The sequence below is a fragment of the Haliotis cracherodii genome, unplaced genomic scaffold (genome assembly GCF_022045235.1).
Source record: "Haliotis cracherodii isolate W230 unplaced genomic scaffold, xgHalCrac1.p SCAF_10, whole genome shotgun sequence".
In the NCBI taxonomy this organism is placed as follows: Eukaryota; Metazoa; Mollusca; class Gastropoda; order Lepetellida; family Haliotidae; genus Haliotis; species Haliotis cracherodii.
In genome coordinates, this window is record NW_027266265.1 from 4,843,652 (window position 1) to 4,915,740 (window position 72,089).

Genomic DNA, 72,089 nt, shown 5'->3' on the forward strand with positions numbered 1-72,089 from the left:
CATCATCAACTATTTACTACCAGTCTCATTATCAACATCATCTACCATCTACTACCAGTCTCATCATTATCAACATCAACATCATCTACTATTTATTACCAGTCTCATTATCAACATCAACATCATCTACTATCTACTATCAGTCTCATCATTATCAACATCAACATCATCTACTATCTACAACCAGTCTCATAGTATCAACATCATCCACTATCTACTACCAGTCTCATCATTATCAACATCAACATCATCTACTTTCTACTATCAGTCTCATTATTATCAACATCATCTACCATCTACTACCAGTCTCATCATTATCAACATCAACATCATCTACTATCTACAACCAGTCTCATAGTATCAACATCATCTACTATCTACTACCAGTCTCATCATTATCAACATCAACACCATCTACTTTCTACTATCAGTGTCATTATTATCAACATCATCTACCATCTACTACCAGTCTCATCCTTATCAACATCAACATCATCTACCATCTACAACCAGTCTCATCATTATCAACATCAACATCATCTACTATCTACAACCAGTCTCATAGTATCAACATCATCCACTATCTACTACCAGTCTCATTATTATCAACATCAACATCATCTTCTATCTACTATCAGTCTCATTATTATCAACATCATCTACTATCTACTACCAGTCTCATTATTATCAACATCAACATCATCTTCTATCTACTATCAGTCTCATTATTATCAACATCATCTACTATCTACTACCAGTCTCATTATTATCAACATCAACATCATCTACTATCTACAACCAGTCTCATAGTATCAACATCATACACTATCTACTACCAGTCTCATTATTATCAACATCAACATCATCTTCTATCTACTACCAGTCTCATAGTATCAACATCATCTACTATCTACAACCAGTCTCATAGGATCAACATCATCCACTATCTACTACCAGTCTCATAGTATCAACATCATCTACTATCTACAACCAGTCTCATCATTATCAACATCATCTACTATCTACAACCAGTCTCATAGGATCAACATCATCCACTATCTACTACCAGTCTCATAGTATCAACATCATCTACTATCTACAACCAGTCTCATCATTATCAACATCATCTACTATCACTGAAATCAGTATCATCATCATCATCATCATCATCTCTTTCCTGCCACCATCCTAAACCTCATCTATCTACCACCTCTATCAATATAATCATCACCACCATCACCGTCATCATCGACATCATCACATAGCTTGTACCAGTGTCATCACCACCTCAGCGACTTAACCCTATTAACTGACTCTGAGAAACATGCAGAAGCTCCAGAGCGCGAGACGATGATAGACATCATACATATCTCTCAAGGGGCACGGGTGGCCCAGTCGTCTAAGGCGCCGCGATTCGCTGTGCAAAGGTGCGTCCCTTGGGCACGCCAGAAACCTATAATTGTGGGTTCGAATCTCGGTTCACCCCGATTATGTTTCTAGGTTTGTCAGCACCATAACCGTGCTCGTGGGTTCACCGAAGCGGTAAACGTCTGAGACCTGCATCACTTCGGGCTTTCCTCCCACATTAAGCCAACGCGCCGCGATATAACTGGAATACTGTTAAAAGCGGCGTTAAACCCAACTCACTTACTCATGTTGCAAGCACTAAGGGAATGAAAACCGACAACAAAACACTCAAACGAATGTACCTCCCCATCACAAAACACGGACAAAAGACACCAGACAGCTCCTGCCAAAGAGAACATAACAAGACATGCTCAATGTACGAGAAAATACTAAGAATGTCAGAAGTGTAATCGTGTTGTGGAGGATATAGCACAGGCGCATATCTGATTGTTTTATGCGCGTGGAACATACCACCGTGATGCTAACAGTCACGAAGTGTTACCCCGACATTGCGTGGAGATTGTAAATGGCTGGTGTCGCGGTACACGCTACTGAGAACATACAGAAGTATTTATTCCACATTGTATCAGGGCCAAATGGCAGGGTACATGAAGCAGCAATGGAATGCATATAGCCAAAATGGTATCTCACAGAACAGCGATGCTCTGCAGACATCTGTTTCTTACATGAACGTGCTTTTATTGTTTCTTTCGCTCTTCCCTTACATCATGCAGTGCGCGGGTACAGTGGGTACAGTGTTTAGGCATTCACTGACAACGGTAATTTGAGAATGACGATGTGAATGAGTATAGTTTCACACCGCTTTTAGCAATATTTCAGCAATATCACGACGGGGACACCAGAAATGGCCTTCACACATTGTACCCATGTCGGGAATCGAACCCGGGTCTTCGGCGTGACGAGCAAACGCTTAACCACTGGGCTACCCGACCGCCCCAGGGTGACGATGTTCCATACCCCATGTCCAACGCTAGCTCCATAGGGGTTCTTTTGTTGTTGACATGTTGGTCTTTAGTCTCGATTAATCCCATTTATTATGTAATGCACATGGCATTGTGGGGATGTGGGAATAATTGACGACATGATTTTTATCTCATATTTATATCTCAGATCTCAATTGTGAGGTAACGTTTGTTTGTTATTTGACGCCGTACTCAGCAACATTCCAGCTATATGACAGTGGTCTGTAATAATCGAGTCTTGACCAGACAATCCAGTGATTGACATCATGATCATCATGGTCATCGATCCATGCAATTGGGATACGATGACAAGCAACCAAGTCAGCGAGTCTGACCACCCGATCCCACCAGTCATTACAACAAGCATGGGTTGCTGAAGACCAATTCTAACCCGGATCTTCACGTGTCGTGAGGTAACGATTTACAAGTTGTCCATGTATTCGATCGTAAGGTAGTGAGTCTCTTTTCACAAGTATGTGAATGTAGGGTACGTCTAAGAAGAGAGTTCCTTCATGGCGTAATACTTCTTACACATGCACGGCCTTATGTGGTTCCAACTTAATTCAAGAGTGTCATACGACTCTTGCTAAAAAAAAGTGTTTGATCAAGGTTACAACATCCAAGGTCTCAGTTAAAGGTTTCAAAAAGTTTTATGGTATGTGGAGGACATTTCCGATTTTTTACTTGCCTTTGCATGTGTTTGAGACGGATGCCACCGGTGAGGCAGGATACACTCATCTTTTCGCGAACACCTGGTATAATTGGAATCGTACTATCGACTCTGCTTTTAGAAGATTGTGAACATGGATAGGACTTTTTTATTTACTATGAAATCCATGAGCCACAACGAAGTACATTGTCCAAACTTACAACTCAAAACTATTTAATTTATGTATCCCTCCGCTAAGGAAGGAGTAATATTTAAAAGTGTAAGTGACAGTGCAGCTACTTCCGTAGACATTATCTAAGGAACTTAATCTCCAGGACGTTGTTCACCATGGTTTGAATCTGGGCAGGAACATTTAACTGGTTTAATTTCAGAATATTATTTCAGGTTAATATGTATTTCGTTACCAGATTGACTGGTGAAGATCCGGGACAGAATAGGTCTTCAGGAACGCATGAGGCGTCAACGCTTGTCGTAAGAGGCGACCAACGGGATCGGGTGCTCAGGCTCGCTGGCTTGTTTGATGCATGTCATCGTGTCGCAATTGCGTGGATCGATACTCATGATGTCAATCACTTGATTGTCTGGTCCAGACACGATTAGTATCAGACCGCCGTCACATAGCATATTTGTCTGTGAACGGAGCAAGGTAATCATGTTTGCGCCAGAGCCCCCTGTCTGTGTCCCAAACCCTAGAGAAGATATTAAGAAAGGATCGAACTCAAGTCTAGAATGATTTGACAAGTCTAGATTGACTTATTCTGGAATCCATTTTGAATTTATGTTATATTTTGTAGATACATATTTTAAAAAAACACCTTTATTTCTGGAACTAAATGTTAGTGTACAGAGCGCTACTTGGTGGGACGTGGGTTTTGGCAGGGAATATATTTTAGGTGTATATACTCCCTGAGTTAAGTAAGTTAAATGTATACATCCAAATAATCACAGTGGAGTCAATACAAATTGGTTAGTCGCCTCTTAGGCCAAGCATAGTCGCCTTTTACGGCAAGCATGGGTTGCTGAAGACCTATTCTACCCCGGATCTTCGCGGGTCTATCAATTATGAAGTTCAGCATTTCACATATTGCTTTCTCATTAATCTTCAGGTGACATTTGCTTTCTTTTCTGAAAGCTTGTCCTACACCTTAAAATACAGAGATGTAACTATACTATGCAGTGTAGTAAATACAAATTAAATAACAGCATGTGGGCTGTTATTACAATGACCAGCATCACAGAGTCAAGTGCGGGTCAGTTGCCAGTAATGAAAGTTAGAAAGTAGCTCGCCTTTTGACCACTGAAGCATGGCATTGTGGATGAGATGCGGATACTGCAGACTGACCACACATGTAATGTAATACATACGTGGCAGCCTGACCGTGATGTGGCTGGTACTTAGGGGAGGGTAGAATCATTTGTGTCAGTTGAGACTTGACCCTGGGACAGCGACCAGGCAGGATGGCCGACCTATGACCTACTATCGTGATTGTGTGAGTAGTTTTACGAGGCCTTTTCAAAGCAATATTCCGCCAATATCAAGGCGACAGTAGAAATGGGCTTCACACATTGTACCCTTGTGGGGAATCGAACCCGGGCTTTCGGCGAGACGAGCAAACGCTTTGACCACGAGGCCACGCCACCACCCCCTTTATTATGTAGTTATATACTATGCCAAAATGTGGGGGATGTTTTGTTTTGAGGTAAAACTACAGGAAAATACACAATGTATGGCAATAAAAGTAAATTAATTATTGGGCAAGAACATTTCCGAAGAAACCAATCTCCCCAACACAACATTGTGATCGTCAAGAAGCACGTGACCTAGGACAGCACGTGCAAGGGGTGGTATGCCAGAACTACCATTGTCACTCAGACTTGGTTGTGAGAGGACATATTGTTTTCTTGAAACCAAACGCTCAAAAACCCTTATTAAACACATTTGATCGTAAATGAAGCAGCATCATTGCTCATGCGACGTTTGCAACGTGCTAAACGTTCACGTGACATAGGCATGGGCACACTTCCGGATAGTGTTGCCTAAAGGCTTCAAGTTTCTCACCCTGTCATCAGCAGAGAGTCTGTCTGATGCCAACACACACATAATGTTGATGAACGACGCTGCTCCAGCCCAGGACAGATTAGTCAGAACGATGGCATAAAAAAATCGGTTGCAAAATGCCACTCAGATGAGGGACCGGTTGCAACAATCATTGGTGGAAGAGTACATGCCCAGACGGTGCGAATTCGTCTGCACAGATGGCATTTGTGTACACGACGTCCACGTGTCATCCCACAACTGACTACACGTCATTTGAATCAGAGGCATCAGTGGTGTAGGGAACTCAGCACCGGGATAATCAACGTTGGGCGTTTGTCGTGTTGTTTGACGAATCGAGGTTCACTCTCGACTTCCATGTCCGAAGCAATCGAGTTTGGAGACGCCCTGATGATCGTTTTATGGACGTTTAAGTCGAACAGCATGATCGTTTTATGGACGTTTAAGTCGAACAGCATGATCGTTTTATGGACGTTTAAGTCGAACAGCGTGATCGTTTTATGGACGTTTAAGGCGTGCAGCATGATCGTTTTGTAAGCGGGTCCATAATGGTTATGAGTGGTATCACAATGACTGGCTGTCCATGGCAGAGGCACAGGTCAGTACTATCAGGACATCACACTAACATCTTTTCACCACTCGAGTTGTCATTTGCACATGTTGGGCAACGTTTCCTCTTTCAAGAAGATAATGCACGTGCCCATCGTGCCAGTATTGTGACCCAATTCATCCAACAGCAAAACATCCATGTCATGTCATGGCCAGCACTCAGTCCTGACCTGTCCCCATTGAACACGTCTAGGACGTCATTGGCAGACGTGTGCGTCAACGTCAAAATCCACCCACCGCTCTCAATGAACTCGGTGTTGCACTCACTATTTAAAGGAACAACATGAGTGAAGCTGACATTAGTCGACTCATCAGAAGCATGCTTCAAAGAACTCGTGCATGTCTGGCCAACAGAGGTGGTTTTATCCGATATTAGTGACATTGGCTGCAAAAAGCAAATTCCGAATTTGACCCCCGACCTATTTAACGACCTAGTGCGCCACTATCTCATCATACAAACCATTAGAATCCATTAGATCGGATTGCCGACTGCCCAGCAGATATGTCCATATCATTTCCAGTTGCCAATACCATAGATACCAGGGCGAGTGAGTGAGTTTGGTATAACGCCGCTTTTAAGCAATATTCCAGCAATACCATGGCAGGGAACACCAGAAATGGGCTTCGCACATGGTACCCATCTTAGGAATCGAACCAGGGTCTTCTGCGTGACGACCGCCCTAGCTCATACATAACAGTAGGTGATTCCCACAATCCCTTATTTTTGGGCATAGCATACATCACTACATAAAAAGTGTCGTGGATCCATAGATGAAAGCGAGAGGTTGAAGAACAAATATCCCAAACCAGTTTGATAACGCCGGGATATGTCACGCGACACATTAACGACCTGCACATTAGGATTTGGTTCTTCCCTGTCTGCCCTTGTCTCATGCACCAAGATGGCCAAAATTTTAGCTCGCCTAGATATCTCGCAAGGGGAGTTGATCTTATACAACAGCTGTAACGCTTGAGTGAGTGTTTGAGTATGGTCTTACGCCGCTTTTAGCAATATTCCAGCAATATCACGGCGGGGGACACCAGAAATGGGCTTCACACAATGTACCATGTCGGGAATCGAACCCGGGTCTTCGGCATGACGAGTGAACGCTTTAACCACCAGGCTACCCGACCGCCCCTGTAACGCTGAAACCAATGTCACTTTCCTCTGACACATGCATCATGGCGTGTTACAAATACGTCACCTAGAAATGATGGGCGGAGCCGATGAATTCTACAGACTTAGCGAGGATCATTCATTGCGGAATACATGGGACGTCATCACCAGGGAACAACCAGTATCGATTATCTGACGAAGATTCCATTGTGCGTAAAAGTCAAAATAAAAATTATATAACTGGATGACTGCATAACTTCTTTGAGAAGCTTTAGAGTTGGGTTATTTGGAAGAACAACTTCTTTATAACAATTAGGATTGTGTACATAACAGGCGTCTCCACTCTATTGTAACCACACACCCATCTAGTGTATAAACACTACCTCTTGTATATGTGCTTCTCAGCCATACTCACTTGCTTGATTACGGTGTTAGAACCTAGTTGGTATACAGAAGATGTTCATCTTATCCTTACTTACTTGGATCAATGCGAATCAGTGATGACACCAAGTGTTCGCAAAGACAGCCATGCTCACACTAACCTTTTAGTTACCCATGCTGGAAACCGTCCTCAGATCCAGGCAGGGTGAATACTGTTTTCGTCCGTATGTTCCTGCGAACCAGAATCAAGTATTGATCGGTATTTATCGGTTCATCACTGAGGACGTCAGAAATGACTTACATTTAACTTCCGGTTAAACGTCCCAAAGTCTTAAAAGTCCAAAAAGATCAGCAAACACAAATTCGCAGATATGAATCATGCTGCCATAGTGAGCGTCTTGCAGCCAAATCGAGGGAACACTATCGGCTGGTTATGTCATGTCATGAGCACACAGTCTGCAAATACTTCTGCTGGTATATGTATGTACCACTTATGCATCTGTAACAATCGCTAATGTATGGAATCCCAGAAGGGACACAAATTAACCAAAGCGACAATGCCACAAAGCGATATCTTAGCCATCTGTCGCATTCGGGCATTTTAACGCCTTTTATACATTTTAGAATGGGGCAACAATGCGACAACGCGACAATTTTGACCTCGAAAAGTGTCGCGTTGCCGCATCGTCGCCCATCGGTGAAAAACAAAAATATTATTCAAAGCACAACAATGCGACAAAGGATCAACGTGTCGCGTTGTGGTGTTTTGTTGAAATGACATTTCGGCTTTTTTGTTGTAAAGGCGACAACGCGATGTGGAGGGACATCGTAATACTGAGGTTGTAATACTGTTTTCAAGTACAGTAAACTACGGTTATAACGAACACTCTTATAACGAACGAACTGACGGATATAACGAACTTACTTTTTTGGTCCCGACTATTTGCTGTAGTTATGTTGTATATATGCTTATAACGAACTACGGTTATAACGAACTAAAATTAGTAGTCCCTTTGAGTTCGTTATAACCGTACTTTACTGTACATACATTTTGTATAATCAATACTTGAATTCACCTCTAATGTCGCTGCTAGCTACCGGAGTGTTATAAAGTTCAGTTCAGATGTCCCTTCTGGTATTCCATACCAATTTATGGCGTGAGCTCCATCACTGCTGCGGTAGATGTAATATTCCGGCAGCTAGTGTAAGATAGGAGCGGGTTTAGCCTTCTTTTCAGCTGATAAGACAGAGACAAGAGTGGCTCAGATGCATAGCGAGATATCAAGAGCACGACAGCTGTGCGACATATGTAAACAGCATGTAAGGTGACATGCTAAAGTCAGGTTCGCCTTGAACTTTGTCAGGAGAGGATATCATATAACTATCAAGCTTACGGTATAGGCATAACATACATTTAATAAATTGGAAATGTGGAAAACTAGAGATAATGTCGGAATGAAAACAACGTCTGAGGCAATCACTATCGTTTCACCAAGAAACGCCAATGAGGTAACGGGAGAAAAGCCAAGATCGGTAATTACATCACATCAAGAGCAACTCAAATATGTGCAAACATAAACGACGCTTTGTACCGCCACAAACCAACAGTCTATGGGGTTATAGACAAGACAAAAATGTATACAGAACGCACTAATGCAAGGTTTGGACGCACTGACATACTAACTGCGACCCAATAACAATAACAATTCTACTGGACATTAGACCCGTGAAGATCCGGGGTAGAATAGGTTTTCAGCAACCCATGCTTGCCGCAAAAAGGCGACTATGCTTGTCCTAAGAGGCGACTAACAGGATCGGGTGGTCAGGCTCGCTGACGTAGTTGATGCATGTCATCATGTCCCGAGTGCGTGGATCGATGCTCATGATGTCAATCATTGGATTGTCTGTTCCAGACACGATTATTTACAGACAGACGTCATACAGCTCGAATATTGCTGAGTGCGCCGTAAACAAAATAACAAATAAGACATTATTTATTGAATTAATTTTTATTCGTGGTTTGGGAAGTCCCTGTCTGTTAAAACACACTTAGATTGTTGTCATAGTTATGGAATAGGTATAAGCAGGGAATCAAAGTTACACCGCCAGTTGGAGGTGGTCTCTCTGTGATTACGAAGTGGCCAGATATTGGACAGGGTGCAGGCCTGTAAGACCAGCGGTCAGCCCAACACAATTTATGGAAAAGAACCTCTTGGTTTGCCGTAAAGCCTTTACAGTGAATAAAGAAGTTGCTACCCATAAATTGTGTCTACTTTGTCATCCGTCAACTTCTAAGTAATGTTTATCAAACAATTTAAAACCAGCGAAGAAAAATGTGAGAATTTTCGAGTTAGTTTTTATAGTACATATAACTAAGATATCAGTTTATTAGCTTGACCAGTGACCATGCGGAGTCTAAATGTCGTGATGGACAACTGACTTTGTGTTACATGGTTACAAACAACACCGTGTCACTCACACAGACTTGTATACATGTATACCTATTTTGTTTTGTCACCGTACATTGTCGTACGCTTCTTCTTTTCCCCGAGCAGCAAATTAAACGGACGGTCAGAAATACTCTTTCGGGATTTCAAACAAAATTTACTGACATTTTGATATTTACATTACTATTTTGATATTTAAAACAAATCGCAGAGATGAGATCTTACACAGAGAAGCTGGTCCAGTTGTTTCCGGTAAAAGTTCAGTGACAAGTTTCTGACTTCTCATCCCTCTGATATACCCAAAACATATTCAAATTTACTAATACTTAACAATTAAGTTTTTGTAACTTCAGTCAAGTAAAAAAACGAAGTTAACATTAGGATGAAAACGCTTCTCTTAAATGGTGATGACATTTTACCTATCCTGTATGTCCTGAATATTATACAACGTATTATAACTGTCTCTCTTGGGGACTTCTTCTGAACAAAATATAGAAATATATCTGTTTTGTGTTAATAATGAGGATTTGCCGAGCGCTTCTAGTGAAGCTGATTCCGCACTTCGCGTAACACGTTTGTCACTTCAAACGGCATTTCAGTTTGACGTGACATGAAATCCGGGTGTGATGCAGGTCTTAAACCAACGGATATGGTGCTAACATACCCCAAGAAACAAATCAGGCCAAGTCTGGGATTCGCACACTCTACTAAACCTTTTTGGCATGGTTAAGGGGTGCCACTCTGTCAACTGAATTACGGCGCCAAAGACGACCGGGCCATTCGCGCCCCTCCACAGTTTGTAAAGTAACAGGAAGCTCTTGTAAAACACTGTAACAGGGCATCCATAATCAGGTTTCAGAGAGGGTCCAAAATATAACAAATAATTCTTACCTTGGTAAGGGCTGGAAACTATAGGCTGGGATCAGATTTGTTATTTATGGTGGGATGATGTTTGTCAGCTGTGGTAGGTACATTTATAGGTCGGTCCCGACGACACGCCCCAGGTAATAATTTACCAACTATTTGTACAACTGACATAACGATTGCTACGCAAATGAACCCAAGTGTGTGATTTCTGTGTGCAGTGGCATTGTTTCGGAAAGCGGAGATTAACAATGAATGGGGGGATTAACAATGAAGGACTAAAGACACAAAGCAGACACAATTTATGAATAACAACTTCTTTAACTAATGCAAAGACGACGTGTAAATCCTCATACCGTTGTCAACCAAGGACAAAAGAGACCATGTCTTAGAATTCTATTGAATTCTTACTACCGTGGACAACGCGAACAAATGACTTATGAATGAGAGGTTGTGCAATTTAGCCCGAAGCCGTCACCAGTCATAACAAGAGTTTCAAATCAGATCATTGCACACATTACCAGCAACACAGAACAACACTCCAAATCCACACTACATTGCAACAACGAAATGACACTAGCAACGGTACTAAACACCTAAATGAATTACAAACCTTTAAAGCACTAGGCATATATCTAATCAAAACAGGCCGACTTGGTTGCATTTAAAAAGAAAAGTACAACAAACAAGCTTCGATTAAACCATAAACTTCTAAACCTATAAAAACTGACCAACTCCGTTTAGTCTACACCCCCCTCCACCTTTTGTATGGCATATTTCAAAATTCCAAATTTGTTCTCCAAATTAAATAAGCATACCCTTTTCGACCAAACACCAAGTTGCCTGGCGGGCCCGTGCTGAAAAGCTCACGTTAAATTCCTAATTTAAGTAAGTATGTAAGTAAGATTATGTTAAATGTCTTTGTAAACCTAAAATACCTTGTTACAGCATATATCCCTGTCCCTCTGCCCCTTGGCGGTGTAATGAGACGTGCTGGTGTGCACACGGGATCGCGACAAGGACAGAAACAGACGCGACATTGACCCTGTTATGATCGCTTGATCTAAGCTTGGACACGTCAATGGTTTCAACGAACTGAGTTCGAATCTCAGATTGAAATGACTGCGAAAGTCAAATGTTTATAATCTTGTATCTTGTATAGACTTGTAAACCTCCAGTGATCTATCCTCTTGTTGTCCAGTATGATTAAATCTCATAAACAGGGATGTTATAATGTCTCCGGGATTTTATATAATATTCCAGGGATATTTGCCAGATTATATGTAACAATATGCCTGGGATTTTATGTAATATTCTTGGGATTTTATTAATACAACTTCCTAATAGATTAAATTGTTCTCGCGAGAAATTTATTTTGCATTTGAACACTATGTAATAAAATGTAAAATCAAATGACTATTCTCGAGAATCGCACACGCCACCTTCGTATCAGTAGCCAGTGAGTGTAACACTAAGCTGCCGAGACGCTGGTAAATGTCTTGTTCAAGAACCGTACGCCAGCAACACCTAGTTTATGTCCGTTACCTAAGGTTCATAGAAAGTATGTTTGAAACACAAAGATGTTGATAAATGTTGTTTTAAGTTTCTTTTTTTCGGTTTACAAGTTCGATAAAACACTTCCCCTAGGGTTTTTATGATATTTAAGTGTCACAGAAACCCTCGGGTGTGCTTTATTCTACACACAGCGAACTTGTCATGGTAAAGGAGGTGCAAGATGTAGAAGGGTGGTGTTTCACTGACACGTCAGTAGCGAAACATTGCGTTGACATATGGGACAACGACCTGTAAGATGAAAGTGCAACAGATGGATAGGTTCCAGCAACTGCAGCATCCTAGGAGGTTGTAGTACACTGGAGTGGTCGGATGGAATTGTTGTTTGACACAGAATATGTTTTCCACCAGTGCTTAAAAGCATGATATTTCTCTTATTTTCTGGGGGCACGGGTGGCCCAGTCGTCTGAGGCGCCGCGATTCGCTGTGCAGAGTTGACACATGTCCCAATGTCCATGTCAAGATGACACATGTCCCAGTGTCCATGTCCGGATGACCTATGTCCCAATGTCCATGTCCGGATGACACGTGTCCCAATGTCCATGTCCGGATGACACGTGTCCCAATGTCCATGTCCGGATGACACATGTCCCAATGTCCATGTCTGAATGACACATGCCCCAATGTCCATGTCTGAATGACACATGTCCCAATGTCCATGTCTGGATCACACATGCCCCAATGTCCATGTCCGGATGACACGTGTCCCAATGTCCATGTCCGGATGACACGTGTCCCAATGTCCATGTCTGGATGACACATGTCCCAATGTCCATGTCTGAATGACACATGCCCCAATGTCCATGTCCGGATGACACGTGTCCCAATGTCCATGTCCGGATGACACATGTCCCAATGTCCATGTCCGGATGACACATGTCCCAATGTCCATGTCCGGATGACACATGTCCCAATGTCCATGTCCGGATGACACATATCCCAATGTCCATGTCCGGATGACACGTGTCCCCATGTCCATGTCTGAATGACACATGCCCCATTGTCCATGTCTGAATGACACGTGCCCCAATGTACATGTCCGGATGACAGGGATGTCCATGTCTGGATGACAGGGATGTCCATGTCTGAATGACACATGCCCCAATGTCCATGTCTGAATGACACATGCCCCAATGTCCATGTCTGAATGACACATGCCCCAATGTCCATGTCTGGATGACAGGGATGTCCATGTCTGAATGACACATGCCCCAATGTCCATGTCCGGATGACACATGCCCCAATGTCCATGTCTGAATGACACATGCCCCAATGTCCATGTCTGGATGACAGGGATGTCCATGTCTGGATGACAGGGATGTCCATGTCTGAATGACACATGCCCCAATGTCCATGTCCGGATGACACATGCCCCAATGTCCATGTCTGAATGACACATGCCCCAATGTCCATGTCCGGATGACAGGGATGTCCATGTCTGGATGACAGGGATGTCCATGTCTGAATGACACATGCCCCAATGTCCATGTCCGGATGACACATGCCCCAATGTCCATGTCTGAATGACACATGCCCCAATGTCCATGTCCGGATGACACATGCCCCAATGTCCATGTCTGAATGACACATGCCCCAATGTCCATGTCCGGATGACAGGGATGTCCATGTCTGGATGACAGGGATGTCCATGTCTGAATGACACATGCCCCAATGTCCATGTCCGGATGACACATGCCCCAATGTCCATGTCCGGATGACACATGCCCCAATGTCCGTGTCCGGATGACAGGGATGGAGCGTATCCAGATCCGATCTGCATCACCGGGGGCACCCATTACAAACACAAGCAAAGGCGTGAACAGCAGCCCGATGAAGCAATGCCATTGACCTTTCGATCAGCATCACCAGTATTGTACTCCCTGGCGTTGGTGAAACAATCGTGTAATGTCCAAATAGATTAATAGTTCTCTTGATCGTTTGTTTTGAAATGACAACCTTTGCCTTTTCAAAGACTGACAAGACATATATATGTCTCCTATCAGTTTTAGTTTGGTGATCTTCATTGAAGAAAGTACGTTTTTCTCATATTCTTGGTTATGGTTCTTCTTGCGCTGCGGCATCTAAATTATATATAGATGATTCTGTTCGATGTTTCGTCAGACAGCCGGAGCTTTTAGCTGTTACATTTGTACCATGCAGAATGATAAATGTGTTTTTTTAAACAAATATGTTTTACTACATCACATAGAACAAGGGTATCTTCAGTTTGGAACTGGCTAAACAATGTAGTTATATCTGTGTGTTTGTAATGTAGTCTTAGAAAATGGACATGTCCCAGAATGTGGCTAGTTGGTGCCATGAAGCCAAGTTACAAAAAGAAAGGAAGGGTAAGCTACCCGGACAACGGATTGGTATCATGGCGCCTACACTCCACTTTGCCTTCAGTATTATAACAACACGTTGTGGTCTGATAGTCCACGTCTACCCTTTGTGAAGAATGGACTGGACCATTTTGTATTCAACAAGTTGACAAACTTTGGGCATTCATATGAGAGATTTCATTATTCATGATGCATAGAATAAATATACAACAGTGATCAACAGATAACAAGTCACAATAGATCAACATCATCTTCAAGTAGCTGCTTCAAGTAGCTGGAATAGTCTGGCACATGTAGCTCTGATCCCGGGGCCAGGACTTGTTTGGAAGCAGGCAACAGGCAACATGATAATTCTGGTCATGTAGTAAGCAGTGGATCACATAAACCTGAAGCGATAAACTAGGCATGTGTAGAAGGTACCATCCATGTACATACCGTCATTGACAATGTGTTCAGAAGCAGTCCTTTAATCTTTTGAGCAGTGAGATGTTTGAATGTAATGAATATTGAACCTGTGTTAACAGTCTGAGAACCTGAGATCACAAAACAATCTGTAATTTAATCTTTTTGCTGTGAGATAAAGCTGTATGAATAGTCAATTTATGTAGTCTTATCTACTTTGAAATGTTTTATTGACATACCGGGACGGTCTATTTTTGACATAGGGATGAGCCCAATCGCCTACATAAAACCTGCCGGCGTATTGAAGCTTAGGCGAATTGGCGTGTAGGTGATATGAGAGTAACCCCGGAGAACTACCGGACAATTACTATTTTGTCACGTCTTGGAAAATTATTTACGGCAGGCCTGAATCAACGTATCACTAATTTTGTAGAAAGTAATACTATTTTAAGTGAGGCTCAGGCACTTTTCCTTAAGGGCTACGCAACGACAGATAATATCTTACGGTGTTTAATTGTCACTCTCAAGTCAGAAGAAAATTGTTGACTTCAAGAAGTCGTTTGACAATGTTTTGGGGTAGGTTTAATTATTCAATTATTGTCATATGGTATATCTGGAAAGATTCTAAAGGTAATATACATTATGATAATATTAATTCATGTCTTTCATCTCTGGGTAGTAAATCATCCTTATTCTGCTTTTGAAGAAGGAGTTCACTAAGAAGACAATTTATCGCCTCTGCTTTACTCTTTATTTATAAATGACATTGAGTCATACCTTGGTAGTTTAGCTTGTCAGGGGGTTAGAATTTCGGGTTCTTTAAGATTTGTACTAATATTTATAACACTGTGTTATTAGCCGAAAGTCCTGAACAGATGAAGGACACTTTGAATGTTTCTAAAGATTATTGTTTGTAGTCGAAATTTAAACTCAACGTCAGTAAAACAAAGATAGTTATATTTGGTTCTGGGCTAGCCAGAAAATAATATTTTATTTTAGGTATGGTGATACACCAATAGAAATTGTTGATACATATGTATGTTTAGGTTTAACATTTCACAAAAATAGAAATTTAATCAGACAGTTAAAGCCTAAAGGAATCAAGGTCTGAAAGCTATGTATTGGTTATTAGCTAAAGCAAGACATTTATATTGACCTCTTTATTTAAGGCATTTGACCACATGATTCTTTCAATAATGCAATATAGTTGCGAAGTGTGGACAAAATGTCAATTTGGCCGTAGAAACGGGTCGCTGACAGAATGTTCCTTTCACTAACAGTCTCTGCCCGATTTGTGACTCAGTAGCAGAGGGCGATGGATATCACTATATGTTCGAGTGTTGTTGTTTACATAAGACATGAAAGAAATGTGTTATTTCCAAAATATCGTTGTATAAATCCTAACATTTATAAATTAAGTTAAGTGCTTATTCACAATGACAGTAGACCATTTAATGGTTTAGGTAAGTATATTGGTTGCATATTTCAGAAGTTTAAAAGAATGATAATAATGATATTCATTTTTACTTTACTTTATTACCACTGACCTGTTAAAATAGCTCTCACTTGTCAACCGTCATCATTATACTATTGGTATCTTTTTTGTATCATGATACTGCCTCATATAACTATACTACTCAACCATTCCTAAGGACCAAAATAGTCATATGTAGTCAAAGATGTACCCCTTGGCAAATGTTGAGTGGTCTGCATACAGAGGGGGCGCATGTAGTGCTTTCAAGCGTGTAATTTTGGAGGTAGATTGTGCGATCAAGCGTGTAACATTGGATCTAATTTCCTCCAACAACCCCATATATAGAGCCTCCGTATATGAAGGCTCCGACTACTTTATTTTCGTTTCAGCCTTTGACATTGATATACAGGACAAACGTGCAACTAACCTGATTGACGCTCAGCTTTCGATGTTTTGTACACGATATTTGCATTAACGTTGTTACGATCTATCGAAATCTGAAAAGTTGAATATATCCATGAGACTAGCACTGACACTGTCACGTACCCATTTATTTTAACATGACATCTGTGTGCGTGAAGGCGATTGTATGAGCGCTTCATTCGCTGTTACCAGCACTGAGAACAAACAATGTTTGACACCGTTTTGAGAAATTTCTCATTAAAATTACGCCGTGTACATTATACGTGGAGGGAAACACCCAAGTAAGACCCACGAGCACGGGTGTGGTGCTGACAAACCAAGGGTTATAATCGCTGTTGGATTCGAACCCACAATCTTGGCACGCGATAGGGACGCAACATGCGTCGCAATTGACGTCAGGTTCACCAGTGGACACTGTCTAATATTTCCTCCAGCAAGGCCATATATGGAGCCTAATGGGTATATACAACTTTGCTGTGTGGTTCAAGGGAGTTATAACAGAACAGAACAGAACAGAACAGAACAGATATTTATTCATGAAAAAGACTTGGGCTTCAGCCCCTCGTCTAACTGATACAACAGAAATACATATTGACAATGGAGGTAGGACACGATTTCATATTTACTGTAAGCAGGATTTAATATATTTAGAAATGTATAACAGTTGTGTTTTACAACTTGTTTGTAGCAGGCTAACTAGTTTTAATTCAGATGGCCTTTCACAATAGTATTTATGTATATATTTTATATCTTTATATTTGGGACATATTAATAGAAAATGATACTCATCTTCAAGTACGTTAACACTTCTAGCTTCACAATAATCACAATATCCAAGAGCTTTGATAACGTTGACATATCGTCCAACTTCTATTTTTAATTTGTGAATCGATATTCTAATCATTGTTATATATTTTCATAGACCTGCTGGTAAAATGTTGAGATATAGTTCATAACCAAAAGTTACTTTAGATTTCTGTACAACATCAACTTTCTGCTATTATTGAGATCTGAGTTCCATGTTTGTATATAATTATCTATAAGTCTTTGTTTAAACAAAAAGACAAATAACATAGGATTTACAGACCAAGGATTTAACCACATATATGTAAAACCATTTGTACACAACATATCTTGTACATATCATGGCCAATTTTTCACACCTTTATCACAATGCTGCAAACAAATATTATATAACAAGTCATATCCTGACGTGAATTGTACGAGCGCTTCGTTGGCTTGCTGGATCTGTAGCTACAGACAGTTAGCATCCAGTAAAGCATTGCGATCGCTGCTCAAAGTAGAACTATTTATTGCAAAATGTGGACATCAAATCAGTTTCGGCTAAACTAAAGATCGGTATACATCATATATGCCAATTCATAATAAACTATGAAAAATATCGTAATAATATACAAATACATAAAATATATTATGTACATTCTGGCATCCCTAAACACAAAAACTGAAGCATGGAGGGGTGGGCGGAGGGGTGGGGGCAGGGGGAGGGGGAGGACGTGTGTGTTTGTGTGTGTGTGTGTGGGGGGGGGTGTCAGTTGGGGGCGGCAGATAGTAGAAAACGCTTGGGATGTGTGATGGGTACACGTGCAGTTTTAAACCAATACACGTTCTGCTTAACTGCATGTGATACAGGTTTGGACAGACGGGGTGGACGGTAAGGGGTGGTTTCAAGTAAAACAAATAATACAGGAATGCACAAATTCAATCGGTAAACAATCGCCGTGTGTAGGCCAAGACGTACATGTTTTTTGTACGTTCAAATTGTTGAACAATGCGATGAGCGCGCGCCCCCATGGCACTCCCCTTCCCCGGATCGGCGTTATGATATATACATGTGTGTGTATGATGTTCAATTGCATCACAATATAGAACTAAGAAAAAACCTGATATCCAAGAAACCAACACGCATTACTACATGAACAACCGAATATATCAATCACATCATTTACATAAGCTCATGTACAACACGCCATCCACTGAAACATACAGACTGAGCAACTACTGGTTATTTGGACTAAACTTGGTATTTACATACATCACATCCGATTGTATTCTCCATCGTTTCAAAGAAAATCCCGGGAATCTGAAATCCACGGAGAACGTGCGGAATCCCGCATCCTTCATCCTGTAGTAGAGCCGCAGTAGATCCATGTACGTCTCCTTGGCCGGGAAGTCCCGAACCAGGTGCCACTCGATGATGAACTGACGCACGCGGTGGATGATGCCAGTGTCTAGCATCTGCCGCATCATGGCCCACTCAAACCCCTCCACGTCCACCTTTAGCACGTCAATCACTCTCTGAAATGAACAACAGAACGCCACTGAGTGAGTGAGTATAGTTTTACGCCGCTTTTAGCAATATTCCAGCAATATGAGGGGAAGGGGACACCAAAAATGGGCTTCATTGTACCCATGTTGGGAATCGAACCCAGGTCTTCGGCGTGACGAGTGAACGCCTTAACCACTGGGCTACCCCATCGCCTCACGATTTGATGAATGTGCGAGTTTACGGCTTTGGTATCCAAGCCATACGTTTTTTGTGTGTGTCATGTTGAATACTGTTGGGATGTTTAGCTTGTTTCCAAAGGTCGATATCGAGAGAATACGAGATTGCGAGAATGTCCCTTACAGTATTCCATAGTATCACCATTACACTTCCTTTTAGCGGAGGGAGGTATCTCGCCATTAAACTGCTCCGAACATGACGAAATCTTGTTTTACGCCGCAAGTGCAATGTTCTACTTTCCCGTAGGTCTGAACCAGACGAACCTGTGATTACAGATTCGAACATTACGCCATCCTGCTGTTCCTACCCTACTCCGATCAGAGGTCATCTACAGACCGCAGGACCATATGGCGTCATGTCGCTATCCAACCTACCCCCTCGTGACCCAGCATCTTCATGATGGACGGCAGCGTCCTCATCTTCCACGTCTGATCCTCTTTCACGTACATCCCCCGAGCAGGCTTGTAGGTGTCGGTGTCCTCTGCCCCGATGCCCAGCTTGTGGAAGTTGACCACGCCCTTGTGTATGTGGTCGTCCCATTTCACACTGCAAATAAACTGTTCCCTATCAACACGTGTGTGCATATCGTCAGACCCGAAGTTTTCAGTGCTGGAGATACACTGACAATAGTGTTGGTTGGTTGGTTGATTGTTTGACGTCGCTCTCAGCATTATTACAGCTATATGACGACGGTCTGTAAATAAACGAGTCTGGACCAGACAATCCCGTGATTGATATCATGAGCATCGATCTACGCAATTGGGATCGATGACATGCATCAACCAAGTAAGCGAGCCTGGTCACCCGATCCCGTTATTCGCCTGTTAGGACAAGCATAGTCGGCTGTTACTGCAAGCATAGTCGGCTGTTACGGCAAGCGGGGGTTGCTGAAGACCTATTCATTCCCGTATCTTACTGAAATGGTGAGTGAGTGAGTTGGGTTAAACGCCGCTTAAATACTATTCCAGTTATATCGCGGCGTGTCAGCTTTATATGGAAGAAAAGCCAGAAGTGATGCAGATCTTAGACGTTTACCACTTCGGTGTAACCCACGAGCACGGGTATGGTGCAGACAAACCTAGAAACATAATCGGGGCGAACCGGGATTTGAACCCACAATCATAGGTTTCTGGTGTGTCCAAGGGACGCAACTCGGGACATCGACTTATTCCGGCTTACGCGACTGGCCCACCCGTGCCCCTAAATAAATACTGAAATAAGAATACTAACATGTTTAACAAAACTGTTTAATTACTGTAATTGTATTGAGAAGTTGAAAGTGTTTTCATGACATTTCATTGCCTAACCCAACAATGTTTTTTAGGTTTATATGTATTCATAACCGAAACAAAATTAGGCCATGCCCACTAACGAACCACATAATACGCTTTCCTGACTGGTAGATAATAGGGCTTAGATTGCATTTTGCGCTGACAGAAATCACTGATTTAGTATTATCTAATTATTTGTGTGTGTGTGTGTGTGTGTGTGTGTGTGTGTGTGTGTGTGTGTGTGTGTGTGTGTGTGTGTGTGTGTGTGTGTGTGTGTGTGTGTGTGTGTGTGTGTGTGTGTGTGTGTGTGTGTGTGTGTGTGTGCGTGTGATAAAATAAACAGTCTGTGAGGTTATCACTGTTGATTTATTAATTTAAAAGAATTGACTTCAATATGTATGTTTAGTCCTTAATGAAAGCAAAACATCTTTAAGTTACTTCTATTATTTTAGAGAGAGTGAGTGAGTGAGTTGGGTTTAACGACGCTTTTAACAGTATTCCAGTTATATCGCGGAGTGTCAGCTTCATGTGGGAGGAAAGCCCGAAGTGATGCAGGTCTTAGACGTTTACCACTTCGGTGACGACGACTGGGCCAGCCGTGCACCCTGTTATATACAGACAACATATTGAAAGAAAATGAGCTAATCAGCATTTACAATACATGAAGACAGTGACTTGCACACGTAAGACGCAATGTGTACTTGTACAAATGGTGTACAAGCACGTGGATGTAATACAAGTTGTATATATCAGGGTGTGTCAGCTCCATGTGGAAGGAAAACGGTAAGTGAAGTGGAGTGAATATTGTTTTCCGCCGCAGTCAGCAATATTCCAACTGAACCACAGGTGTCCATGAAAATAAAATCTAAGCCGGGCAAACTAGTGGTTGATAGCATGAGTAACAAGTAACGCCCCCGGCACGATATGCCTAGACTGGAAGCAGTCATGGTCGTAGACCTTTAAAATTTAAAATCAACGCTAGTTTCATACTACTTTTGTTGAATCAATAACAATACTACGTCATGGCTGTCTACGGGCCAGCGATTTTAGCCGAAACATATCAGTAGTTAATAGCACAACAGCTCATATCAGTCAACAGCATTGTGAACAGACAACAGCTGATACCAGTCAACAGCACCGTGAACAGACAACAGCTGATACCAGTCAACAGCACCGTGAACAAACAACAGCTGATAACAGTTAACAGCATTGTGAGTGAGTGAGTATGGTTTTACGCCGCTTTTAGCAATATTCCAGCAATATACACGGCGGGGGACACCAGAAATGGGCTTCACACATTGTACCCATGTCGGGAATCGAACCCGAACAGCATTGTTAACAGACAACAGCTGATAACGGTCAACAGCATAGTGACAAGTCCCCAGAAGTGTTTGTAAACTCATTTTACATATACGAGTGTGCATTAGTACAGCAGCTAACACGTGATAAACGTGTCCGGCTCACTGACATGCCGAGCACAATGCAAGGGAGAGCACTGTGCATGGACTGCTATGCTAGATGTAAGATCACTGTTGAATCGCTTTTCAGGGCACGGCCAGTCTCAAAACTGTGTTACACTATTTATAATGTTGTCATGTGATTTATTGAAATGCTGAAATTGTATCCTGGGCGGATAGTAGGGCATGACTGCCACGTAAGAGTGAGTGTGTGTGAGAGTGTTTGTGTGAGAGAGAGTGTGTGTGTGAGAGTGTTTGTGAGTATGTGTGTGAGTGTGTGTGTGTGAGAGAGAGAGTGTGTGGGTGAGCGAGCGTGTGAGTGGTGTTTATCAAACAGTACGAGTTTTGAGAAATAAAATGTGTCCAAGGAATATTCATATATTTACGTTCACCATCACTGTACCTGGGATCAAACGAATGTGTGTCACATCCCATTCTGCCAAGAGTTTCCTCAAACGCCCATTTCGTATAGACCCTGCAAAAAAAAAGAAATATATTTAAGTGGTTCTTTCCTATAACTTGAACGTCGAGACCTAAAACGTTGATCGGCGTTGTGTAAAACTGACATCCCTTTGAGATCCAGAAGATGGCATCCTTTGAGATCAAACAGATGGCACCCTTTGAGATCCAGAAGATGGCATCCTTTGAGATCCAGAAGATGGCATCCTTTGAGATCCAGAAGCTAACATCCCTTTGAGATCCAGAAGATGGCATCCTTTGAGATCCAGAAGACGGCATCCTTTAAGATACAGAAGATGACATCCTTTGAGATCCAGAAGATGGCACCCTTTGAGATCCAGAAGATGGCATCCTTTGAGATCCAGAAGCTAACATCCCTTTGAGATCCAGAAGATGGCATTCTTTGAGACACAGAAGATGGCATCCTTTGAGATCCAGAAGCTAACATCCCTTTGAGATCCAGAAGATGGCGTCCTTTGAGATCAAGAAGCTAACATCCCTTTGAGATCCAGAAGATGGCATCCTTTGGGATCCAGAAGCTAACATCCTTTGAGATCCAGAAGATGGCATCCTTTGAGATCTCGAAGATGGCACCCTTTGAGATCCAGAAGCTAACATCCCTTTGAGATCCCGAAGATGGCACCCTTTGAGATCCAGAAGATGGCACCCTTTGAGATCCAGAAAATGGCATCCTTTGAGATCCAGAAGCTAACATCCCTTTGAGATCCGGAAGATGGCACCCTTTGAGATACAGAAGATGGCATCATTTGAGATCCAGAAGATGGCACCCTTTGAGATCCAGAAAATGGCATCCTTTGAGACCAAGAAGATGGCATCCTTTGAGATACAGAAGATAGCATCCTTTGAGATACAGAAGATGGCATCCTTTGAGATACAGAAGATGGCATCCTTTGAGATCCAGAAGATGGCATCCTTTGAGATCCAGAAGATGGCATCCGTTGAGATCCAGAAGCTAACATCCCTTTGAGATCCAGAAGATGGCATCCATTGAGATCCCAAAGATGGCACCCTTTGAGATTCAGAAGATGGCATCCTTTGAGACACAGAAGATGGCATCCTTTGAGATCCAGAAGATGGCACGCTTTGAGATCCAGAAGCTTAATCCCTTTGAGATCCAGAAGATGGCATCCGTTGAGATCCCGAAGATGGCACCCTTTGAGATTCAGAAGATGGCATCCTTTGAGATCCCGAAGATGGCACCCTTTGAGATCCAGAAGAAGACAATGTAGGTGTATACCGTAACTGGTTACACATTTAAGCAAGCAGCCACGTATGCGTTTCTTCACCCCAATAGACAGGAGCCCAGCCTTTGCTTTGTATAAGACTAAAATAAACTGCCTGGCAAAAGAAAATATACACCAATGGGTGATGATTTGAGTGAAGCGGCTGTTTTCATCCTTGTAACGTTCTGAAAACATTTAATATTTTCGTCCCATCCAATATTCACGTGTATACTTTCTTCTGCCAGGTAGTTTGACATAGGAGGTGAGGTGAAATTGGGTTTAACGTCGCGACTAAGATTATTGCACTTATATAGCGACGTGCATGCACACGTGTGTGTGTGGCTGCCTGTACTAGTCCGGACTGATGCCGATTTATAGTGCTAGCACACTGAGATATCATGCCGCAGTTTAACATGAATACCCCACTCAGACACAGTACACTCCGAGCCAACCAGTCCTTGTTTTAGCCCCTTAATGCCGAGCGCCAGACAGGGTAACAACAAGGACCATCTTTTAACGTCTTTTGGTATGAAGCGGCCGGGGATCGAACCCCGGACCTTCCGCTCTCCGGGCGGACGCTCTACCACCAGACCACGGAGGCGGTTTGCCAAAGGAAGGAAATAGTTGACATGATGACAACAGAAACACACAGTTAGATCCGGTACAAGATACTACGCGTGAACGTTCATAAATTTATAATCCATACCTAACGTGGCATCTGCAGTATAGGGCTTACTCAAAAGTGAGTGAGTTAGTATGGTTTTGCGTCGCAATATTTCAGTAACATCACAGCAGGGGATACCAGAAATGGGCTTTACACAATTTACCCATGTGGGGAAATCGAACCCGGGTCTTCGGCGTGACGCTTTAACCACTTGGCTACCCTACCGCCAAGCTTACCTGAAAGCTGGCTACAGCGCTACAAGACTTACCCAAAGGAGTATGCGATGCAGGGTGGCTTGATGGTAAATGGAGGATCTTGACAGATGAAGTATATTCCGGCCGAGGATTTATTCTTACAGTCATATTCTGGCGGTTTCTCAAAATCCCTGAAAATAGACATATGGATAAAGTTTGTTTGTTTTTTGTTTGACGCCGCACTCAGCAATATTCCACCTATATGGCGGCGGTCTGTAAATAATCGAGTCTGGACCAGATAATCCAGTGATTGACATCATGAGCATTAATCTACGCATTTGGGATACAATGACATACAACAACCAAGTCAGCGAGCCTGACCACACGACCCCTTAGTCGCCTCTTACAAGCATAACTGCCTTTTACGGCAAGCATGGGTTGCTGAAGACCAGTGCTACCCCGGATCTTCACAGGTTGTAGATAAAGTTGAGGTTCTTCATATCAAAAGCGCCAGGTGTTGTGTGAACGTTTTTTCTAGAATAACATTGATTCACAATCATCTCCTGTGTATATGAGACCTAATGATAATCCAGATCCTGAAGAAGGCACCGTGGTACACAAACATGTTGAGTGAGGTAGTGAGAATGGTTTTACGCCGTTTTTAGCAATATTCCATCAGTATCACCAGAATGTGTTCCTCATGTGAGAATCGAACCCGGGCAATCGGCGTGACGAACGATCGTTTTAACCGCTTGGCTAACCCACTACCCCCAGTTTGCACTTCATTGATTGAATGATTTTGGAAAAAGTATTTAAGTATTTCATATAGTGTCTAGTGGGACTACAATCCTTAATCTTAAACGATCAGGTCCTCAGTGAAGCCCACGAGCACGGGTATGGTGATAATTGCAAAGAAAGGATCCTATCAGTGCCAATCTAGGATTCGATCAAAGGACACCTTGGAGACGTAACTCTGCATAGCGTCTGGTTCATGTTTTGGGTGAAACCCACGAGCACGGATATGGTGCTGACAAACGTTGAAACATAATCGGGGAGAAGCGGGATTCGAACTCACAATCATAGGTTTCTGGCGTACCCAAGGGACGACTGGCCACCCGTGTCCCCATTTAAATATGAAATTGTGTGGAACGTTCTATTGCCATACTGACCATTTTATCAGGGAACTGGCCTGCCAGTACTCAGTAATCCGGAAACTGGATCCACCCTGAAGGTTCTCGGATATATTTGGTTCGCCCCTGCCAGTGACTTTGTCCCCCGTGCCTGGTGTAGCCGGGTAGGTTCCCTCTTCCTGGACATGTATACCTTTGGCCTTGGCAAGCTTCCGCAATCTCTGAACTGAAACATTGTTCAATAGGTTTGGGTAATATTGGTCACATTCTAAAGATTATACACCTGGACTCGTTGCACAGTTTCAGCCAGTGTCGGTGGAAATATGTTTTGCTTGTTTGGTTGTTTTTTTTATGCCGCTCTCAGTAATATTCCTGCTGCATTACGGCGGTCTATAAAAATCGAGTCTGGACCAGACAATCCAGTGACTGACATCACTTGCATCGATCCACACGTTTGGGGTGCTATAACGTGCATCAACCTCGTCAGCGAGCCAGACCATCCGATCGCGTCATAGTCTGTTCTTACAAGCATGGGTTGCTTGGGACCTATATTCTTACCCGGAATCCCCACGGGGAGACAAGCATAGGTTGCTGGGACCTATATTCTCACCCGGGACCCCCACAGGGAGACAAGCATGGGTTGCTGGGACCTATATTCTTACCCGGAATCCCCATTGGGAGACAAGCATAGGTTGCTGGGGAACTATATTCTTACCCGGAATCCCCATTGGGAGACAAGCATAGGTTGCTGGGGAACTATATTCTTACCCGGAATCCCCATTGGGGGACAAGCATAAGATGCTTGGGTCCTATATTCCTACCCGGAATCCCCACAGGGAGATAAGCATGGGTTGCTGGGGAACTATATTCTTACCCGGAATCCCCACGGGGAGATAAGCATGGGTTGCAGGGGACCTATATTCTTACCCGGAATCACCACGGGGAGATAAGCATAGGTTGCTGGGAACTATATTCTTACCCGGAATTCCTAAGGGGAGACAAGCATGGGTTGCTGGGGGCCTATATTCTTACCCGGAATCCCCATTCGGGAGACAAGCATAGGTTGCTGGGACCTATATTCTTACCCGGAATCCCCATTGGGAGACAAGTATAGGTTGCTGGGGAACTATATTCTTACCCGGAATCCCCATTCGGGAGAAAAGCATAGGTTGCTGGGACCTATATTCTTACGCGGAATCCCCATTGGAGGCCAAGCATAGGATGCTTGGGACCTATATTCCTACCCGGAATCCCCACGGGGAGATAAGCATGGGTTGCTTGGGAACTATATTCTTACCCGGAATCCCCACGGGGAAATAAGCATAGGTTGCTGGGACCTATATTCTTTCCCGGAATCACCACGGGGAGATAAGCATAGGTTGCTGGGGACCTATATTCTTACCCGGAATCCCCATGGGGAGATAAGCATAGGTTGCTGGGGAAATATATTCTTACCCGGAATCACCACGGGGAGACAAGCATAGGTTGCTAGGGAACTATAAATATTACCCGGAATTCCCAAGGGGAGACAAGCATAGGTTGCTGGGGAACTATATTCTCACCCAGAATCCCGATGGGGAGACAAGCATAGGTTGCTTGGGAACTATATTCTTACCCGGAATCCCCACGGGGAGATAAGCATAGGTTGCTGGGGACCTATATTCCTACCCGGAATCACCACGGGGAGACAAGCATAGGTTGCTGGGAACCTATATTCGTACCCGGAATCCCCACGGGGAGACAAGCATGGGTTGCTGGGGGCCTATATTCTTACCCGGAATCCCCATTCGGGAGACAAGCATAGGTTGCTGGGGAACTATATTCTTACCCGGAATTCCTAAGGGGAGACAAGCACAGGTTGCTGGGACCTATATCCTAACCCAGAATCCCCATGGGGAGACAAGCATAGGTTGCTGGGGAACTATATTATTACCCGGAATCACCATGGGGAGACAAGCATAGGTTTCTGGTGAACTATTTTCTTACCCAGAATCACCACGGGAGACAAGCATGGGTTGTCCCATTGGCCAGGACATATAAGCTGACAAAGCTGCGAAGTAGTATGTTGAGTAGTGAGTGAAATAACCAGCAGCCATATCACGGTGGTCCGTAAATATTCGAACCTAGACTTGCGTCAGACAGCAAACAATTACTTTTTCATACAAATTGTGTGAGCGGCGTGTTCTACTGGCAGGGCAGCCATGGATACCGTTATCGCGAAGACCCTTGTGTCATCGCTGATTTTCAATGATCCATTCATATAATTTTCGCGGACTATTGATATTCTCTAGCGTTGATGTGTTTTACCAGCAAGGGTATTACCATTTATGTTACATCTGCACACTCCGTCTTAAGACGTTGCATACTGGCGAAGCATGTCCAAATCGCGCACCCTACTCTTTCGCTGGTCACAAGAGAACACTGCGGTACCACCACCGCCAATTCCGCGTAAATATTTTCGAAATGTTTACACAATATGATGTCGATCATTTTGATGATAAATTTAAAAAACAAACATTTTGAGAGTCCAACGCACGATAAATAAAAAACAATTGTTTATCTCATAGCAGAAATATCCCTTAATCTAAATGTCAGTTTGATCTTGAAATGTAAATACTCCCTCTTTGTATAGAAATGTCTGTGCCAAGCATATCAAGTGGTGCAAATTTTGTTTGACACGTAAATAGTAAATGTCACTTGAAACGATCGCATTGTGCATCTGGGTGATAGCTGGTGTTTATTACGTAAACGAGACCTGGCCCTGTCTGACATGCCTTGGCTGGTGACACTCAGATGATATAACACTGGAGTGTGTGAGTGAGTGAGTGAGTTGTGTTCAACGCCGCTTTAAACAGAACACCGGTTTTATCAAGATATGTTAGCTTAATGTGGGAGGAAAGCCCGATGTGATGCAGGCCTTAGATGTTAACTACTTTGCTGACAAAAATATTACATTGTTAAAGTTCAGAGCGCAGTATAATCAATGCATTGCATAATTAATGTGGGAGGAAAGCCAGAAGTGATGCAAATCTCAGACGTTTACCACTTTGGTGAAACCCACAAGCACGGGTATGGTGCCGATAAAAATATTACTTGGAAAAGATCAGAACGCAGTTTAATCAATGCTACTTTGGCCACATATTGTTTTGGTAAACATTTATTAATTTCGAAATTCTTTTCTTGTAATATATTCACATTTGATAAATTGAAAGAATGCCAAATATTTATTGAGTTAAAATTTCATTTTTTCTCCAGTATTAGAGTTGTATATTAACACACTGATTCCACTATTTTTTCGACAAGGTACAATGTAGGTCAGGACCAGGGTATATCCGAATTGCAGAATTTATTTTAAAGTTGTCCATTCGAAAGTGATCGGCATTGTGACGTCCAGTGAGCACAGCAACAGTAAATACTTTATATGCATGTAGAACTTCATCATTTTAGTAGCATTTGTAAAATAATCAAACTACGATCTTTTGTTTATCACGATTCACGCGTCCCTGATTTGGCGAAGCCAGCGCCTGTCTTCTTAGCTTCCCCAGACAGCCGACCGAGGGTTCGAAGCCCAAACCTCACCTGATTATAATCCTTTACCTGTTAGCACCTTCCATGGTTTCGTCAAGTTGCTTAACGTCTCCGACAAAGTCACCATGCCGTTTGTTTTGTTGTGTGTTTGTTGTTTAACGCCGCACTCAGCAATATTCCAGCTATATGACGGTTGTTTGTAAATAATCCAGTCTGGACCAGACAATCCAGTGATTTACATCATGATCATTGATCCACGCTGTTGGGATACAATGACCTGCATCAACCAAGTCAGCGAACCTGACCACCCGATACCGTTAGTCGCCTTTTACGACAAGCACTGTCGCCTTTTACGGCAAGCATGGGTTGCTGAAGATCTGTTCTTCCCTCGGATCTTCACGGGTCCACCATGTCGTGTACACATCCACACCACAGTACCAGCATGAATGTTTAATCACGGACCAGGTACGTTTTATTCAATAAACGTTATTAAAATTTCAAAATGTCTTATACGCATCACGATGTATATGTAAAACAATACCAATTTCAATTGCGTGCTTTGGGCAAAACAATTACCTGCCCATTTTCATGACATGAACAAGCTGGTTGCCCATATTGTGAAATATTTTGATAATTATATTTGTGTAGCGGCCATAAAAGTTCCGAGTCCCGTGATGGGATTCGAACCACGGACCTTCAGATCCGAGGGCGGACGTCTTGTCCACATGACCAAAGAGGTTAACCCCGTCAGCAAGCTAACAAGGTAAGGATGTCATCTGTAGGATGACTCCACGACCTGCTACATTTACATTTGCATGCAATGAGCAAATAATTGTTTTCTCATTGCGTGCATTGGGCAGACGGCCCGTCCAATGCATGCAATGGGGAGTTGCACAGATTGGATGTAACATATACCTCTAAATTCCACAGGTGAAATATTTATAAATTATATATTGCAACGAAACGTAACATCATATATTGACTTACCCGCATGGACTAATTCGTCAATTTCCTTCTTGTTTCGTGAAGATATTGTGTCACTCAAGGAAACGAACACAAATATTGTCAGTGCCACGGTGAACACACCGATGAAAAGCTTTCCCAAAGTGATTCGTCTCATCATCGAGTAAACGGGGTGTATTCGATCGGATTGTTGATCGGTATGTTTGGAGATATTCCGAGTGACTGATTCAGTGTATCCCACTGTCAACGTGTCAGCTTGCACACGAGACTGAGTGCACCCAAGCTGACGGCTTTTGTTATGAGAATGGGAAGCTTGTGGATTTTGAGCTACATTCAACTCAAGGAAATGTCGTTTCTGATAGGCTCGGGGAACGTATTATAATTACCTGCGAACAGATGAACCAAGCTTACCCTTGATATTGACAGGGTCACTGAACCGTCAAGTAAAATCTAAAGAAGTGTCATCAAAACGAGTTATATTTTCGGAAAACAAAACAAAGTAATAAACAAAGTTTAGGACGAGCTATTGGATGAGTTAAGACTTCCTCAACACGTGGGTGGGGGTAGGGGTTACAATTCGCCGTGGGGGTCACGGGTGGTCAAACATATATTCCCTCATTCAATTGTCACAGTTCCTCGTCCTTAATCTGACCCACCCACCTTCACCTCGTTCCCAGCCTTCCAGTCCCTTCGAGACCTGTCAAGTGTGTCTGACTACGCGTGAGGCGTGGGTCACAGCTTGAATACTGAAAGGAGTGACGGTTGACTGTGTCACACACTGATGGCGGATGGAGTCTGTTGAATCATCACTGTTAAAATGGCTATACATATATTGCCACCAAATCTGAACATTGCTGTCACGGCTTATATCAAATGACTGAGATTATCGACCCTGAAGGAAGAAACGTCATGTCACGTGTGCGAGGAAGACCCGGTACATGTACTTGCCTACTCCTGCAGATACACATGACTACACGTACTTACTCGCTTTCCAACCTGTTATAATTATAGCAACTGACGTTCTGACGTTATATATATTCCCTGTAACGAGCGTATTGGGATACCACTGATGTACGTCAGACTAAAGTACGTTGTAGGATGAAGGAGTATCATGATGTGAACTTACGTATCACATCACTCCATCGATGTCGACCGTAAATAAAGCGACAAAACCCTTTCCACATCCAATAGAAATGTCTGCTAAAAGCAGAGTCGATTTACAATTCCGACTATATCATGAGCATGTGTTTATGAATTACTATCAAGTAGTGATGATACCAAGTGTTCTCGAAAAGGTGAGTGTATCCTGCCCCACCGGTGGCACCCGTCACAAACACATGCAAAGGCAAGTCAATTGCTCACCCCACAAATATGGAAAAAATCCTGCCATTCGTTGGTGTGGTCCACACATTTTGGGACGGCGAGTGAGAGATGTTAATCTGATTATCTGCACACTGACGTGATATATAGAGGTAAAGCATCTTTTTAGACTGCGGTGCAAAAAAACATTCGTTAACTTTATAGTTTTGTGTATTTGCTGTTTTACGCCACACTCAGCAATATTCCAGCTATATGACGGCGGTCTGTAAATAATCGAGTCTGGACCAGACAATCCACTGATTGAAATCATGAGCATCGATCCACACAACTGGAATACGATGACATGTATCAACCATGTCAGCGAACCTGACCACCCGATCCCGTTAGTCGCCTCTTACGACAAGCATAGTCGCCCTTCACGACAAGAACGGGTTGCTGAAGATCTATTTGAACCCCGGATCTTCACGGGATTCGTTCACTTTATAGCTGGGTGGAGCACACTATAGCTGGATACACACAATTTATAGATGGCAACAGAAAAGCGGAGTCATGCTTGGGATGTCATCTGTTGAAGTGAGTTCAGCACACCCAAGCTCGCCTTTACAATGACAGGCCTATCTCGGTTTTGTTAAAGCCAGAACACGTGATATGTGGGCGGCCTTGAAAAGAAGCTATTAGTTTTATGGTAGAATGTGGAGGACATTTACAAATTTGACGCATCAGTGACCAAAAATATGTCCGATGCAGTTCCCCATTTTGAACAATTGACTTGCCTTTGCATGTCTTTGTGACGGGTGCCACCGATGGGGCAGGATACGCTCACCTTTTCGCGAACACCTGGTATCATCACTATTTGATAGTAATTCATAAACACATGTTCATGATATAATCGGAATCGTACCATCGACTGCTTTATGCAGAGATTTCTATTGTATATGAAAAAGATTTTCTCGCTTTTATTCTAAACATAGCAAACCCCTTTCTCATGGCGCGCCCTCACATCAACAAAATGGGTCGCACGGTTGGTCGGACACTACCTAGTGAACAGTAATATCTTATCCACGTAGCGACCAGCTGGCAGACAACAGACAGCAATGGTCTTTTTAGTTGGAGAAAGCTAAATAAATACGGTAGAATCCTGAAAAGAAGGAGGCCTTCTTTTATGTCACTGGACCCGTGAAGATATGGAATAGAATAGGCCTTGAGCAACCCATGCTTGCCGGAAAAGGTGACTATGCTTGTCGTAAAAGGCGACTATGCTTGCCGTAAAAGGCGACTATGCTTGTCATAAAAGGCGACTATGCTTGTCGTAAAAGGCGACTATGCTTGCCGTAAAAGGCGACTATGCTTGTCGTAAAAGGCGACTATGCTTGTCGTAAAAGGCGACTATGCTTGCCGTAAAAGGCGACTATGCTTGCCGTAAAAGGCGACTATGCTTGCCGTAAAAGGCGACTATGCTTGTCGTAAAAGGTGACTATGCTTGCCGTAAAAGGCGACTATGCTTGCCGTAAAAGGCGACTATGCTTGCCGTAAAAGGCGACTATGCTTGTCGTAAAAGGCGACTATGCTTGCCGTAAAAGGCGACTATGCTTGTCGTAAAAGGTGACTAACGGGATCGGAGGGTCGCTGACTCGGTTGATGCATGTCATTGTATCCCAATTGCGTAGATCGATGCTCATATGTCAATCCCTGGATTGTCTGGTCCAGATTCGATCTACAGACGGATGTCATACAGCTGAAATATTGCTGAGTGCGGCGTTAAAGAACAAACGCAACAAAACAAAACATCTTGTATCACTGAAACAACAACCAACGTCATATTTTGTTCTTCCCGTTAAGTTTTATTTCCCGTGAGCAATACAAAGGCAAAATAATACAATGAGTTGTACACAACTGCATTTAAAAATAAAGATTTTTTTTCCAAGCTACTGCCACTCCTTGGGTGCGAGATGCAACTATGGGCGGATTCTGAGTTCGACTCCGAGATTTGTCCCGATTAGGACCCTTGCGTTTCAGCGCCATACCCGTGCAGGTATTTGTAGTAACATCTACCACCAATGTCACTTTGAAACATCACTTTGAAACATCTTCTGTATTTAATAATACCTCGCGGCTATACTCGCGTAGATTGATGCCCATGATGTGAATCACTGAATTGTCTGGTCCAGACACTATTATTTAAAGACCGCCATCATATAGCTGGAATATTGCGGTGTTAAGCAACAAACAAACAAACAAAACATGACATTGACACGCCGTTCAAAGATTCGCTCAACCAACTCATTCACTACTACTGCATGTTTATACTACTGAGGCACCATTTTATTTGGTTAGAGTCTAAAAAAATGAGTTTGTTTTCTTAAAACATTTTGACAAGTGAGTAAAACTTTAACGACGCAACGGCATTATTTCAGTTATATTGCGACAAGTCATTTTGAAAAGAATCAATGAGAATGAAACATTAAACAAAAAATTGTTTATCTCTATTATCTACTCTCTGTCTTTACAATTAGAAGATGTCATTCGTCTTTCATGTTTTTCAGACGTTCATTTTAACCCGGGGCCATCCCAAAGCCACTGTGTATTAGCCTCTGGAAGATTTCAATGTGCAAACATTAGCTTAAACTCTCAATGTATCCGATTTACAACCTTTTACACTACACTTTTGACTGTACACTATTATTGATGACACTGTATGCCATCTGGAGCGGTCATAAAATAAACCTTCACAGATGCACACATTTTGTGAGATTAATTTGTTTAAAACATATGAAACATTTCTTTTTCTTCCACGGATTCAATAAAAACTTGTCCCAAAACTAGAGGAATTGAATTTAATTTAGTGAGAAAAGAAGCTGTCGCTCTCCCTCTTCCTGGAACATAGTGACCGGTGGTCTCATGCGTATTACATATACCCCAAAGCTGCATTTTGTATCATACAGGAGTATTTTCTGAATGCCTTACATTGTAATATATTAAGGCGGTGGGGTAGCCTAGTGGTAGAAGCGTTCGCTCGTCACCCGGGTTCGATTCCGCACATGTGTAAAGCCCATTTCTGGGGATATTGCATGAAGCGCGGCGTAAAACCATACTCACCCACTCTAATATTCCAACACACTACCAGAGCTGCCCGCATGTCCCCAGGTTGTATTCCGGTGGTAGACGGAATGCCGACGTTGTTTAATTGAAACGTTGAGACAGAAAGGGACAGTGCTCAATATCCATCGACCCGTGAAGATTCGGGTTAGAATAGGTTTTCAGCAACCCATGCTTATCGTAAAAGGCGACTATGCTTGTCGTAAGAGGTGACTAACGGGGTGGTTCACTAACATGGTTGATGCATATCATCATATCCCAACTGCGTGGATCGATGCTCATGATATCAAACACTGGAGTGTCTGGTCCTTATTTAAATACCGCTGTCATATAGCTTGAATATTGCTGAGTGCGGCGTTAAACAACAAACAAACAAACAAACACATGGTCGATTCCAGTGGATTAACATGGTCCACTATATTTGAACTATTACCTCTTTGACCAGAATAAATGCACCTGGATAGTTCATAAAACTCCATATTGTCGTTAGTTTCAATGCAGTGACAAAATTTGCACAACAGCTTGTAAACCGAGGCAGTCAGGAAGTAGTATTATTTTACTCTTCCACGTGACCTCACATAGTCTTATATCGATTCATGACATCGCGATGATGCATCGATACTTGGTGACGGTGACACCCATAATGCTGACTTAAACAACTGTTGTGGGAAGCCATTTTGGGTGATATTGCTAGAATATTGCTAAAAGCGGCGTAAAAACAATACTCACCCTCTGGGGGTTTACCTTGATGTGATATTGCTAGAATATTGCTAAAAGCGGCGTAGAACAATACTCACCCTCTGGGGTTACCTTGATGTGATATTGCTTGAATATTGCTGAATCGGCTTAAAATCACTCACCCACTCACTCACTCATTCATGCACTCACACATTATAAATGCGCATATAATATATGAAAATTCCCAATTCTATGTCTCACAGATTATCCGATCGCTTCACTTTGAAGAATTATCTCAACAAATTTGCATCAAATTTGGTGTTGACATAAAGTGCGTCTGACTGAAGCCTCCACCTCTTCTCCGTGTATCCTTTAAACTTGAAGTCATTGGAAAATGTCCTGAATCCTATTTCTTTCATCTTGTAGTAGGTTCTAAGCAGATCAAAGTAGTTGGCTTTCTTGGGGAAGTCCCGGATGAGGTGCCACTCCACATAGAACTGTCTGACTCGTTGCATCAACCCCGTGTCAATGAGCTGCTGCAGCATGAACCACTCAAAGCCCTCGACGTCTACCTTCAGGACGTCGATCACTTTCTGGAAAATACAAACGTCATGGCAATGGTGTAAAATGTACTCTTAGGTCCCTATATGTGAGTGTGAGTGAGTGAGTGAGTTTGGTTTTACGCCGCTTTTAGCAATATTCCAGCAATATCACGGCGGGGGACACCAGAAATGGGCTTCACACATTGAACCCATGTCGGGAATCGAACCCGGGTCTTCGGCATGACGAGCGAACGTTTTAACCACTAGGCTACCCGACCGCCCCCTATATGTGAGTGAGTGAGTGAGTGAGTGAGTGAGTGAGTGAGTGAGTGAGTGAGTGAGTGAGTGGGTGGGTGAGTGAGTGAGTGAGTGAGTTGAGTTTAACACCGCTGTGAACAGTATTCCAGTTAAAACACGGCGAGTCAGTCTAATGTGGGAGGAGAGCCCGAAGTGATGCAGGTCTTAGATGTTTACTATTACCTCTGTTGTGAAACAGCGAACACGGGTATGGTGATGACAAACCTCGAAACATATTCGGGGCGAACCGGGACTTGAACCAACGATCATAGGTTTCTGGTTGTGCCCAAGGGACGCAACCCTGCCCAGCAAATTTCAGCACCTAAGACGACTGCCGAACCTTTGCTCCATATATTTAAGTACTGTAAATAGCTTGACATGGATAAGTTAGTCGTGGCATGACAAGGGTGTGTGGATCCTATTGGGGGTCTAAGGGGTATATTGTTTTATGATAGCATGGATCGTTATTAAGGGTAATGTATTTGCGTTATTATATGTCACGTATAATAAAACCATCTCAGTGGACTAGGCTGATGAGGTGCTTGGCGTCGCCACGTAACTCTACCTTCACCCGTCATCGGGGAAGTAACGATCGGTCGTCATGGTCACGCCTGCAGGTAGCTTGCTTACAAGTAGGTCAGGACGGAACGTTTGGCAGTGATTGCGAGCATAAACCTGTCATTATGAAGTACGCCAAACGACCCTCTTACCTGTCAGTTTGTAATGTCTATCAACAGTGAAATGTATTCAGTCTATCAAAACAATTAACGCGTTCGTAACATTTGCAAATTAGACATAAGAATATGGCCCTTTTAGATTTCTGCCATCATAAGAAAATGTGCTTATGAGACATAAATATAATTTTAATATAATAAATTAACCACAATGGGCCCTATTTTACCACTAGCGAAGGTGAAAAACGAACGGTATTGAGACTAGGAAGTATTTGTCCTCCGTTTCACAGTCACACACAGCAGCCCAGGTAAAATGGCGGCTGCGACAGGAGGCGGATTGTTTAAGTTTTAAAAAAATGAATGACAGTCATGCACAGTTGAGAAAATGAACACTCCTGTTTTCCCATTCATAACACAAGACGTTTTACTTTTGTAAAAGTCAGTTATATCATGTAAAGATCAGGTGAACGCTTACAAAAAAGCGACCAGACACGCTGCAAATGTGTTAATGTTTGGCAGAACGTCGTAAAAGTGAGTCATGTTTCATGCCTTTTTGAACGTAATTTCTATAATAATATGGATGTGGGAGGAAATCCCAAAGTGAAGTAGGTCTTGCGATCTTGACAAATCACTGAACATAATCAGGGCTGATCGGCATTTCGGTTCCACGAATAGGATTCTGGCACGCTAATGTCACGCCATGGATGATGTGAACGTTTAATAGTTTTGAACGATACTTGGTATTGTTGGTAAGGAAGACAAATAGTCAATACAGTTATCACGGCACCATTTTCGGATTTTGTATCGAGATTAGATATTGTTTCAGCTACAGCTGCAATACCAGATATTTTGTTATATTTACAACGATGAGCCTGGGTTGTATTTAAGAAAAACACCTTGCAACAAAGTAACTTTTGTGGCACCAATTTCTTTTTTCTTCAACAGACCAAAAAGCGAGAAGTTTCGGGGACAATATATTTTATTCGATAGAATCCCAGGCATCCCGTTTGATTGCATTTCATAGAATGATACTCGTAAAATGGATGAAACAGTCCAGTTCTTATTTGAAATTTACACGATATACAGTCTTTCAATTTGACGAGAGATGTAACTTTTATAAGCGTTGGAGCGGCATATTCTGAGGTTCATACTCTTTTTACGAAACTGTATGAATGAAATGACGTAAACGCAGATGGATAGCATCCAACTTCCTGGGGAAACCCCTTGGAATTCCCTTGCATGAATAAATAAATAAAAATCGTAGTTTCTGATCATTGAGACCCTTTTACCTTGAACTTCATTCGTTTCTTTGTTTGCATGTGTGTTGTTTAACCAGAAGATTGGTATTATGAGCATCGATCCACGCAGTTGGGATGCGATGACGTGCATCAACCAAGTCAGCGAGCCTGACCACCCGATCCCGTTAGTCGATTGTTACGACAAGCATAGTCGCCTTTTACAGCAAGCATGGGTTGCTGAAGACCTATTCTACCCCGGATCTTCACGGGTCACATAACCTTTCAGCACCCACTGGGACAACTCAGAGTTTAACTGGAAGCCCGTTCAAAAATATCCTCGCTGCAAAACCCATCCTCGTGAATAAAAGGAAGAAATGCACATCCAACTGTGGATTCGATCCGCGTGTAGACTGACAAAAGACAACGGCATACCATAAATTTACCTATGTATTTATTTGACACATCTTTACTATCACAATCCAATTTATCAATGATGACGAACAATTATAATCGCCACAACGTTCATGATGATGACATTAATTGAATTTATTTGCCGTAACCAAACTGCGAAAGATCCAACTTTTGCATATAGACACTCATATGATCTCTCCTTTTGAGAAACTATTTTATTCCTCGTTTCCGTTGGTTGTTGCAAGGCTGTCAGTGTCATCACGAAGTCACACAACTAAATACATTGAGTAAATCTTCCTTTCTTAACTGACTGTAAAAATCCAGTTTCAACCCCTGCCAAACTAGGCTGAAGTTTATTAGCTCGATGTTAGCGCCACCAGTTATGTCACTTCTTTATCTGGCCTATTGACCAATCAGATTCCACCTCTCATATCACATGCATTTGCTTCAAACAAAATGGCGGATACAAAATGTATATTGTAATAAAACGTCTTACTTGGCGAAGTGCATTGAACACGTGAGCATCTTGATTAAAAACATGGAAAATTTGGAAAATATCTGTTCGGGGTACACATGCTTTTCAAATCCTGCAATCGACAGATATCTGCCCGGCATTTTACGAACCGTATGTCATTTTCCTAAAGCGGTTCTGATTGGACTGTGCATAGACTCGTTAGTCCAGCCAAAATATAACTCCATAATTCCAACCAAGTTAGGCAAGGGTGGAAATTGAACCTTTATAATCAGTTAACTCCCTTGCCTCATGAAGATGTGCAATACATCACTCGAGGTATGAAATAGTGATTTTAAAAGTATAAGAATTGACTCAGTCTGTCTGTCACTTTGTGTGAGTTCATTGGGCTCTGAACCTTCATAGGATAAGGGCCAAGCTGTATGAAAGTCAGAGCTTCCAAACTTGAAGGAACTTTGATGTTACTAGTATACTGGGGCGGTCGGATAGCCTAGTGGTTAAAGCGTTCGCTCGTCACGCCGAAGACCCGGGTTCGATTCCCGACATGGGTACATTGTGTGAAGCCCATATTGTTGTCCCCCGTCGTGTTATTGCTGGAATATTGCTAAAAGCAGCGTAAAACCATACTCACTCACTACTAGTATACTAGTCCTGCACCATGACTATGGAATATATTTATTTTACGAATAAAACGCATACAAAAGCAAATCTAGTCAGCTCTAGCTAGCTCTATGAAATCAGCATAGAGAAGTTTAAAAAAAAATATAGAGCCAAGAAGGATATTGTGTAATATAAGATTTTATAGACTAAATGTTAGTCTACTAGTATACCTAAACCATATTGTATTTAGCTTAATGTATGTGCAGTTTTGTAATCGTTGATTGTTTGTCTATGGAAAATAAGTTTTACCAGAAATTATTATCATTACATAGTCCCATAATAAGACTAAACATGTCGCTAGCTGGGTTACTGTGTTTGAATGGAACTTTCTTTATTAAATTATTTTGTATACATTTCCAGTAAAAACGAAACATGTCGAGTTTGGCAAAACACAATAAAAAAATTAAAAAATGACTGGTAACTACATCTAAATGATTTAACATCATGAGGTTTCTGGGTTAGAGTTGGAATCTGCAACGACAATACTTACATCCTGATGGCCTAGCATCTTCATGATTGAGGGCAAGGTCCTCATCTTCCACACTTGGGGTTTTCGGACGTACATCCCCGGGACAGGTCGGTAATCATCGGTATCCTCCGCCCCGATGCCCATTTTGTGAAAGTGCACTACGCCCTTATGTATGTGGTCGTCCCACTTCACGCTGCGGATAGCAAGACATACATACCATTTACCACTTCGGTCTGTTTCTGAACTTTAAGGGTAGTACTTACTACATTTATAATACGACAGATTCCATTTGACTGCACATGGTGTTTATTATTACTACCTACATTATTATTACCCTTTGGATCATTCTCAGCTCCATGGGGAGTATACAACCTAAGCTGGTTAACCTGAGGCGCTACAGCGTCACATTGCAATCTCTCTCAACTGGAGAAAATAGATTGGCAATGCCAACCCCACCACACCCACAAATACAATGGATGCTCCGGAAACCCTAGATACTCTCAGGAGCAGGTGCAACCAATTAAAATAATTCAGATCGGTTTGACATTGACTGTTGGGATAAAAAACTTCATATCATAGTACGGCTAAGTTGGTAATGTTCTGCTGTGACAAATGGAAGTTGAGGAATCAGGTTGTGTTGAAGATATATGCACACTGCTCGTACAATGACGATTTCAAGAACGTTGATATCCTTACGTTTATGAATTTAACAACCACCAAGACATTCTATACAGCAGGCTGCTGGTTTAACATTGACGAAGTTGAATCTAGCTGAAAAATTACATTAGCCTACCAGGTTTTCATAGTCAAATTAACACGCATTTCCTCCCAACCCCAGAGGCTAGGAAGTTAACTGAGTATAGATGTCCAGGTGGAATACACAAGAACATAAGTCAAAACAGGGAATTGCATCTTTTTGTCATGTTTGTTCCTGATGCGTCAAATTCAGAAATGCCCTCAACGTGTCTACCATTAAACATTTTGAAAGCGGTATTGAGGCTTTGAATGATGTAAAGCTTGTGAAGTAATTTTGAGTCTCGTCTGAGATTTATATGTGTTCTACATCAAGCATTTAGTATTGATACATTCACATCTGAAAAGGTCACTTTGAATAGTAAGAATGTGTCGAAATAGACACAAAAGCTAAAAGACGTAATACATCAAAATCGAGTGAGTATTGCAACAGTATTTACCTATTTGACAAGAAATACAACTTCAAAATGGCACAAACAACAAAAAATAGTTGAAGGGTTATATCTATATCTATCTCATGACAATCTCACCATATTAATTAAGGTTGCCAACACCAAGCAGTAGGGCAGGGGCGTTGGAGTGTGTGTGTGGAGGGGGTTTGGCGGGTGAGTATTTAATCTGGAGGCCAATAGCGTCGGGGAGAGTGGGAAACAGTTTGTAAATGGCTGGGTAAACAGGTGAAGTTAATAGTGAAGGCGACGACATCTAAGGTCATGTTATAATAAGACGACACAAAGACCTCGTCAGCGTATACAACTGTATATTTAATCAGTCGAGACCATTTAATGGAACTGTGTACAACATCACACACTCGGGTGTTTAAATGGCGTGTCACTCTGGTAAGGTAGACGAAGCCTGTATAAATCATATCATGAAGTATGACATTGCAAGTCCTACCTTGGATCAAAAGAATGCGTCTCACAGCCCATGAAGCCCATGGTTTCGTCAAACTCCCACTCAGTGTAGACCCTACATGAAGAGAAATGAAGCATAATGATACAGGCCACAACATATTGGTTGTTTGTTTGTTTGTTTGTTGTTTAACGCCGCACTCAGCAATATTCCAAATCCTGACCACCCGATCCCGTTAGTCGCCTTTTACGACAAGCATAACTGCCTTTTACGGCAAGCATGGGTTGCTGAAGACCAATTCTACCCCGGATCTTCATGGGTTGTAGATAAAGTTGAGGTTCTTCATATCAAAAGCGCCAGGTGTTGTGTGAACGTTCTTCTAGAATAACATTGATTCACAATCATCTCCTGTGTGTATATGAGACCTAATGATAATCCAGATCCTGGATTTTACGACAAGCATAGTCACCTTTTACGGCAAGCATGGGTTGCTGAAAACCTATTCTATCCCGTCATCTTCACAGGCCCCACAACATATTGGTTACTTGTTAATCGTCGTCTTTACGCGAGGAACAAACTTTTCTATTATACACACTGCCAAAGGAAACACGAACCATAGAAACATATAGAAAAGCATGTACGTTAAGAAGAGGTTCCTTATGTGTCAGTCAAGTGTTACCACAGAGTGTCGTTATTCTTATCACGATATATTTTACATGATTTCCAAATTTTACACGCCAATCTTGCACGACACAAATGGTGAAAATCGAGTCATGGATCTATGACGTGACATGTGATGCGAACCTATCTAATATATCTTGAATATAAGTAATTCTTTATATATTAACCAACATGTGTGGTATTCGCGTTTCTTTTGGCGGTGAGTGTATTATCATGTATAACTTGTGGTTCATCCACCTTGACTCAAACGTGACAATACACCACTGAGAGGAAAATTAACAAACAAATATTTATGTGGGCGGATAAATCAACAAGAACTGGAACTTTAGAATCAGAGCTTATCTACAGAATATTATACCGGATATCACAAGTTCAGCAATTCCTGTGGAAAATATACTTTCAGTTAAGACTGTACAAAACGCTGCTTTCAATAAGTATATAACACGAGAAACTAACGTCCAGGCGGAAACTGGAGTGAACGGGCCAGGCAGAAGCAAACATGTCTTTCAAGAAAAGCTATACAACAGAGAGTTATGTCAGCTGCCCCCGACCAAGAGCACATAGAAGCATTATGGCCAAGTTAAGATGTGGAGTGGCGCCCCTCCGAATTGAAACCGGACGATATGAAAACATTCCTTTAGAGAATTGACTGTGTTTTAACTGTATGAATATCAATGAAGATGAGAACCACGTCCTCTTAACATGTCCTCTGATACAGATCAGCGCAGGGATCTCATCAAGGCTAGCAGGGAGATGTGGCCAGATTGTGATATTTTAACAAATGGAGTAATATTTAACTGTATTTTAGCCTACCCCGATCTTATCTTTTACACTGCTAGAACCTGCCATGACATTTTAACTAAACGCAGAGGCCTTATATACTGTTAAACTTTGCTGACTTTTATGTCTGTATATATCTACTTTTTAGCACATTTGTATTTTAAAATTAATGTTTCTCATAAATCGCTGACATTGATGTTCCAAGCGAAAACATATCTTATCATTTACATTTGTTTTCATGATCATCTCTTGGGGACAGTGTCCGAGGAAACACAACGTAATTGTGCTTCAACTGAGGTACGACTTTTAACCACGCAAATGCAAACATGCTCCAGCTCGAATTTCTGACAAACACCAGATACACAACACAGTAACTGCATCGTCTACGATATGTAAACATCATGTATATATAGAAAATGAATAAGCAGAGCGTTCTTTCTATTTCCATATAATAGAGCAATTTAAAGTCGTACCCTGTACTTATTTGCTGACGACAATCAGTTGGGTTAGTTTACTGTCAATATGCAATGTAAGTTATTTTATTTACAGCACACTTCTATAACTCTGATTGATTATAATCAAACAATTTGTCTTCCTTAAATACCCAACTCTAAATATGTTTATTTGTATTAATCGAAAATTAACTTTGAATAAATATTCCATATTTAAAACAAATGATCTATATATTTCCATATAATATGCAAATTTAAATAAATCGTTTCCTGTACTTATTCTCTGAAGAACATTTGTTTTTGTTTACAAAGGGACCCACTCAGTTCGGAATACATGTCAATAAAGAAGTGATGACTAACTTTATTACATATGTATGTTACAGGAGGAGCGAATACATTTAGGGAATGTAGTAATCTTGTCAAGTGGCATGTATTTTTTAATTGCTGATATGACAAAGCAGATGTTATTCCACGTGGTCAATTTTCATGGCCAACCAACGAGCACAAATATGAACTTCAGAAATTATTTGACACATAGATACAGAAGTGTACCTTTTAGAAAGAGTCGCTATTGTGAGAAAGACAAAATATAGTCCAAAGTTTCCATTATATTATGAATGGAAGGTTAAGTGCTATGTTCTCAATGTTATGAAAATCAAATTCAGAATAAATTCTATTTTATTTTATGAAACTACTAGAAATAGGTTTCTATCGTTATAGGTTTATATACTAAAAGATTATATATTATTATGTTTTTTCCTTTGAAGGAAGACTTCAGTCATCTAATAACCACGAGTAACGTTTAACAAATACACATACTGCATTGTACCTGAAATATATCGTCCTGCTAAAAGTGATGTAAATTCAAATCAAAAACACCAGATATTAATCAGTCCCGGATATCTGCCGAAACAGATTACGGGCGTAAAAGGCAAAATAGTAAGGACAATTGTTGGAATGGATCGCACGTTTAAACAATGCTATTTTTTCACAACAGTTGTGTTGGACATGCAGAAACTCTGCCCATTAGACAGGGACTGGCAGTATCAAATGCATGTAATCTGTGCAGTACCTTCAACACACGCGACATTCATGACCAACTCGTGTTATTCCGGGACAAGCCGAATAGCGACTCGTGGCCATTTTTGCGACTGGGTTCCGTCTTCGCGCAAACGGGCATGGTTAAAAGAATTTTGAACTCGTTGCTTTATGATTCACGTATATTTACCCCATGTCATATATATTCTATTAAAACACTTCCGGTATTTATAAAGAAGATTGCACATAATTAACTGTCTCTAGGGTATTTGTATAGATGCAAGGCATATGTAAATATCAAAATATTTTCCTTAAAGGATTCTTTGACCGCAGTACTTTAAGTCATACGCGCATTCTGATTGGTTTGTCGTATCTTCGCAAACATTCGTCGTTAGGGGGACGAGACTTCATGCAGGTTACGGAAAGTGGCGAGTGTTGACGAATGCATATTCGAACTTCAACTACCAAATAAACCATTATGATGACGTCACACTATTGTTCTTGCAGTTGACTTTGAGCCTGGAATACATTCCATTCCAAACGTGCATTTAAACAAGTGAACCTAACACAACTACAGGTCATTACTCAACATTATAGAGACATTATAATATCAACCATAACATGGGTCAAGTCTGAGAAATCACCTCAATCTGTTGTTTCCGGAAGTAGATCTACTTGCCACTGTCGGAATCAACAGGTGATCATGACTTCTCCATGACTGGAGCCGTGATATAACTGGAATACTGTTAAAAGCGGCGTTAAACCCAACTCACTCACTCACTCACTCCATGACTGGAGGTCTATGCAGCAGTTAGAAAATAATGAACGATCACCTCACCAAGGGAATTAAAGATTCCCACAGTGAACGAATTTGATATACACAGAATCCGAACTCCAGAAAAGCTCGACAATTACCCGAATGAGTATGCGATGCAGGGCGGTTTGACGGTGAACGGCGGGTCCTGACACACTGCATATATCCCTGCCTTGGACATATTCCGGCATGTGTACTCCGGCGGTTTCTCCCAGTCCCTAAGGTCAGAAAAAACAAATGTTACATGGAGATGAGTTATTTTCAGTGATTCAGCAAAATATGTACATATACTCATTGCTATACATGCATATACTACACAAAGCGCAGACCGGCTATAATACGGTAACTATAGGTAGTATTCAATGTGTTTACATATACTCATTGCTATACATGCATAAACTATAGAAACTGTAGACCGGGTATAATACGGTAACTAAAGGTAGTATTCAATGTGTTTACATATACTCTTTTCTATACATGCATATACTACACAATCTTCCGTGCGGATATAATACGGTAACTATAGGTAGTATTCAGTGTGTTTACATATACTCATTGCTGTACATGCATATACTACACAACGCGCATACCGGCTATAATACGGTAACTATAGGTAGTATCCAATGTGTTTACATATACTTATTGCTATACATGCATAAACTATACAAACTGTAGACCGGGTATAATAAGTTAACTAAAGGTAGTATTCAATGTGTTTACATATACTCTTTTCTATACATACATATACTACACAATCTTCCGTGCGGATATAATACGGTAACTATAGGTTAAATTCAGTGTGTTTACACATACTCATTGCTGTACATGCATATACCACACAAGTTGTAGACCGGGTATAATCTTTGTCTTTGGGATCAGAGGTCGCATGACTAACGGTAGCCTTGCTTCAAGGCTGTTCTGGTGTCTTGGATGTACAGTGACTCTATCCTTTAATAGGCAAGTCTAGATAAGCGGACACCAGTTTTCTATAGCGAAAAATTGATCTTACTGTTTATTTAATCTACAGCATATAATTTAAACTGATAATTATTGCCTTATAGACTTGTTCAAGTCTAGACCAAAGGTAAAATGATACACGCAAGGCTGTGTGCGCTTGGCGAGGTGGAACAAATACAATATCACACTCTATCTATATTATCTCTATACACCAAGCAGACTGACAATCTTAGTTAAATCAGATCTTGGTGTTCGCTACCGTCACGGATTACCGTTACACAAGGTAGCGGTAGGGAGCACTAGACCTGATTTTAAAGAGAGTATGTATGTATGTATGTATGTATGTATGTATGTATGTATGTATGTATGTATGTATGTATGTATGTATGTATGTATGTATGTATGTACGTACGTATCTATGATGTATATATACTTATAAATAATTTCATAGAATCTCTCCAGCTGATGAGAAGATGATGTTTGTCATGAAGTAGCGTCTGGTTTTGAAAGCTATTCAGAGCGACGAGAATGGGCATTGTTGAAGGTCATTGGTCCAGAACAGCTCCTTCAAGCTGTGACCTAGATGTGTGTTGGGCGTCGATTTGTTGATCACTATGGGGCCTGCTTAAGGTTATCGTTGGTTTTGAGTACATGAAAATTACACCAACACAAGACAACGCCCGTATCTGAATTCTCCCATCTCGTTATCTTCACCTCGGAACACTGTGCCGGACGGATAGTCCGAGTCTGTCGTTGGTCGCGACTGTAGTAATATAAGCGCATCTCCATAGATTGGTTCGAATCTCAGAGAGGTCACGGGTTGTCCAGTAGTTTAAGGCACATCAATTCACCGTACAGAGTTGTGTCCCGAAACCAATGATTGTGGGTTTAAATCCAAGTTAGCCCTGATCATGTTTCTAGGTTTGTCAGCGCCATACCCATGCATCATCAAAAGATCTACGATCTGCATCACGTCGAGCTTTCCGACCATAGGAAACTGCCACGTAGTTCGAAGCCCACCCATATTCATGTTTGTCCCGAATAGGGACATATCTGTATAAATGAGTAAATCGGTGTAATTTATAACATTAATGTTAACTTGTTACGACGTTCGGGTTTGGCATCAGGACACCACAGACTACCTTCCACAGAACGGACGTATAGTATAGACATACTGCATGCAGCACGATAGGCCATGTGGCCTCAAAGCAATAAACTTGTCACTTGTAACTTCCATAGAATAACTTTATATTCATGATCTGATACACTCCTGTTGATATATTGTATATCTAACCGCTGAAGTATTTTTCATGCCCTTAAACCCAATTCGCTCACTCATTCTTATCGGTCGAGGTTCGAGATAACCAGGTTTTGCTACATTCGGGTTATATATGTTTTATTTTACCACGAACTGGTCGTCTAAGATACCAGAATACTCTGTGCGGAGTATTATCCTTGCACGTCAGAAATTCAGGATCGAATTCCGGATTGGCTTCGATCATATTTTTAGATATGTCAGCACCATGCCCCTTCACATAAGAGGCATTCAAGGTATTGGACCGATCGGAGTGTAACTAAACGTCTCAGACTGGCATCACTTTAGGTTTTTTACCATGTATGCATGTGCATAGACATTTAGGCCTAACGCCCACTACTTTCACAGACAAACTGACGCATTTGATCAGCATGTTCACAAACTGACGACCGCCTCCGTGGTCTAGTGGTAGAGTGTCCGCCCGGAGAACAGAAGGTCCGGGGTTCGATCTCCGACCACGTCATTAAAAGATGGTACTTGTTGTTACCCTGTCTGGCGCTCGGCATTAAGGGGCTAGAACTGTGTCTGAGTGGGGTATTCATGTTGAACTGCGGCATGGTATCTCAGTGAGCTAGCACTCTAAATCTGCATCAGTCCCGACTAGTACAAGCACGTCGCTATATAAGTGCAATAATCTTGGACGCGACGTTAACCCCATTTCACCTCACCTCGCCTCACAAACTGAATTACACATACCATTTCAACAGAGAGCTTGCCTGCCAATATTCCGTGATGTGAAATCCCTTCCCATGTGAATCATCAGAAGGCTTTTCCTTTGGAAGCTGCTTTTCACCGACATTGACCGCACCGACATCGTCATCAGCGACGGGATCATCAAAATGGACATCGTAATCAGCCTCTCCTGGTTTGAGGTCCATCCCCCTCTTGTGTGCGAGAGCCTTTAACTGGCTATCTGTAGGGAACGAACACAACATATATTAGTGAGTCAGTGATTGGATTGTCCAATGACCCTTTGAATCGCATTTTAATGCCATCAAGGCATGTTTGATTGATTCGGAAATAAAAAAAAATGTCAATTCAAGAGAATAACCAGTCTTGATTATCCGCTGAATAAAAAATCCATTTGGTATAAATGGCAAATTAGATCTAAAATTATGTGAATGGACCACTGAAAATCAGGGATGTCACCGTGAAGAGGGTGAACATTGTCCTGCCCTAACAGTAGCACCGCCATTCACACAATTTGCACAAACTACTTATATAAAAACAGTACCACAATTGAACCTGAAAGATCCACTGCTTTCAGAAGAAGCATTCTGACCAGGCCGAACCAGGGATTCTATCACCAAACCAGCGGACCCTGGCACGTTGAGAAGACCAAATCCTCATCACCCTATACTAGGTTCATATCACTATATACTAGATTCACTCTGTACTAGGTCCCCATCACTCTGTACTAGGTCCCCATCACTCTATACTAGATTAACCCTGTACTAGGTTCCCATCACTTTATACTAGATTAACCCTGTACTAGGTTCCCATCACTTCATACTAGATTAACACTGTACTAGGTTCCCATCACTTTATACTAGATTCACTCTGTACTAGGTTCCCATCACTCTATACTAGATTAACCCTGTACTAGGTTCCCATCACATTATACTAGATTCACTCTGTACTAGGTTCCCATAACTTTATACTAGATTCACTCTGTACTAGGTCCCCATCACTTTATACTAGATTCACTCTGTACTAGGTCCCCATCACTTTATACTAGATTCACTCTGTACTAGGTCCCCATCACTTTATACTAGATTCACTCTGTACTAGGTCCCCATCACTTTATACTAGATTCACTCTGTACTAGGTCCCCATCACTCTGTACTAGGTCTCCATCACTCTGTACTAGGTCCCCATCACTCTATACTAGGTCTCCATCACTCTGTACTAGGTCTCCATCACTCTGTACTAGGTCCCCATCACTCTGTACTAGGTCTCCATCACTCTGTACTAGGTCTCCATCACTCTGTACTAGGTCCCCATCACTCTGTACTAGGTCTCCATCACTCTGTACTAGGTCTCCATCACTCTGTACTAGGTCCCCATCACTCTGTACTAGGTCCCCATCACTCTGTACTAGGTCTCCATCACTCTATACTAGGTCTCCATCACTCTGTACTAGGTCTCCATCACTCTATACTTAGTCCCCATCACTTTATACTAGGTCTCCATCACTCTGTACTAGGTCCCCATCACTCTGTACTAGGTCCCCATCACTCTATACTAGGTCTCCATCACTCTGTACTAGGTCCCCATCACTCTGTACTAGGTCTCCATCACTCTATACTAGGTCTCCATCACTCTGTACTAGGTCTCCATCACTCTATACTAGGTCTCCATCACTCTGTACTAGGTCTCCATCACTCTGTACTAGGTCCCCATCACTCTATACTAGGTCTCCATCACTCTATACTAGGTCTCCATCACTCTATACTTAGTCCCCATCACTTTATACTAGGTTCACTCTGTACTAGGTCACATCATTCAATATTAGGTCATATCACTCTATACTAGGTCCCCATCACTCTATACTAGGTCCCAAACACTCTATACTAGGTCCCCATCACTCTATACTAGGCCCCCATCACTCTATACTAGGCCCCCATCACTCTATACTAGGTTCACTCTGTACTAGGTCCCCATCACATTATACTACGTTCACATCACTCTGTAATAGGTCACATCATTCAACACTAGGTCATATCACTCTATACTAGGTCCCCATCACTCTATACTAATTCCACATCACTCTATACCAGGTCCCCATCACTCTATACTAGGTTCACTCTGTACTAGGTCCCCATCACTTTATACTAGATTCACTGTATACCAGATCCACATCACTCTATACTAGGTCCACATCACTCTATACTAGATCACATGATTCTACACTAGATCACATCACTCTATACTAGATCACATCACTCTACACTGGATCACATCACTCTACACCAGATCACATCACTCTATACTAGATCACAACGGTCTATACTAGATATCACTATATACTAAGTCACATCACGCTATACTGGGTCACATTAATCTACACTAGGTCACATAATTCTACACTAGGTCAAATCACTCTATACTAGGTCACATCACTCTACACTAGGTCACATCACTCTACACTAGGTCACATCACTCTATATTAGGTCACATCACTCTACACTAGATCACATCACTCTACACTAGGTCACATCACGCTATACAAGGTCACTTCACTCTACACCTGATCACATCACTCTACACCTGATCACATCACTCTACACTAGGTCACATCACTCTATACTAGGTCACATCACCCTATACTTGGTCACATCTTTCTACACTAGGTCACATCTCTCTATACTAGGTCACATCACTCTACACTAGATCTCATCACTCTATACTAGGTCACATCACTCTGCATTAGGTCACATCACTCTACACTAGGTCACATCACTCTATACTAGGTCACATCACCCTATACTAGGTCACATCACTCTGCATTAGGTCAAATCACTCTATACTAGATCACATCACTCTAAACTAGATCACATCACTCTACACTAGATCACATCACTCTATACTAGATCACATCACTCTACACTGGATCACATCACTCTACACTAGGTCACATCACGCTATACTAGGTCACATCAGTCTACACTAGATCACATCACTCTACACTAGGTCACATCACTCTACACTAGGTCACATCACTCTATACTAGGTCACATCACTCTATACAAGGTCACATCACTCTACACTAGATCACATCACTCTACACTAGATCACATCACTCTACACTAGATCACATCACTCCTTTCTAGATCACATCATTCTACACTTGATCACATCATTCTACACTAGATCACATCACTCTATACTGGATATCATCACTCTAAATTAGGTCATATCACGCTACATTAGGTCACATCACTCTATACTGGGTCACATCACTCTACACCTAATCACATCACTCTATACTAGATCACGTCACTCTACGCTAGATCACATCACTCTATACCTGATCACATCACTCTACACTAGGTCACATCACTCTACACTAGGTCAAATCACTCTATACTAGGTCACACCACTATACACTAGGTCACATCACTCTACACTTGGTCACATCACTCTATAGAAGGTCACATCACTCTACACTAGATCACATCACTCAACACCTGATCACATCAATCTACACAAGATCACATCACACTACACCTGATCACATCACTCTACACTAGGTCACTTCACTCTATACGTTAATGATGTTATGACGTCCCCAATTGTCATCTTCAGGAAAATCAAGGTCCTTATTACTGAGTCTTTTACTATATATTCAGAATAATCAAATATCTTTGAATGCATGTTTGGGTTTTGGATCTCCAGAAAGGCCACACTCTGCAGAAAGCATCTATGTTTGTATATAGGTTTATATAACACTGTGCAGCAAAACATGACGCGTCGAGATTTTTATGGCACAGATCCTGTCCCGCCCAGTGGTATGCTGATCCACTGTATTACGTACACTGTCATCACTACTTCAGCGATGTCCACTACCCCTGCCCATCTCCCATCCTGCCTATCTCCTACCCCTGCCCATCTCCCACACCTGCCCATCTCCCACCCCTGCCCATCTCCCACACCTGCCCATCCCCCACCTCTGCCCATCTCCCACCCCTGCCCATCTCCCATCCTGCCGATCTCCCATCCTGCCGATCTCCTACCCCTGCCCATCTCCCACTCCTGCCCATCTCCCAACCCTGCCCATATCCCACTCCTTGCCGATCTCCCATCCTGCCGATCTCCTACCCCTGCCCATCTCCCACTCCTGCCCATCTCACAACCCTGCCCATCTCCCACCCTTGCCGATCTCCCACCCCTGCCCATCTCCTACCCCTGCCCATCTCCCACCCCTGCCCATCTCCCATCCCTTGCCGATCTCCCATCCTGCCGATCTCCCACCTCTGCCCATCTCTTACCCCTGTCGATCTCCCACCTCTGCCCATCTCCCACCCCTTGCCCATCTCTTACCCCTGCCGATCTCCTACCCCTGCCCATCTCCCACTCCTGCCCATCACACAACCCTGCCTATCTCACACCCCTGCCCATCTCCCACCCCTTGCCGATCTCCCATCCCTGCCCATCTCCAAATCCTTTCAATCGCCCATCCCTGCCCATCTCCCATCCCTGCCCATCTACCACCCTGCCAACAAGGCTTTCCTTGGCCAACACCTGCATCTGCGCATTGACTATCACAATGTAGGAAAACGATTCGAAGTAAATCCTTTGAAAATGTTAGTAGTTGAACATGTAGATACTATAGCACAATACTCATAATGACTTATAGCATCTACCCGAACATGTGATACAGTCATTGACAATGGACCAGTCACCTCAACAACATTCAGACGTTGCTACAGTGGTAGAAGAGCTGTATTCTTTACGCAAATTCAGCTTCACGAAACCAAAATTATAACGTAACATCAATATGCGCACGACCCTTGAGTTGAAACTACAGAGTTGTGCCACGAATCTCATGCAAGCTGGTATGGATATGTACATTCTGAAAACAAACAGATAAGAGGAAATACTTACAACTTAACAAAAGATTCTCATAATCCGATTTATCCTTTTTTGTGTAATATTTGTGAAGCGTAGATAATGCTAATAGTATGATGCCACATGCGAATCCATAGATCAAGACACTGGCAATTTTGAGGCGAGCCATCTTCTTTTGGATTGTGTTACATGGGTGCATTCATTCAGGGTGGAGACGTGCTTGGAGATCCGCTTCAATACGTCGGTAGCCTGAACACGGAATGCGCTCCGGGTGTTCCCGTAAACGTGACTCGGTCGTGTGTGAAGAACAGGGTAAACCAGTCTTCCCAACATCTTTACCAGTAAAACTGCTGACTGTACACAATGCCCTATCATGCATGTACATTGATGGAAGTATATGTCCTTTCATAGACACCCCGAGGCGTTAACGCGTTTGAAGACAATCAGTGATCTGCACATGTACTTTAGACTAATGTACTTAACGACCACTGCATCGAGTTAATGTGCAGTTTGTTGAGGTTTTCCCTTTGATGAGGTCGGCTGGCCTGAAAAGTGAAACAGAAGGCTTTTTGTTTGCTGCTCAGGACCAGTCACTTCCCACTCAAAACCATCAATATGTGATTTTGCATCAAAATGTAAATATGAAATGTAGATTATGTAATGGATTAAATGAGACGGTCCATGGGCGTCATGAAAAATCATAAATACACAAATCTTTGGAATAGGTCCGTTTGCAACCTCTGACGTATCCAGGCCAACAAAGCTGATCTTGTCCGTTTTGATAAATCCAATGAAATCATTTATATCATTGATTTTCCTCTCCCTCTTGACAATAATGTGATTGACAAGATAAAGGAAAGCCATGGCAAATATGCAGACCTCACTTTCGAAATGCCACGTTTGCATCCCAAGTACCAAGTTGTCCGACTCCCCCATTGTTCTCGGTGCCTTAGGTTTGGTACCTGCCAGTCTGTTGACAGACATTGGGAGAGTACCTGGGTTTGCTAACAGGAATACAGCCCTTCTGACAATCTGGGTAATGCAGAAGGCTGCAGTGTTGGGGAGTCTTCACATTCCCCGAAAGGTTCAGGGTGGGTTTGACTAGGCAGCGCTTCCTGGGAGAAGTCCCAGTCGCTGTCTCGGTTGCGTGGAGAGGGGGCTAGGGCCCAGAGCTGATGGTGAGCCTAACCAGCCTGAGACTGTGCCAGGATCACCCGAACCCTCTTTGCTGCATTTTTTAAATTTTAATCTGTACATAAAAATAATAATAATAATAATAATAATAATAATAATAATAATAATAACAACAACAACACCAATAATAATAATAATAATAATAATAATAATATGATATGGTCCATCTATGGTACGACCCAGAATATGTAGAGGGCGTCATGGAAAATGATAAATACAATATGTTTTGGAATAGGTCCGTATAAGGCCTTAGACTTATCCAGGCCAACAAACCTGATGTTGTCCTTTTTGATAAATCCAATGAAATCATTCATGTTATTGCATTTTCTGTCCCTTTTGACCTAAATACAAGATAAAATATGGGTCATAGGTGGTAGATAATAAGTGAGTTATTGGTGCTAGATAAAAGGTTGGTTATAGATCCTATTTCAAATGTGAGCTATAGATATTAGATAAAATGTTTATTAAACATGCTAGATTTTTGTTTTTGGTTATACATGCCAGATAAAGGTTTCCACATGCCAACAATAGTGAAACAATATAAAATCTGACGCAGATTACAACTGATTCGTAACAGTGTTTTGCTGAATGAATTAGATCTAATCACAGGGTGGAATTGTTTTCGGGGGTACACAGTTTGAACGACGTGTAACAAATATGTCGTATTATAAACACGAATCAAGGGTCAAAGGTTGGACCGTTTTCCATTGTGTATCTCTTATAAGTCCCAAATTAAACAGACGCGGCAAATTCCTATAATTCCCTACGCACGAATCGTTGCACGTATTACCTGTATTATCGTTAACATGTACAGTCTGTTTGACTCCAAATGAGAACGATGAATTGCAAAATAACTCGAAATCCAGAAAAGTGTATGAAACATCAATACGGTACTTGACCATCAATACCCTGTACCCAACAAAATCTGAATTTTGTTTATTCTAAGACCCATGACGGATGAAGTTCTTACACGTATTACCTGTATTATCGTTATCATGTAACAGTCGACAAACAAATTGTAGCGTTTACTTCCTTGTACTAGTATTTTCCTCCCAGGCACGACGCTATTCACATGATAACCCACATTTAACATCCGCAACAGCTAGCTTTTTATTCATCATGAAACTGCAACATGAACTGATCTCATCGGGAAACTGTCATGCAACATGAACTGATCTCATTGTGAAACTGTCATGCAACATGAACTGATCTCATCGTGATACTGTCATGCAACATGAACTGATCTCATTGTGAAACTGTCATGCAACATGAACTGATCTCATTGTGAAACTGTCATGCAAAATGAACTCATCTCATTGTTAAACTGTCATGCAACATGAACTGATCTCATCATGAAACTGTCACATGACTGCTCTCATCGTGAAACTGTTATGCAACATAAAACTGATCTCATTGAGAAACTGTCATGCAGCATGAACTGATCCCATCATGAAACTGTCATGCAACATGAACTGATCTCATTGTGAAACTGTCATGCAACATGAACTGATCTCATTGTGAAACTGTCATGCAACATCAACCTCACCCATCATGAAACTGTCATGCAACATGAACTGATCTCATTGTGAAACTGTCATGCAACATGAACTGATCTCATCATGAAACTGTCATGCAACATGAACTGATCCCATCATGAAACTGTCATGCAACATGAACTGATCTCATCGTGAAACTGTCATGCAACTTGAACTGATCTCATCATGAAACTCTCATGCAACATGAACTGATCCCATCATAAAACTGTCATGCAACATGAACTGATCTCATCATGAAACTGTCATGCAACATGAACTGATCTCATCGTGAAACTCACATGAACTGCTCTCATCGTGAAACTGTCATGCAACATGAACTGATCTCATCATGAAACTATCATGCAACATGAACTGATCTCATTGTGAAACTGTCATGCAGCATGAACTGATCTCATTGTGAAACTGTCATGCAACATGAACTGATCTCATCGTGAAACTGTCATGCAACATGAACTGATCTCATCATGAAACTGTCATGCAACATGAACTGATCCCATCATAAAACTGTCATGCAACATGAACTGATCTCATCATGAAACTGTCACATGAACTGATCTCATCGTGAATCTGTCATGCAACATGAAGTGATCTCATCGTGAAACTGTCATGCAACATGAACTGATCTCATCATGAAACTGTCATGCAACTTGAACTGATCTCATCATGAAACTGTCATGCAACATGAACTGATCCCATCATAAAACTGTCATGCAACATGAACTGATCTCATCATGAAACTGTCATGCAACATGAACTGATCTCATCGTGAAACTCACATGAACTGCTCTCATCGTGAAACTGTCATGCAACATGAACTGATCTCATCATGAAACTATCATGCAACATGAACTGATCTCATTGTGAAACTGTCATGCAGCATGAACTGATCTCATTGTGAAACTGTCATGCAACATGAACTGATCTCATCGTGAAACTGTCACATGAACTGATCTGATCGTGAAAGTGTCATGCAACATGAACTGGTCTCATCGTGAAACTGTCATGCAACATGAACTGATCTCATCAAGCAAGTGTCCGGTGACAGGAACGTTTTCATCACGAAACCGCCATGCCATAAGAACAGATCTAATTATTAAGCCTCCGTTTGACAAAGCTAAAGCTGCCCCTCTTTTCTCTCCAAACGCATGGAAGCTACACGATCCGACAGTGTAACACTTGTCACAGGCCACTCAGATATACAGTATTGCAGCTGTTACCTTTAAAGCATTCTGATCCTTCCGATCACAAATTATGAAGCTCTACCCATGAGCTACTGTTTGGCAGAGCAACATGGAGTCACGTTTGTTCAAGCTAACACAAAGGGATCTTGCTCTCAAGCTCGTCAACGGTTAACGCCTTCAAGCACGACCATCATCTCGAGGAGAAAACATGAAAACAACCTGGCTGGAGGCCATTCAGACATGTTAACGGCTTTTTCAAATTATCAAATATAGCTTAATAGCGAAGTGTTATGTGGTGCGACGAAACATGTCAACTCAAATGTTGTACTTTTAGTAGGTCAAGAAGGTTCACGATCATAAATGTCGTTACAGGTTTTATGGGCGGGCGCATGATCTGGTGTCACCGTCACTTATGCAACCATGTGCAGATTGAATGTCATTCGAAACAATCTCCTTCTTGTCAGCCCCAAAACACGTACAGATTTCGTGATGTATACTTGTCTTTAGGAACCCATGCTTGCTGTAAATGGCCATAATGCTTGTCGTAAGAGGCTTGCTGACTCGGTTGATGCATGTCATTGTATCACAATCGCGTGATCGATGCTCATAATATACTTCACTGGATTGTCTGGTCCAGACATGAATATTTACAGACGGCTGTCATATAGCTGGAATATTGCTACGTTCTCGTTAAACAACAAACAAACAACACAATGTGATGTGCATTGATGACTGGGGAGAATATGTAGTGCAAAGGCGATATTTTATGGGTACTTCAAAAAACAAATTTCATTACTTTGCTGTGTTTTCATTATTTTACAACAGAGTTGTACAGATGTAAATGTGAGAATGATTAACTCCACAATACTCCATCAATATCAGTAATTATTATATGTAATCTTATCTGGACTAGACAATCCAGTTACTAAAACATGGGCAAAGATTTAAGCCGTCAGGTCATGATGACACGCCTTCAGCAAGGACAAAGGTCATCAAATCCAAGTAAGTGACCTGTTAGTGGGCGAGGTGAAATGGGATTTAACGTCGCATTCAAGATTATTGCACTTGTATAGCGACGTGCGTGCACGTGTGTGTGTTTTTTTCCGTTTGCCGCGAGGATATGGTTACCTACCTTTGATATCGATGTTGGACAAGGGGAAATAACATAATTTGTGATGAAATCAACGGATAGGTATAGTATCTTCGCCCCCTCAGTTTAGATACGCTCGATTCTTTTGCAATCAGCAATTGAAGCCAAGGGTAGCCCAGTCCCTCTGCTAGGCGAATGAGGCGACTAGATTGATCAGGTGTAGTGAATGGTGAATGGGTTGGTTGCTGTCATTGTATCAATTCAATTCAGTTTATTCCAATGTAACTGCAAGACCACAGGTCCATAGTACAGAATACATGACAATGTGGAAGCGGTTGAAAATGTTACAAGGATTGGTTTCTTGATAAAATGGCATGATATATGAATGTGATATTAAAGAGATAAACCTGTATTTTTTTGGATGTACATAGTATTTTTGTTCAATATAATATTTCCTTAAATTATCATATTTACAACATACTAGTAAAAAATTATGTTCATCTTCGACGACTTTTGGTATTTTTTTGTGGCTGCTAACTTCAAACATTAACCTGTGTAAGCTGCATCTGAATTGTGTAAAGATATTCTGCATTTTCTTAAATTTACATCAGTTACATAACTTTCTGCGCATATTTGCTTTTTAAAAAATCTATAATATTCTCAATTGACAGAAACAGTAGATTTCCATGTTTTAAAGTACATGTTAAAAAGCGTCTGCCTTATTTGTGATATGAACATTGCATTATTCTCTGAGAAACATTGGTTGTCCCAAACGTAACCATACCGACATTTATACAGTAGACATTTAACATTGTATGCCCAATTTTGATATCCATTCTTTTCATACAATTACATCATATTATAACTGTTTTTGGTAATCTACTTCATCTTATGATTTTTATACCGTCATATATATACAAGGGCATGCGACCACATTCACCCTTAACCATTACGTTAGAAGTACTACGTTTAACACCAAGAAATCTTTTACAAGCGTAAAAAAAATGTACGGATTCAATTTCCTTACCTATTTTTGTTTTAAAAGGTTTAAAGAAAAACTTATAGGCACAGTCGCTGAAATGTTCAACCATTTGTAAAAATCCCTATAACATCTTTTTAGCTTGGACTGCTGTATTACGCATATGTCGGATCTATGGTAATGTACACGAAACTATTAAAACAAGATATTTATATGAGATTTCAGTTTGAAGTAATTGTCCCCGAAAGCACCACTTTTCATTTTTTGACAGCGTATTTCCTTTGATAAATACAACAATTGTTGTCTCATCTAAGTTAACATTAAGTTACCATGTATCACCGTACAATTCTAGAAGATTTATCAAAGTTTGTAAACTTTTTACAGTACTTGAGAACATGACTATATCATCTGAAAATAGTAGCATAATTTTTTTTATAAGTTGCAATTGTATACCATCTTCATAATTTCGCTTTGTTTGATCCGTAAGCTCATTAATTAAAAAAAAACAGAACAAAAAGGGCTTCATACACATCCTTGGCGTACACCCGCATGGCAGATTAAAGAATCTGAATACATGCCATTTTGTTTAACACATGATTTTACATCCTTATAAATACCACATAACAATTTACTCATTTCATTACTGTCACCATGTGAATTAAATTGGTACCACAACTTGTCTCTACAGACTGAATCGAATGCTTTAGACAAGTCTACAAATAAAGCGTACAAAGAGGTATCCATTATTGTATTACTTCTTTGAGTAGCATTTAGAAGTTGGAATGGTAACTAAAACAAAATTGTTTTGTATGAGCAACTTCTTTATTACAATTGGGCAATTTAGTCATTATTGTATTAAATAATATTTCCAAATACGACAGGGTGTTATCAAGAGAGTATTTACAAAATCTGTTATTAGTCTAGCAGTTCCAGGGCTTTTCAAGCTTTTCAGATTTTGAATAGCAGATTTCATTTCTTGTTTTAAGATTGGGGAATTTAATATTTCCGTTGCAAAATTGGTTTCATCATTTTCAAAAGAGTTCAACTGCAAGTTATTTGTCGAATTTTCATCGCTAAAAAGATTTTTGACTAATTAAACCACTCATGATTTTCTAGGTCGTCCAAAACTGTTTCGATGAGGTGATAATTTCTTCCAGTTTTCTTCTGCTTCTATCCATGAATTTTTTTCTTTCCTGCAAGTAGCTTTATACCTATTCTTCGAATCAGTGTACTCAGCAAGTGAATTTTCATCCTTTATTTCACTGAAATGGTTTAAACGAGTGCATCTTTCCTTCTTTAACAACTCACATTCCCAGTCAAACCACTGTTTATTTTCTCTGTTGGGAGATACTTCCCTTTTCATTACGTTCCCTGCATATACAATAGCTTCTGTAAATAACAATACACTTTCATCAATATTTGTGAAAACAGAATCAATAGCTTTATTAAGAGGCATTCGAAAGTGATAACAGACGTTCTTGGTAAATGTCTGCTTTGCTGTGATCCCACATAAACATTGAATTACTATGGTAGGCATTATCAAATGATGTTTTTCCACATGAATGAAGCGCTCGTAAATACATTGTGGTAGGCAGAAGCTGTGATTCGTGGCGTGACTCAATATCAAAATTTGGACACAAGTCAAATATATCTCTAGTGCTAATAATGTAATCGATAACACTTGCTCCAGCATTGCCAACAAATGTAAAATCACCTTTCCCGGAATCACCTCCACAGCGGCCACTCACAATATGTACATTTAAAACATGCACAGCACATACGTTAATAAAACATTTCCCAAAATGATTAAGAACAGTATCGTTTGAATATATCCACAGATTAAACCCGTCTAAGAGAAAGTCACAATATGAAGTATCCTGGCCATGGAGATATTCAAGTATATCATCCTTTCATAATCTGGCTCTTTGCTAGTTCTTGCATAAAATCATCCCCTAAAATGCACGAAACGTCACCAACATCACCTAGAATGTCAGGCTTTCATCATGGAATAACAAAATACCGTTTTAAGATCCAACATTACTGTCGTACCATGTAGATCCTTCTGGGTGAATATACACACAGCAGTATAACACGTGTTTTTCAAGTCCAAACAGTGACCTGTCAAGTAATAGATATACACCACTTTCTGTGATCCGTGATTTTTGTAACATAATCTATACGCTTCTTTTTTACTAGAACACAAATTCCACCTGAGGGTCTTCCAAAATTTGCTTTCTTGTTTGCTGTATTAATATAGTTGGTATATTTGCAGAACGTATCATCGAAATTCAGTTTCTGTGTCCATGTTTCTGTCAAACCAATTATGTCAAGTGGTTTTTTTGTTGAGAATGATAGACACTCACAGTCTGATAACTTTGAGAGCAGTCCTGATTGATGTAATCCAAAACACGAGTTTTACAGCATTAATGATATTACTAGTGGGTTCAGACGACGCCCCTGATATCCGGGCCCTGGCCACACCCACGCTTCTGTGTCGGTCTCCCACCCCTGTCGGCCCGACGTGGGTTGTTTCCGTCACGTGACTCGGGTCGAGTCACCTCTGTATTTACCCGTGAAGCATACGTATCACATACAAAATCAGACGACAGTTAACCACCTTTATAGAAATTACTTTTGCTTTGGTCTTTCTCGTTGCATTGTTTTATTTCTTGTCTCTGGTTCACCGTCAGATCGTTTGCTATACCGTAGCCTCTGGACTTAATAGTCTCAAGTTCAGAGTCTTTATTTTATCGTCCCAATGAACCATTTTTGCAATATCTGGGCGTGGTTTATCGGACGACATGCGTCATATCTTATGTGCCCTCTCGATATCCCTCATTGTTAATAGTTCATGGCTGGCAGAATTCAGAACATCCAATGTTTTATGTTTTCAAACAGAATAAGATTCGTTTGCACTCTCAGGGATGCCATGGATAATATTGTTGTTCCTTCTGTCTCTCTAGATCCTCTATGCTTGAATCAATAGCATCAAAACCATAATGGATCTCATCAACATTATCATTAACAGCATCAATATCTAACCTCATGATGTTATTTCCTTCTTTGGTCTCCTTGAGTTGTTTTTCAAGATCTATGACGTCACCACGTAACAACTGAATATTTTTCCTCAATGGACTGATCTTGTTTGTTAGTTTATCCTCTGAATCTTTTATTTGCTAAATGATTGCTGATTACATATCCTCTAGATCCTTAATTAATGGATTGCACATGCAACTGTCTCGAGAGTACTCTGGTTTTTTTTCAAATTTAAAGAAAGGGGCGTGATTGTACTCACATATATAAAAGTTTATTCTGGTGTCAAAGTTACTCGGGGGCACGGGTGGCCCAGTCGTCTAAGGCGCCGCGATTCGCAGAGTGCACGCCAGAAACCTATGATTGTGGGTTCGAATCCCGGTTCGCCTCGGTTATGTTTCTAGGTTTGTCAGCACAATAACCGTGCTCGTGGGTTTCACCGAAGTGGTAAACGTCTGAGACCTGCATCACTTCGGGCTTTCCTCCCACATTAAGCTGACACGCCGTGATATAACTGGAATACTGTTAAAAGCGGCGTTAAACCCAACTCACTCACTCACTCAAAGATACTCAGATCATAACACAAGTAGCTTGTATTGTTTACTATCGTCATACATGAAATGTAGATCCACAGAAATAACACTGTGCAAAGTAGTATGCGATATGCCATGTGTGTTCCTAGCGTTCATTGCGATGTTGATCGATATGGTTTCATTTTTTCAGTCCGTTTGTGACCCCCTGGCTGCTGTAGACATCCGATCCAGGCTCTCCATATATTAATCAGACACCCATGCTTACTGAGTAGGGCTTTGTCACTTATTGACCTTCCTTTCAAGTATTTTTCTTCGATGTTTGTGGGAGCTGTGATAACAACAACCGCTTCTAAAGGGAGGTAATTGTACACCGAAGGATTGTTCATAATATCAATCACTGGTAAATGTGATACAGACTGAATTATTTGTGTGCCGCCTTCATATAGCGAACATGTTTCAACGCAAGTCAATCTCATTAAAATCAGATCTTAGTTCTCGTTATCGCTAAACAAAGATCTTAGGACATCCCATTACGGGTCACGTCAGAACGACCTTTCATCCGACCAATCAAAGCGTCGCTTACCAGATCATGAAAGTGACAGTCGGAATGTGTTTTCTGATCATGCAACCTCGAAAACGTTATAACGGGGTATTCCGAACGATAGTTACGACCCGTACGACTGATTCCGTCAAAATCATCGTCTATCTCTCGCTTCCGTGGGATAAACATTTGAACGGAAGTGGCGTTGTACAGTACGTGGGAAGCACTGCCATATCATCTCAACCATATATTAGACATTCCGGATTGTTCGTTTGTTCAGTTTTGAAAATTTTAATCGAGAACTGTGTCAACATATTTTTAAGCGTAGTCTGAAATGGAAGTCGCCAGGTTGAAACGAGTGCCGTAAAGCTCGAGAAAGCTGCTTTCTCATTGGCTGATATCGACTTCTTGTTATTCGTTTCAGTGGTCGGTCAAAGTTCGCGAAAGGTCGTTCTGACGTGACCCGTAATTGGATGTCCTCAGATCTTTGTTTAGCGGCAGCGAGAATATAGATCTGTTTTTAATGAGATTGAACGCAAGTATAAAATAGCCTCTTGCAAAAAATCCATAAAATGTAATGTCATGCGGTACTATTTGTTAAACTACAAAACAAGAATACCTGTGTAGGTATGCAAATAATGTTTATTCTAAATTTCCATAACACCACGGTTGATTTATTCATCAATCGGTAAACTCAGTTAGTGAACAAAGTAGATCGCCAATACGATTACGCATGCACCAAAGCTTATCTCAGAACAGTTGTCGGGTACAAGGAATCTGTTTAAAGCTTACATGAATATTTATGGGAAATTACAAGACACAACTAAATATAGCTGGTTTAAGAGTTTCAAACATTGATCTAGGCGTAGACAATTGAGATGTTAAAAGCCTGGATGCATATTCAGGGACGATTTCGCAAACACGTACCAGCTATACATGGACTAACCTACGGGACAAAAGAAATCATACACTTCCAAATTGGATTTGACCATAAAATTTCAAACGTTATCAAAGCGTTACTTGGATGAAACAGCCAACGAAACACTGCAGACTTAAGTTCCAAAACACAACTATGATACCCGTATTAAATACATCGTCATGTAGGGTAGCGTAGTGGTTAAAGTGTTCGCTCGTCACGCAGAAAACCCGGGTTCGATTCCTCACATGGGTACAATATGAAACTAGGTTGATCGGCAGCATGGCTGACAGTCCCATTGTAAATGGTCGATTTATTAGGGTTCAATTCCAGAATAGCCAAAAGCCACATTGTAATTGTTCGATTTATTCATTTATTGGTAATATTCTGTCGGTTTGTGTACCACATGTAACCAAAGAAGAAGTTCGATTCTACCCGCATGTAGACTCACGAGGACAAGTGCAGAAACACAAATCAAGATCCAATGCCTCGGGACTAAGGGCAGACAATTCAACATTAATTCATTTAACACAGTTTGCACTATTACTCCTGAGCAGCTCGAGGCGGTCGGGTAGTCTAGTGGTTAAAGCGTTAGCTCATCACGCCAAAGACCCGGGTTTGATTCCCCACATTTCTGGTGTCCCCCCACCGTGATATTGCTGGAATATTGCTAAAACTGGTGAACAATACAATTCAATCACACCTCAACAAGTCATCTCAAACTTGACACGTCGTAGCAGCATCTGATCCCAGTCACTTTTGTTTCTTTGACTTATTCATACAGGTATGTCATGAACTCTTTTAGGGTCCATGGTCTCTGTATATTTTACATCTCACATCAATACCAAAGTGAAGATATTTATTCAGTCCTTTTCGTTTCAGTATAGCCAAACTCTAGACCCTCCGCATGGACCTCCATATATGTCCAACTGGACTCACCAATAACTAGAAGTGACCCATTGGAGCCCCGCAGCTGTATAACTGTGAAGACACCTTTCATCAGGCATATTACAGGTTATACCTTGCACACTGAAGACCAAAGAGTCTACACGAGCGTTTGGTAGAACCTCTTTGTCGAAACTATTAATCCTAATTAGAAAAAGATTATCATTGAAAAATGCATTGTCACTATAAAATGTAATACTATCTTGTAGACGTCATTCATCACTGGGCGGTCGGGTAGCCTAGTGGTTAAAGCGTTCGCTCGTCACGCCGAAGACCCGAGTTCGATTCCCGACATGAGTACAATGTGTGAGGCTCATTTCTGGTGTCCCCGCCGTGAGATTGCTGGAATATTGCTAAAAGCGGCGTAAAACCAAACTCACATTCTGTCGAATTCCCATTGTGTTGTATTGACATATTTGTACGTGAACCGGCACGTAGGCACTCGCTCTCTTTCGTTATTGCTGCATACTTTCTAACAAATGACATGCGTTGAAACTAAATTAAAAACATAACAGCACAAAGGGAATTTTAAGAACTAACAGATCAAATAGGACATGACTATTGTTATAAACAATTTAAAAAAAAATTAGAAATGTATACATGTACTTTTCAAATTACCTATAAACGTTCATCCCCAATAGTGTATCACGGCAAGCAGAAAGTATTCGACTATGGGCCATTCAAACCAATACTTGGCTACATGAACACCGAACCATGCTGTACTATGTAGGGGAACAATAATACACAATGAGCAAAATCACAAAGCTGGTCCATTAATATGAAATAGTTATTTACTGATCTTAAGAAAAGTGTCAAAACCTTTTCCGTTAACTCAAGAAATATCTGCCAAAAGCAGAGTATTGTTAGGTTGAGAACATATGTACAAAGACCAACGTTAATTGGTTCGCATATCTGTCAATCGTGTCCGGAAATGCCTGAACACTGTAGTCTCCTTGAAGGTGTCCATTGAGGAAATTTTAGCTCGACAAGCTGATCTCAAGGAAACTTCCTGAGAAAATGTCCCTTGCAACTGCAGCCTCTGAAATGTTTGGAAATTCGAGCCCGATAACACAAGAAAAGACTACGTTCCTGGGACCGAAGTAGGGTGTGGCGTTCGTCATCAGTGAGTGAGTGAGTGAGTTTGGTTTTACGCCGCTTTTAGCAATATTCCAGCAATATCACGGCGGGGGACACCAGAAATGGGCTTCACACACTGTACCCATGTCGGGATTCGAACCCGGGTCTTCGGCGTGACGAGCGAACGCTTTAACCACTAGGCTACCCGACCGCCCCCCGCGTTCGTCATCAAACTTGTCAAGGATATTTCGTGTTTTGCCATGACTGATTTTGTAACCCTTTCATCAGTCTCACAGTGTATCATCTTTCTCAGGGAGCGACCAAAAGCCCGGGAGAAGTGCAATTTTGGCAGGGTATGCTGGGACTACAATGGGGTTCAGATAAATTTTAAAATATGGTTTTATAATTATAATGAAAAAAATAACTAATTGGAATAGTGCGGTGCAGCATTGACTTAGTTCGTATTATCACGGGGCGGTCGGGTAGCCTAGTCATTAAAGCGTTCGCTCCTCACGCCGAAGACCAGGGATCGATTCCCGACATGGCTACAATATGTGAAGCCCATTTCTAGTGACCCCCGCCGTGATATTGCAGGAATATTGCTAAAAGCGGCGTAAAACCACATTAACTCACTCACTCGTGCTATCACAGATAAAGTTGTTTGAAGCATAAATGGAACAATCTAAATTTTGTACAATAGTTAGCTTTGTCACAGACATGTGCACATGCCTGATCCGGTCATAATTAGAGCAGGCTGTTATGACAACGGTTGCCAAGACCATTGTTGTCTGAGATTAGAATGCACATATTGTATGACCTATTTTGCGAGACATACAAAATCAATAGCTAATCTGTAACTAATTGCAATCGCAGCGAGCTGTGAGAAACAAACCAGTCAATATAACTAATAGTTACTTGTTTTATAACAAACAATGACATAAATGTAGACTTGAGTAAATATTTACCCCATTGTATCAATCAATATTTTATGAAAATATTCTATTAACTGTGAATCTTCACGAGTATTGTCTTGTGCTTAATCATGTCCTTCAAAGGTGCGCGACCCATGAATAGGTCTTCAGCAACCCATGCTTGCCGTAAAAGGCGACTGAGCTTGTCGTAAGAGGCGACTAACGGGATCGGGTGGTCAGGCTCGCTGACTTGGTTGATGCATGTCATCGTATCCCAATTGCGTTGATCGATGCTCATGATGTCAATCACTGAGAATGTATGGTCCAGACTCGATTATTTACCGACCGCCGTCATATACCTGGAATATTTCTGAGTGCGGCGTTAAAAAACAAACAAACAAACAAATCAAAGTTGAGCTACTGTCTAATACCTTGCCGTTCTTGGCCGTGAGCCTAGTGATTCGTATATGTTGCATGAGACAAACAGTTAGGCATGAACACTATTTTCATTGCACGTGAGTCTGCACGGTGATTGTTCTAGACAGTCTCATGTTTGGTTTAACCAGCGAAACCATCCTTGTACCCATGTCAACCCACCTGAACATCTACACAAAGATTGTAGTACTCCTTTAAATGCCATATAATAGTCTTAGCACCAAGATAATTCTATGTTCAACAATATGTTACGGGATAAGTCGTGTCACCGGTCCTATCTTCCTATACACATGTCCCATAGCATCCAGTGATAAGATAACCTTCGCCGCGCGATAATATGAACTCAAACTGTATGAAACAGATTTTCATTTATTGAAACTATAAAAAAATGTATTAATTGGTAATTGTAGGGACGTTGAATATCTGTTCATGATTTGTAATGGCGTGAGTAACATGTGTACTTTTTCTTTAATGCTTCTTAAAATGCCTGAAATAGGTTGGAAATACCGGGCAAAACCAAGGTTTCAACACTTTGCTATGATTAGGGAGTTTATAATTTTGAATTTTACCGCATCATTTTTGTGTGAGGACTGTGAAATAACATTCTTGATTTAATTGATTTCGAAACCCGTTCAAGAAATCCGCGCAATCAATTTTTTTTATTTATAACCGGGTTAGATACTGAGATATACGTCTTTATATAGGACAGTTTATTCCAACTTTCTACATGAAGAAATGTATATCATGCCTGACTGACTTCTAAATTAGTAAATCAGTCAACTTTTAGAACTTCAAACTCTTTTTAAACTGTCACATGAGTGAACGAGTGAGTGTGTGAGTGAGTGAATGAGTGAGTATAGTTTTACGTCGCTTTTAGCAGGGGACACCAGAAATGGGCATCACATCACACATTGTACCCATGTGGGGAATCGAAACCGGACCTTCGAACACTTTAACCACCAGGCTACCCCTCGGTCCCTTAAACTGTCAAGGGGTGTGGGGTGTGTTTGTGTTCTTACGCCACATAAAACGATGTTTGACTTCCATTTAATGTACTAATTAATCAACTTCAGATAATGTTTTTAAAATTATATATAAATGGACACCGGATTCCTCGTCAGTGTTTCAATACATAATACACCTCTCCATGCTGACATCGGTAAACAAGATCTCCGGGGAGTACAGGTCTTCGGCAACCCATGCTTGCTGTAAAAGGCGACTCTGCTTGTCATATGAGGTGGTCAGGCTCGCTGACTTGGTTGATGCATGTCATCGTGTCCCTATTGCCTGGATCGATGTGCATGACGTCAATCACTGGATTGTCTGGTCCAGACTCGATTATTTACCGACCGCCGTCATATACCTGGAATATTTCTGAGTGCGGCGTAAACAACAGACCAACCAACTAAACCAACATCGGTAAACTCGTTAACGACGATGCAACTTAATACTCAATACATATATATGAATGTATCAGAACGAAAGCTATTATAGTAAACTATCCTACTGACTCGTGGTGTAGTGTAAACGCATGGTAATTACATTATTGGTTTGCTAAGTCTCGTCATTCTCTGTCATTCACCTAAGGTCATGCTGATATTTTCTATAAACTCACAACTTTCCAGTGCAAAGACCTGTCTTAGTGTGTTCTATATGTGTTGAGGTGTTGTGGTGTATTTTGATTTATTATGCCTCGAAGTAAGATTATGACTCAGTCAGAGAGCAGGACCCCGTTCAACAAAGCGAACGTAGCGCTACGACTGTCGTAAGCTAATGTAAAGTATGGGTGTTACAATCACCTTAGGGCTACGATCGCTTTGTGGAACGGGGCCCTGAACTACTAACTCCACATGGGCCCGTAAACCGTCACTCTCCTATCCAGAGTTCCATGCGGCAGGCAGCCAGCTAGCATAGTACCTCTGCCACGGGCCAGAGCCATGTGACGATTCGTCACATCTTTCAGAGTCGATTCAAGATATTGCATATGCTTTTCATCCGTTTCATGTTTGACAAGTCTACACATTTTCATAAACAAATGTCAAAGAATGGTTAACTTTCTTTGAGAAAGTATGCAAATACGTAAAAGTCTACTTGTTTTTGCGTAGTTATCCTATGTTTACATTGGTTGTACGGCTCCACGTGCTGTCATCGAAACCCAACGGAGAGCTAGCGACACGGTCACTTTGATGCATAAATATATATTGTCATGCAACTCACGGCCGCAGTTGTAGTAGCATATCTATATAGTTATGCAAAACAATATGTAAAGCGCCCCCAAATACTTGCATTAGTCCGTTCTATACTGATTTCTGAAAAAGCGCGTTTGTTTACAAACAAGAGAAAAGTCCGGTCATGTGATATGCAAATTAGCCCGTGGCAGTGGTGTTATGCTGAGTCACCACTGCGACGGAGTGTGGTATACCGTAAGTAAAAATCCAAGATGGTTTATACTGACCTAATGTGAGACCGTATACCGTCAGTAACAGCCATTTTGAATTTTCCAACACCCGCCTCACATATTTCACATGGAAATTGGGGTACAGAAATTCGTTATTCGACACTGTTTTGTGTTTTAATATCATTAATTGTGACGCGCAAATACAATAATGTGTCAAGAAACCACGTTCATGACGTTATAGTAAAAAGTATAGAGAAAAAAGCTTACAACGGAGATCACTGACTTACAAATAGCAACGTCATAGAACATAATATAGGATGACGTCACAATCAAGAAACGTGACGCTAATGACGTCATACAGTAATAGATTGCTGAGCAGCCCGTCGTTAGATGAGGGGCCTGCTATCAAGTTAAACTGGCCCGCAGATTTCTGTTAACATGTGAGCATTTTTAGGATAATTCTATCCATTTTAGCTATAATACTTTAAATGTTCACATTTAGTGCATCACATATTCCATTGTTAACGTTTATGTTTACATTTTTGTATCGGAAACATATGTACTGGTCCTGTCGTTTATACGTTGTAAGTGTCAAGTTTTCATTTAGACATGACATGTGCGACAATGGTACCAAATAGTGTAAACTTTTCGGTATAATAAATTCGTTATGGTGTCTTTAGTTGCCGTATACGGTGTCATATTAGGTTAGCACGCCTCGCCGAATATTTTTCTGCTAGCCCAATATGGAACTGTATACGGCAACTAATAATATACGTGTTATTCAATAGAGTGAATGAGTATGATTTAACGGGACTTTCTCTGTTATTCACCTAACGTCATGCTGATATTTTCTATAAACACAGAACTTTCCAGTGCAACGACCTGCCTTAGTGTGTTCTTAATGTGTCCAAGTGTTGTTGTATATTTTGATATATACGTGGAATAGATAGGAATGATAGATCAAAACAACCAGTGCCTGAAAGCATCAACAACAATCCACAGCGCACGATGACCCGCAATAAACCAAGTCGCAGAGTGAGTGAGTATGATTTTACGCCGCTTTTAGCAAAAATCCGGCAATATCACGGCGGGGTACACCAGAAATGGGGTTCACACAATGTATCCATGTGGGGAATCGAACTCAGGTATTCGGCGTGACAAGCGATCGCTTTAACCACTAGACTACCCCACAGCCACCCCCCCCCCCCCCCCCCCCTACACACACACACACTCCCCAAGTCGCAGAAAGTCTCACTCACTCACTCACTCACTCTGATTGACTGAATCTGAAGAATCAGAAGTTGAAACCAGGCTTTAATAGCAAGGGTTAGTCAGAAACCTACTGATTACTTCACAATGCACAACAGTGAGGAGATGATCAGTTTTCGGTGTACATGCACGGTTGGCCCCAAGCGGCAGCAACTACCTCATCAGCATGACCAATCAATACGGCTTTTGTCATAGAATTGCAAAAACTCACACTTCCAACTCTAATATTTATGCCAATTGATTATGAACCTTACATGCACTACTACCTTCAAGTTCATTCCCCTCACGCGCAGGGGTAACGCGTGACACACTCAGTACAGAGGAACCAACATTTGACCAAAGGATCTGCCCGGAGAATGGAAGGTCCGGGATTCGATCCCCGGCCGCGTCATACCAAAAGACGTTAAAAGATGGTACTTGTTGTTACCCTGTCTGGCTTTCGGCATTAAGGGGCTAAAACAAGGACTGGTCGGCTCGGAGTCATAAAACTGTGGGATATTCGTTTTAAACTGCGGCATGGTATCTCAGTGGGCTAGCACTATAAATCGGCATTAGACCGGACTAGTACAAGCAGCCACACACACACGTGCATGCACGTCGCTACACAAGTGCAATAATGTTGGACGCGACGTTAAACCCCATTTCACCTCACCCTGACCCAAGGAGGACCCATGTTAAGCTGAAATTGGAAGTAGTAACAGCAAGTTTTGATATCTTGACGAAATCTAACACAATTTATGATATGTACTAGCTGATGTCTCCTTTTCAGGAATTCTA

The 72,089-nt window shown here is 41.5% G+C and overlaps 2 protein-coding genes across 3 annotated transcripts; both read right to left on the reverse strand.

Annotated features, from left to right (window-relative positions):
* Window positions 1–17,303: 17,303 nt before the first annotated feature.
* LOC139445514 (probable methyltransferase-like protein 24) lies at window positions 17,304–31,192 on the reverse strand. 2 transcript variants are annotated; one of them, XM_071226664.1, is made up of 7 exons: window positions 30,845–31,192; window positions 30,209–30,570; window positions 25,733–25,919; window positions 24,638–24,754; window positions 22,406–22,477; window positions 19,649–19,820; window positions 17,304–19,066 (listed from the first exon to the last, which is right to left on the reverse strand). In XM_071226664.1, the coding sequence occupies exons 2-7, from the start codon at window positions 30,342–30,344 to the stop codon at window positions 18,767–18,769; spliced, it is 984 nt and encodes a 327-aa protein (XP_071082765.1). In that variant the 5' UTR covers window positions 30,345–30,570; window positions 30,845–31,192; the 3' UTR covers window positions 17,304–18,766. The 2 variants fall into 2 exon arrangements, with proteins under 2 accessions (XP_071082765.1, XP_071082760.1); XM_071226659.1 differs by having other exon boundaries at window positions 30,209–31,192.
* Window positions 31,193–33,338: 2,146 nt separating this feature from the next.
* On the reverse strand, window positions 33,339–53,507 carry LOC139453982 (probable methyltransferase-like protein 24). The gene is made up of 6 exons (XM_071235451.1): window positions 53,291–53,507; window positions 48,380–48,596; window positions 45,513–45,629; window positions 41,692–41,763; window positions 40,063–40,234; window positions 33,339–35,871 (listed from the first exon to the last, which is right to left on the reverse strand). Exons 1-6 carry the CDS (start codon window positions 53,451–53,453, stop codon window positions 35,569–35,571), a joined length of 1,044 nt encoding a protein of 347 aa, XP_071091552.1. The 5' UTR covers window positions 53,454–53,507; the 3' UTR covers window positions 33,339–35,568.
* Window positions 53,508–72,089: the final 18,582 nt, after the last annotated feature.

Coding starts and splice junctions, on each gene's coding strand:
- LOC139445514 (XM_071226664.1), bottom strand. CDS start 30,344: ATGATGAGACGAATCACTTTGGGAAAGCTTTTCATCGGTGTGTTCACC. Junction 25,920..30,208: donor TGACGAATTAGTCCATGCGG/GTAAGTCAATAT, acceptor ACAATGTTTCAG/TTCAGAGATTGCGGAAGCTT. Junction 19,067..19,648: donor AGATGCTGGGTCACGAGGGG/GTAGGTTGGATA, acceptor TGTTCATTTCAG/AGAGTGATTGACGTGCTAAA.
- LOC139453982 (XM_071235451.1), bottom strand. CDS start 53,453: ATGCACCCATGTAACACAATCCAAAAGAAGATGGCTCGCCTCAAAATT. Junction 41,764..45,512: donor TGCATCGCATACTCATTCGG/GTAATTGTCGAG, acceptor CTCTTCATGTAG/GGTCTACACTGAGTGGGAGT. Junction 35,872..40,062: donor AGATGCTAGGCCATCAGGAT/GTAAGTATTGTC, acceptor TGTATTTTCCAG/AAAGTGATCGACGTCCTGAA.